The sequence below is a fragment of the Arachis ipaensis genome, chromosome B5 (assembly GCF_059453495.1).
Source record: "Arachis ipaensis isolate K30076 ecotype BB chromosome B5, ASM5945349v1, whole genome shotgun sequence".
Lineage (NCBI taxonomy): Eukaryota > Viridiplantae > Streptophyta > Magnoliopsida > Fabales > Fabaceae > Arachis > Arachis ipaensis.
Genome location: NC_142440.1, coordinates 92,449,839 through 92,521,927, shown reverse-complemented (window position 1 = coordinate 92,521,927; position 72,089 = coordinate 92,449,839). Strand labels below are relative to the sequence as shown.

General features: G+C 39.3%; 1 protein-coding gene and 6 non-coding genes across 7 annotated transcripts; 6 read left to right on the top strand and 1 right to left on the bottom strand.

Annotated features, from left to right (window-relative positions):
- Window positions 1–1,333: 1,333 nt before the first annotated feature.
- On the bottom strand, window positions 1,334–3,643 carry LOC148564977 (uncharacterized). The gene has a single exon (XM_088486052.1). The coding sequence runs from the start codon at window positions 3,641–3,643 to the stop codon at window positions 1,334–1,336; it is 2,310 nt and encodes a 769-aa protein (XP_088342178.1).
- Window positions 3,644–10,865: 7,222 nt separating this feature from the next.
- LOC148564976 (small nucleolar RNA R71) lies at window positions 10,866–10,973 on the top strand. The gene has a single exon (XR_015884209.1). It is a non-coding gene; the product is annotated as a small nucleolar RNA R71 (small nucleolar RNA).
- Window positions 10,974–34,814: 23,841 nt separating this feature from the next.
- On the top strand, window positions 34,815–34,921 carry LOC148564975 (small nucleolar RNA R71). Its single transcript, XR_015884913.1, has one exon. It is a non-coding gene; the product is annotated as a small nucleolar RNA R71 (small nucleolar RNA).
- A 12,906-nt stretch (window positions 34,922–47,827) lies between these two features.
- On the top strand, window positions 47,828–47,935 carry LOC148564974 (small nucleolar RNA R71). Its single transcript, XR_015884208.1, has one exon. It is a non-coding gene; the product is annotated as a small nucleolar RNA R71 (small nucleolar RNA).
- A 7,989-nt stretch (window positions 47,936–55,924) lies between these two features.
- Window positions 55,925–56,032, top strand: LOC148564973 (small nucleolar RNA R71). Its single transcript, XR_015884207.1, has one exon. It is a non-coding gene; the product is annotated as a small nucleolar RNA R71 (small nucleolar RNA).
- Window positions 56,033–64,022: 7,990 nt separating this feature from the next.
- Window positions 64,023–64,130, top strand: LOC148564972 (small nucleolar RNA R71). The gene has a single exon (XR_015884206.1). It is a non-coding gene; the product is annotated as a small nucleolar RNA R71 (small nucleolar RNA).
- A 6,388-nt stretch (window positions 64,131–70,518) lies between these two features.
- On the top strand, window positions 70,519–70,625 carry LOC148564971 (small nucleolar RNA R71). Its single transcript, XR_015884131.1, has one exon. It is a non-coding gene; the product is annotated as a small nucleolar RNA R71 (small nucleolar RNA).
- Window positions 70,626–72,089: the final 1,464 nt, after the last annotated feature.

The window sequence follows — 72,089 nt, the reverse complement described above, 5'->3', positions numbered from 1 at the left end:
GCTTTGTTTGAGTGTCATGTGTAGCAAGTTCATTTCCTTTTCTTTATACTTGACACATTATTCACTATAGACACTTGGCTCACATTCCTTCTTAGAACATTGATGCCCAGCACCTCTTTGGGCTACTAAATGCCTTGTAGTTAGGTTGCGCTTGATAGTGGACTTTCAGCTGATGATCCCGGGTTAGTTAACCCAAGTCATTAAGTGTTGATGCACTCCAAAGAGCTTAATAATCCAAGCAGATCCTAATACAAAGACACCACAGGCATATATTCTAAGGTTCAAGCTATTGGTGTCCAGCTTTGTTTCTTTTTGTTTTTCTTTTGTTCTGCAACTTTTTGGCTATTTCTTTTTCTCCCCTTGTTTTTCTTTCTTTTTGTTTTTCTTTCTAACCAAGGATTTTTATTCGATTGAGATTCATAGACAGTAGCTACTTTCTACTTAAGAGGAGACATCCTAGTGTTCTTATTCATTAAAGGTGAGCTACTATACAATCACACATATACCACCACTTACTTTTATTTTACTTCTATCTAACAGAGAACTATTTCACTTCACATTCAAACATTTCTTTTATTGAATTGAAAATGCAGGGGACAAAGCATGCTTTTTGTTAAGTGAAAGTAAACATACAAGCACACACATAGACTAGCTTACTTATTCTAAGAGAAACAAACATAATGCAAAGACTATTAAACAAACAGTTACTGTTAAGATGGGCATATTCACACTTCCAATTTAGAGCAATTCAATGCTGATGGAGTTAAGTGACAATACAACCTCTTGGTGGCTTCTTCTTCTTTCTCTCAGCAAATGGTGTGTAGTCCTCCCAAGAGAGTGATTGAATTCCTGCAGTGTTAATGGAAGTTGCTTGTTTCTCAAGCCCTTAGATGACTGGTTAGTGTGCAAGACTTTCTTGTAGGCGTTTGAACTTACTTTGGTGTGTGAACACCAAACTTAGTCCCTTGCCATGTTTCTTATGCATTAAAATAACCATATGTGAAAGCCTAAGTCTTTGCTAAAGGTAATAAAACTAAAAACTAGAAACAGACAATGATTAAATGATTTATCAGATTGCTTGGAGCTAGTAATCCCTTTGTGCAAAAGGTGAGAATGTGCTTTTAAATGAGATTTTGGTGGAACACCAAACTTAGAATCCTTGATTCTCCCTTAAATTGTTTTGGTGTGAAACACCAAACTTAGCTCCTTGCAATACATACCAATCATTTAACCTTTTTATTGAAATAGCTATAAAAGGAAAATTACCTCAGGTTGGGTTGCCTCCCAACAAGCGCTTCTTTATTGTCATTAGCTTGATATTGGGGCTTTCCTTTTATGGTGGTTGATGATTGTAGTGCCTCAACTTGTCTCCCCTGACTGTGATTCTCCTCTTTGTTCTCTGGTGCTTAATTTCAGCATGTTCTAATGAGAGTATCTTGCTGACAATGTAGTAATCATCAGTCTGTTGGCTTGATCCTAGTTGTTGATAAATCAATTGCACTTTATCACCTTTGGAAAGCCCCTTTGTTGGAATCTTCCTGTTCTTCCAACCCCTTTTTGTTTTGTTTCTGTGTTTTATCCTTTCTTTCGTTGACCTTTCTTTTCTGGCCGTAGGCTTACCTTGGGGATCTTTCATCCTTTCAGTGGCTAATACTCCAATATTCTCTTGGACTTCTTCATCAGTTTGCACAACCTTTTGCCTTGGGATGTTGTTGTGAATCGCCTTGTTGCTTTCTTCCTTTAACTGTGATTCTTCCTTGTCAAGTTCCATATAGTTTTTCTTCTCATTACCAAACTGTGCTTCTGGTAACACCTTCAGAGTGACACTCTTATCATGCATTCTAAAAGTTAATTCTCCTTCCTCTATGTCTATAATAGCTCTAGCAGTGGCCAAGAATGGCTTTCCCAGAATAATAGAGTCACCATCATCCCCTTCTGAATCTAGAACCACAAAATCTGCAGGGTATATGAAATTGTCCACCTTGACCAGAAGGTTTTCAATCATACCCCTGGGGTATACTGTTGACTTATCTACTAGCTCTAGAGATATCTGTACTGGTTTAACTTCCTCTATATGCAGCTTTTTTACCAAGGAGGATGGTATTAAGTTGATACTTGCTCCTAGATCGCACATTGCTTTAGTGATGGTTAATTCCCCAATGGTGCAAGGTAGCAAAAAGCTCCCTGGATCTTCAAGCTTAGGGGGAAACCCTTTTTGAATCAAAGCCCTGCATTCCTCAGTGAGCAGTATGGTTTCCTTCTCATCCCAACTTCTTTTCTTGTTGATAAGCTCCTTCAAAAATTTGGCATACAGAGGCATTTGCTCAAGTGCTTCAGCAAAAGGAATATTGATTTCCAGCTTTTTGAAAGTTTCAAGGAACTTGTGAAAATGCTGGTCCCTGGTTTCTTTGTTGAACCTCTGGGGATATGGCAGTGGAGGTGTGATGCTCTTTCCTATTTGCTGCTGTCCCTGAGTCACTTCTGTTGAATCGTGTGGCTGGTTGTCTTTCTCTTTGAGTTTCTCAATTCTCTTGCTTGGCATCACAACTTGATCCTTGGCTTCATCTGCCTTTGTTTGCTCTTCATCTTCTATTGCACTTTTGCTGCTCTCTGCTTGCTTCTTTATAGTGTCATTATTGCTCATCAATGTTCTCCCACTCCTTAATTGTATCGCCTTGCATTCTTCCTTAGGATTTGGGATTGTGTCACTCGGCAGTGAGCTTGAAGGTCTCTCAACAGAAATCTGTTTGGAGATTTGCCCCATCTGCCTCTCTAGACTCTTCAGGGAGGCTTCATGATTCTTGGTTGTCATTTCCTGGTATTCCAATATTTTGTCTATCACGGCCTCCAAGTTAGTGATTCTTTGGGCTTCAGGTGACACTTGAGGTGGGTTATGAGATGTGGGTGGTGGATGGTAGGCATTTTGGTTGGTGGGTTGGTTATTAGATTGGTACTGGTTGGGGTTGGGGTAGTTGTTTTGAGGTTTTCTGTAGGGGTTTTGGTTAGTCTGCTGCTGGTTGTGGTTTTGGTTGCTTCTTGGGTTGTTTTGGTTTGAGTTCCTCTGCCATGGTTGTTGGTTTTGGGTATGATTATCTCCCCATCTGAGGTTTGGGTGGTTCTTCCAGGATGGATTATATGTATCACCATACACTTCATTTGGTCCTTGGTTGTGCATATACTGTACTTGCTCTTGTTGTTGTTCTTCTTGAGTTTCTTCATTCTGTCCCCATGTGGTTGATGGTTGGCTAGTGTTAACTACTACAACTTGGAGACTATCAATCCTCTTGGCCATTTGCTCAAATTGTTGTTGAATTTGCTGCTGCATCATCTTGTTTTGAGCCAAGATTGAGTCCACTCCTTCTAGCTCCATTACTCCTCTTCTTTGTGATGGTTGGCGGTTTCTTTGATGAGCAAAGAAATATTGGTTGTTAGCCACCATATCAATGAGATTTTGAGCTTCCTCTGCAGTTTTCATGAGTTGCAAGGAACCTCCAGCTGAATGATCCAAAGCTTCTTGAGATTTCAATGTTAAGCCCTCATAGAAATTCTGCAGCTTATCCCACTCAGTGAACATTTCAGGAGGACATTTCCTGATTAGAGCCTTGTATCTCTCCCATGCCTCATGGATGGGTTCAGCCTCCATTTGTGTAAATGTTTGTACCTCAGTCTTCAACCTTATGATCCTTTGAGGTGGGTAAAATTTGGCAAGGAACTTGGTTACCAGATCATCCCAATTGTTGATGCTGTCTCTTGGAAAGGATTCCAACCATTGAGTGGCCTTGTCTCTGAGAGAAAATGGGAATAGCAATAGCTTGTAGCTGTCAGGAGGCACACCATTAGTTTTAACAGTGTTACAAATTCTCAAGAAGGTGGATAGGTGTTGGTTCGGATCTTCAAGTGGTCCTCCACCAAAAGAGCAATTGTTTTGAACTAAAGTGATGAGTTGTGGCTTTAGTTCAAAATTATTTGCATTGACATTTGGAGTTAAGATGCTACTTCCACAATGTCTAGGATTTGCAAAAGTATAGGAAGCTAAAACTCTCCTCTGGGGTGGATTGTATTTGTTGTTGTCTGCTCCACCTGGTGGATTGGTTGAATGTTCCTCCATATCTTGGAATTCTTCTTCTAATTCCTCTTTTCCAACAATATTTTTCCCTCTTTCAGCTCTTCTTAACCTTCTAAGAGTTCTTTCGTCTTGTTCATGAAAGATGGGTGTATTTCTTCTTGTACCTGACATACAAGCAGAACATAAGAAACACACAAACCAGTGGCACTTCAATCTATTGCTAGAATGAAGTTTTAGTTAGCTTAAGCAAATATTCAAACAGTTAGTGGGTTAATTGTAAATTAAAGGACAGAAAAGAAAAAGTGCTTGATCTAGATTACCACCTCACTTAATCATTATCAATCTAATCAATCCCTGGCAACGGCGCCAAAAACTTGATGGGATATTTTCGTAGAGAAACGAATTTCTCCAAAACACCCAAATCTAACCGGCAAGTGCACCGGGTCGCATCAAGTAATAATAACTCACGGGAGTGAGGTCGATCCCACAGGGATTGAAGGATTGAGCAATTTTAGTTTAGTGGTTGATTTAGTCAAGCGAATCAAGAATTGGTTGAGAGATTTGTGATTTGCAGAATTTAAATTGCATAGAAAGTAAAAGAAATGGATGAATTGCATGAAATTAAAGAGAACTAGAATTTAAAGTGCTGAATCTTAAAGAGCAAGAAATTAAATGGCAGAAACTTAGAATGCAAGAAATGTAAATTGCAGAATCTTAAAGTGCAAGAAACGTAAATGGCTTGAATTGTAAAGGGAATTGGGAGTTGGATTTGCAGGAATTAAACAAGGAAAAGTAAATTTCAACAAACAGAGAAGTAAAGGATGTCTTGAATCAAACCGGATCTTAAAACAGAAATGTAAATAAGCATGAAAACAGTAAACAGGGAATAGGAAATGGGAAATCCGGATCTCAGGACCCAAGAGACTAGAAAACCAAGTCTAGATCTCAATGCCTTCCTAGATCCAACAAGAACAATTGCAAAGGAAATGTAGATTGCAAAGAAAGTAGATGAAGAAGAAAGTAACCGAAACTGAAATTCAATTAATCAGAAAATTAAACAAGATCCCAAGGTGAGATTGAAACATAATTTCTTCAACTCTCCACCCAAAATCAAAGACAAGAAAAGTAAAGAGTGCTGGGCAAGAACAAGGAAGAAGAGAGATCAATTCTCCTTCCAAATTCTCTTGAATTAAAACAACAATGCTAAGAAAAATAAAAGTGAGCTCCAAGCAAAACCGAAAAGAAAGCTATTCTGCCAAACTAAAAAGGAAGCTCCCTTAAAACTTAAATTCAAATCTATTTATACACTTTCTTCAAATGGTCTTCAAGCCTTCAATTGGGCCATTGCTCTTGGTGGAATTGGGTTGAGAGAGGCTGGTGCACGAAATTGTGATCTCCAGGCTCGAACAAATCTTGGTAATGGCTCCAAAGCTTGGTGCTCTGATCTTATTTCATAATTGTCACAACTTCGATACAACTAACCAGCAAGTGCACTGGGTCGTCCAAGTAATACCTTACGTGAGTAAGGGTCGAATCCCACGGAGATTGTTGGTATGAAGCAAGCTATGGTCACCTTGTAAATCTCAGTCAGGCAGATATAAAGTGATAATGGTGTTTTCGAATATTATATAGTAAAATAGGGATAGAGGTACTTATGTAATTCATTAGTGAGAATTTCAGATAAGGGAATGGAGATGCTTTTCGTTCCTCTGAACCTCTGCTTTCCTGCTATCTTCATCCAATCAGTCTTACTCCTTTCCATGGCTGGCTGTATGCAAGGGCATCACCGTTGTCAGTGGCTACATCCCCTCCTCTCAGTGAATAATATGCTCACGCACCCTGTCACGGCACGGCTATTCATCTGTCGGTTCTCGATCATGCTGGAATAGGATTCACCTTCCTTTTGCGTCTGTCACTAACGCCCAGCACTCGCGAGTTTGAAGCTCGTCACAGTCATTCAATCATTGAATCCTACTCGGAATACCACAGACAAGGTTTAGACTTCCCGGATTCTCTTGAATGCCGCCATCATTCTAGCTTACGCCACGAAGATTCCGGTTAAGAGATCTAAGAGATATTCATTCTAGCTTATTTCATGTAGAACAGAAGTGTTTGTCAGGCACGCGTTCATAAGGGAGATGGTGATGAGCGTCACACATAATCATCACCTTCATCACGTTCTTGGGTGCGAATGGATATCTTAGAAGTGAAATAAGATGAATTGAATAGAAAACAGTAGTACTTGCATTAATCTTTGAAGAACAGCAGAGCTCCACACCTTAATCTATGGAGTGTAGAAACTCTACCGTTGAAAATACATAAGTGAAGGTCCAGGCATGGCCGAGATGGCCAACCCCCTAAAACGTGATCAAAGGATCATAAGGTAATCCAAAGATGCCTAATACAATAGTAATAGGTCCTATTTATAATAAACTAGCTACTAGGGTTTACATGAGTAAGTAATTGATGCATAAATCCACTTCCAGGGCCCACTTGGTGTGTGTTTGGGCTGAGCTTAAGTGTAGCACGTGCAGAGGCCATTTGTGGAGTTGAACGCCAGTTTTTGTGCCAGTTTGGGCGTTCAACTCTGGTTTTGGATCCTTTTCTGGCACTGGACGCCAGATTTGGGCAGAGAGCTGGCGTTGAACGCCAGTTTATGTCGTCTATTCTTGGCCAAAGTATAGACTATTATATATTGCTGGAAAGCCCTGGATGTCTACTTTCCAACACAATTGGAAAGTCAGAATCCAACAGCATCAGCAGTCCTTCTTCAACCTCTGAATCTGATTTTTGCTCAAGTCCCTCAATTTCAGCCAGAAAATACCTGAAATCACAGAAAAACACACAAACTCATAGTAAAGTCCAGAAATGTGAATTTAACATAAAATCTATTAAAAACATCCCTAAAAGTAACTAGATTCTACTAAAAATATACTAAAAACAATGCCAAAAAGCGTATAAATTATCCGCTCATGACAACACCAAACTTAAATTGTTGCTTGTCCCCAAGCAACTGAAAATCAAAATAGGATAGAAAAGAATAGAATATACTATAAATTCCAAACTATCAATAAAACATAGCTCCAATCAAATGAGCGGGACTTATAGCTTTTTGCCTCTTGAATAGTTTTGGCATCTCACTTTATCCATTGAGGTTCAGAATGATTGGCATCTATAGGAACTCAGAGTTCAGATAGTGTTATTGATTCTCCTAGTTCAGTATGATGATTATTGAACACAGCTATTTTATGAGTCTTGGCCGTGGCCCTAAGCACTTTGTTTTCCAGTATTACCACCGGATACATAAATGCCACAGACACATAATTGGGTGAACCTTTTCAGATTGTGACTCAGCTTTGCTAAAGTCCCCAATTAGAGGTGTCCAGGGTTCTTAAGCACACTCTTCTTTCTTTTTTTTTTTTGCTTTGGACCTTGACTTTAACCGCTCAGTCTCAAGTTTTCACTTGACACCTACACGCCACAAGCACATGGTTAGGGACAGCTTGGTTTAGCCGCTTAGACCAGGATTTTATTCCTTTAGGCCCTCCTATCCACTGATGCTCAAAGCCTTGGGATCCTTTTTATTGCCCTTGCCTTTTGGTTTTAAGGGTTATTGGCTTTTTGCTCTTGCCTCTTGGTTTTAAGAGCTTTTGGCTTTTACTGCTTGCTTTTTCTTTCTATATTTTTTTTTTCGCCTATTGTTTTTTTTTTTTTCTGCAAGCTTTGTTTTTTTGCTGCTTTTTCTTGCTTCAAGAATCATTTTTATGATTTTTCAGATTATCAAATAACATGTCTCCTAGTCATCATTCTTTCAAGAGCCAACATATTTAACATTCTTAAACAACAACTTCAAAAGACATATGCACTGTTCAAGCATACATTCAGAAAACAAGAAGCATTGTCACCACATCAATATAATTAAGCTAAGTTCAAGGATAAATTTGAAACTCATGTACTTCTTGCTCTTTTGAGTTAAAACAGTTTTTTATTTTAAGAGAGGTGATGGATTTATAGGACATTCATAACTTTAAGACATAGTTACTAACTGCTAATGATCATGTAATGAAGACACAAACATAGATAAGCACCATAACATAGAAAATGAAAAACAGAGAAAGTAAGAACAAGGAATGAGTCCACCTTAGTGATGTCCTTGAGCTCTTCTATGTCTCTTCCTTGCCTTTGCTGCTCCTCCTTCATTGCTTTTAGATCTTCTCTGATTTCATGAAGGATGATGGAGTGCTCTTGATGTTCCACCCTTAGTTGCTTCCAATAATTGTGTGGAAGAAAATGTATCCCCTGAGGTGTCTCAGGGATCTCTTGATTTGCAGTCAAATGTTCTACCACTGAGCTATAGACCCTTGATGGAAGCTTTTGTCTTCCCTTTTCTCTTTCTAGAGGCCTCTCTGGCCTTAGGTGCCATCAATGGTTATGGAAAAAACAAAAAGAAGCTATGCTTTTACCACACCAAACTTAGAATGTTGCTCGCCCTCGAGCAAAAGAAGAAAGAATAGAAGAAGAAGAAGATATGGAGGAGATGGAGGGATGTGTGTATGGATGTGAGTGGTGGATGAAAAACAGAAAGGATGGTCATGAATGGAGAGATAGAGGGTGAGGTGGGTGGGGATCCTATAGGATTCACAGATCCTGAGATGATCCTGTGGGTCCACAGATCCTGAGATGATCCTGTGGGGTCCACAGATCTTGAGGTGTCAAGGCATTTACATCCCTGCACCACTTTAGGCATGCAAAATGCCCTTGCACACAACTCTGGGCGTTCAGCGCCAGGTTGGTGCCCATTTTGGGCGTTCAACGCCCCTTTGATGCCATTTCTGGCGTTGAACGCCAGAACCATGCTTGTTCTGGGCGTTCAGCGCCAGGATGCTCCCATTCTGGGCGTTCAGCGCCAGAACTATGCTCTGTTCTGGCGTTTGAACGCCAGACAGATGCTCCTCCAGGGTGTGATTTTTCTTCTGCTGTTTTTGATTCCGTTTTTGATTATTTTGATTATTTTGTGACTCCACATGATCATGAACCTAAGAAAACATGAAAAACAATAAAAATAAGAATTAGATAAACATTGGGTTGCCTCCCAACAAGCGCTTCTTTAATGTCAATAGCTTGACAGTGGGCTCTCATGGAGCCTCACAGATGTGCAGAGCTTTGTTGAGACTCTCCAACACCAAACTTAGAATTTGGATATGGGAGTTCAACACCAAACTTAGAGTTTTACTGTGGGGGCTCTGGTTGACTCTGCTTTGAGAGAAGCTTTTTCGGCTTCCTCTCCATGGTTGCAGAGGGAGATCCTTGAGTTTTAAACACAAAGGAGTCCTCATTCCATTGAAGGAATATGTCACCTCTGTCAACATCAATCACAGCTCTTGCTGTGGCCAGGAAAGGTCTTCCTAGGATGATGGATTCATCCTCTTCCTTTCCAGTATCCAGGACTATGAAATCAGCAGGTATGTAAAGGCCCTCAACCTTTACTAATACATCTTCTACTTGTCCATAGGCCTGTTTTCTTGAGCTGTCTGCCATCTCTAATGAGATTTTAGCAGCTTGCACCCCCATAGATTCCCAGTTTCTCTATTACAGAGAGGGGCATGAGGTTTATTCCTGAACCGAGGTCACACAGAGCCTTAAAGATCATGGTGCCTATGGTACAAGGTATTATGAACTTTCCAGGATCTTGTCTCTTCTGAGGCAATGTCAGTTGATCCAGATCACTTAGTTCATTGATGAATAAGGGAGGTTCAACTTCCCAAGTACCAATGCCAAATAATTTGGCATTCAGCTTCATGATTGCACCAAGAAACTTGGCAGTTTGCTCTTCAGTAACATCCTCATTCTCTTCAGAAGAGGAATACTCATCAGAGCTCATGAAGGGCATAAAGAGGTTCAATGGGATCTCTATGGTCTCTAGATGAGCCCCAGAGTCCTTTGGTTCCTCAGAGGGAAGCTCCTTATTGATCACTGGACGTCCCAGGAGGTCTTCCTCCTTGGGATTCACGTCCTCTCCTCTCCTCACAGGTTCGGCCATGGCGCTTATGTCAATGGCCTTGCACTCTCCTTTTGGGTTCTCTTCTGTATTGCTTGGGAGAGTACTAGGAGGGATTTCAGTGATCCTTTTACTCAGCTGGCCCACTTGTGCTTCCAGATTTCTAATGGAAGACCTTGTTTCATTCATGAAACTTACAGTGGCCTTAGATAGATCAGAGACTAGATTTGCTAAATTAGAAGCATTTTGTTCAGAGTTCTCTGTCTGTTGCTGAGTTGATGATGGAAAAGGCTTGCTATTGCTAAACCTGTTTCTTCCACCATTATTAAAGCCTTGTTGGGGCTTTTGATCCTTCCATGAGAAATTTGGATGATTTCTCCATGTTGAGTTATAGGTGTTTCCATAAGGTTCACCTAAGTAATTTACCTCTGCTATTGCAGGGTTCTCAGGATCATAAGCTTCTTCTTCAGGAGAAACCTCTTGAGTACTGTTGGATGCAGCTTGCATTCCATTCAGACTCTGAGAAATCATATTGACTTGCTGAGTCAATATTTTATTCTGAGCCAATATGGCATTCAGAGTATCAACTTCAAGAACTCCCTTCTTCATAGGCGTCCCATTGCTCACAGGATTCCTTTCAGAAGTGTACATGAACTGGTTATTAGCAACCATGTCAATGAGTTCTTGAGCTTCTACAGGCGTTTTCTTTAAGTGAATGGATCCACCTGCAGAAGTGTCCAGTGACATCTTTGATAGCTCAGATAAACCATCATAGAATATATCCAGGATGGTCCATTATGAAAGCATGTCAGAAGGACACTTTTTGGTCAACTGTTTGTATCTTTCCCAAGCTTCATAGAGGGATTCACCTTCTTTCTGTCTGAAGGTTTGAACATCAGCTCTAAGCTTGCTCAGCTTTTGAGGAGGAAAGTACTTGGCTAAGAAAGCCGTGACCAGCTTATCCCAAGAGTTCAGGCTGTCTTTTGGTTGAGAGTCCAACCATAATCTAGCTCTGTCTCTTACAGCAAAAGGGAAAAGCATGAGCCTGTAGACTTCAGGATCTACTCCATTAGTCTTAACAGTATCACATATCTGCAAGAATTCAGTTAAGAACTGAAAAGGATCTTCAGATGGAAGTCCATGAAACTTGCAGTTCTGCTGCATCAGAGAAACTAATTGAGGTTTCAGCTCAAAGTTGTTTGCTCCAATGGCAGGAATGGAGATGCTTCTTCCATGTAAATTGGAATTAGGTGCAGTAAAGTCACCAAGCATCTTCCTTACATTATTATTATTTTCGGCTGCCATCTCCTTTTCCTGTTCGAAAATTTCTGAAAGTTTATCTCTGGATCGTTGTATTTTAGCTTCTCTTAATTTTCTCTTCAGAGTCCTTTCAGGTTCTGGATCTGCTTCCACAAGAATGTTCTTATCCTTGCTCCTGCTCATATGACAAAGAAGAAGGCACAGAAAAATAATAATAATAACGGAGATCCTTTATACCACAGTATAGGGATCCCTTTGTAAGTGGAAGAAAAGGGGGAGATAAAGAATGTAATATAATGGAAGAAACACAACTGTGAGGAGGCTAGAGATGTGAAATGAGATGTTAGGATATGAATGAATAAATAAAATAAGATGGGAGAGAGAGAATTTTCAAAAATATTTTTGAAAAAGAGTTAGTGATTTTCGAAAATGGTTTTTGAAAAATGTTAGTAATTTTCGAAAATTTTTTAAATCAAAAATAAAAAATAAAATTAATTAGTTAATTAAAAAGAAATTTTTGAAAAAGAGGGAAGATATTTTCGAAAATTAGAGAGAGAGAGTTAGTTAGGTAGTTTTGAAAAAGTTAAGAAACAAACAAAAAGTTAGTTAGTTAGTTGAAACAAATTTTTAAAAGATAAGAGGTTGGGAAGTTAGAAAAGATATTTTGAAAAGATATGATAGAAATTAGTTTTGAAAAAGATTTGATTTTTAAAATCACAATTAATGACTTGATTCATAAGAAATCACAAGATATGATTCTAGAACTCAAAGTTTGAATCTTTCTTAACAAGCAAGTAACAAACTTCAAATTTTTGAATCAAAACATTAATTGATTATGTTATTTTCGAAAATTTGATTTAAAAATAAGAAAAAGATTTTTGAAAAATATTTTTAGAATTTTCGAAAATAACTAAGAAATTTGAAAAAGATTTGATTTTTGAAAAAGATTTTGAAAAAGATAAGATTTTCAAATTGAAAATTTGATTTGACTCATGAGAAACAACTTGATTTTAAAAATTTTTGAAAAAGTCAACTCAAATTTTCGAATTTGATGAGAGAAAAAGGGAAAGATATTTTTTTGATTTTTTGAATTTTTATGAAAACATGAAAAATATGCAATGCATGAAATTTTTAGATCAAAACAATGAATGCATGCAAGAATGCTATGAATGTCAAGATGAACACCAAGAACACTTTGAATGTCATGATGAACATCAAGAACATATTTTTGAAAAAATTTTTAATGCAAAGAAAACATGCAAGACACCAAACTTAGAATTCTTTAATGCTTAGACACTAAGAATTCAAGAATGCATATGATAAACATGAAAAGACACAAAACAAAAATTCATCAAGATCAAACAAGAAGACTTACCAAGAACAACTTGAAGATCATGAAGAACACTATGAATGCATGATATTTTCGAAAAAATGCAAGATGCATATGCAAGTGACACCAAACTTATGATATGACTCAAGACTCAAACAAGAAACAGAAAATATTTTTTATTTTTATGATTTTCTAAATTTTTTGTATTTTTATTTATTTTTTTTTTCGAAAATTATTGTGAAAAATAAAAATAAGGATTTCAAAATTTTTAATATGAATTCCAGGAATCTTGCCATGTTAGTCTTAAAGCTCCAATCAAAGGGTCAGGCATGGCTTAATAGCCAGCCAAGCTTTAGCATATAATTACATGGACTGGAGTGATTAGTTGGATGCCAATCCCAAAGTAGTTTGGGTATGGCTTTACAGCCAGATAGGCTTCAACATGCTTCATGAAACACTAGAATTCATTCTTAAAAATTCTGAAGAAAAATAATATTTTTGAAAACATTTTTTTTTTCGAAAACAAGTGAGAAAATTTTGAAATATTTTTGAAAAATTTTTGAAAAGAAAACAAAAAGAAAATTACCTAATCTGAGCAACAAGATGAACCGTCAGTTGTCCAAACTCAAACAATCCCCGGCAACGGCGCCAAAAACTTGGTGCACGAAATTGTGATCTCCAGGCTCGAACAAATCCTGGTAATGGCTCCAAAGCTTGGTGCTCTGATCTTATTTCATAATTGTCACAACTTCGATACAACTAACCAGCAAGTGCACTGGGTCGTCCAAGTAATACCTTACATGAGTAAGGGTCGAATCCCACGGAGATTGTTGGTATGAAGCAAGCTATGGTCACCTTGTAAATCTCAGTCAGGCAGATATAAAGTGATAATGGTGTTTTCGAATATTATATAGTAAAATAGGGATAGAGGTACTTATGTAATTCATTAGTGAGAATTTCAGATAAGGGAATGGAGATGCTTTTCGTTCCTCTGAACCTCTGCTTTCCTGCTATCTTCATCCAATCAGTCTTACTCCTTTCCATGGCTGGCTGTATGCAAGGGCATCACCGTTGTCAGTGGCTACATCCCCTCCTCTCAGTGAATAATATGCTCACGCACCCTGTCACGGCACGGCTATTCATCTGTCGGTTCTCGATCATGCTGGAATAGGATTCACCCTCCTTTTGCGTCTGTCACTAACGCCCAGCACTCGCGAGTTTGAAGCTCGTCACAGTCATTCAATCATTGAATCCTACTCGGAATACCACAGACAAGGTTTAGACTTTCCGGATTCTCTTGAATGCCGCCATCATTCTAGCTTACGCCACGAAGATTCCGGTTAAGAGATCTAGGAGATATTCATTCTAGCTTATTTCATGTAGAACAGAAGTGTTTGTCAGGCACGCATTCATAAGGGAGATGGTGATGAGCGTCACACATAATCATCACCTTCATCACGTTCTTGGGTGCGAATGGATATCTTAGAAGCGAAATAAGATGAATTGAATAGAAAACAGTAGTACTTGCATTAATCTTTGAAGAACAGTAGAGCTCCACACCTTAATCTATGGAGTGTAGAAACTCTACCGTTGAAAAAACATAAGTGAAGGTCCAGGCATGGCCGAGATGGCCAGCCCCCTAAAACGTGATCAAAGGATCATAAGGTAATCCAAAGATGCCTAATACAATAGTAATAGGTCCTATTTATAATAAACTAGCTACTAGGGTTTACATGAGTAAGTAATTGATGCATAAATCCACTTCCAGGGCCCACTTGGTGTGTGTTTGGGCTGAGCTTAAGTGTAGCACGTGCAGAGGCCATTTGTGGAGTTGAACGCCAGTTTTTGTGCCAGTTTGGGCGTTCAACTCTGGTTTTGGATCCTTTTCTGGCACTGGACGCCAGATTTGGGCAGAGAGCTGGCGTTGAATGCCAGCTTACGTCGTCTATTCTTGGCCAAAGTATGGACTATTATATATTTCTGGAAATCCCTGGATGTCTACTTTCCAATGCAATTGGAAGCGCGCCATTTCGAGTTCTGTAGCTCCAGAAAATCCACTTTGAGTGCAGGGAGGTTAGAATCCAACAGCATTAGCAGTCCTTCTTCAACCTCTGAATCTGATTTTTGCTCAAGTCCCTCAATTTCAGCCAGAAAATACCTGAAATCACAGAAAAACACACAAACTCATAGTAAAGTCCAGAAATGTGAATTTAACATAAAATCTATTAAAAACATCCCTAAAAGTAACTAGATTCTACTAAAAATATACTAAAAATAATGCCAAAAAGCGTATAAATTATCCTCTCATCAGAGGCCTTGGTTGATTGCTCTTGGAGTTTGGAGAAGAACCGAATTGAACCGGGTTGGAATCATGAAAGCTTGAGTAAAAGTTGGAGTAAAAGTTAGGGGTCTAACTTTTGCTCCAACGTTGGCCTCCCCTTGGTTATTCATGGCTTCAACGTTAGCCAAAAAGTTAGGGGCTAACGTTGGCGCAAACTTTTGCTAGTCCAGGGAGTATTTTTCATGCGCCAACGTTAGCCAAAAAGTTAGGGGCTAACGTTGGCGCAAACTTTTTGTGCATCCAGGGAGTGTTTTTCATGCCAAAAGTTAGCCAAAAAGTTAGGGGTCTAACTTTTGCTCCAGCTTTTGCCCAAAAGTTAGCCAAAAAGTTAGGGGTCTAACTTTTGCTCCAGCTTTTACTTCCTGGTTCATAATTAATCCAAAAGTTTGAGCTAAAGTTTGAGGCAAACTTTTGCTCAAACTTTTTTGTTCTCTCTTCCTCCTAGCCCTTCCTTCTTCCATCAACCTTTCTCCAAGCTTTCTTCACCTATCATTAATCAACCAAACACATCAAAGCTATGCTCAAAATCATGAGATATTCATTCTTTCATAATATGTGACAATTATAGCACAAAACCTCATGAAATAGCATGAATTCATACATGGTTGATTAAATCAAAGGAAACATGAAAATCTACCCAATTGGCTTGCTTTTGGCTCAAGTAAGTGCATAATTCTATTGAAAACAAAAGAAAAAGGCTAGTGAAACTAGGCTAAGATGACTTGTCATCACCCTCCGAACGAACAGTTGTTCTGAACAAGGGTGATGAGCTGTGGCTTCAGTTCAAAATTGTTGGCGTGGATGGTTGGCTTTTGAATGCTACTTCCACAGTTTCCTGTGTTTGGATTGATGTAAGAGCCTAAAACTCTTCTGTCCTCCCCAGCATGATTTGCTCGACCTCCTCTGCCATGGTTGTGAGTCTCTTCTTCATGATGGTTTTCCATGTTTTCTTCCATGTTTGGTTCAAAGTATTCCTCCTCTTCCTCAGCACCAACTACTCTTTTTCCTCTTGCTTCCCTTCTTAATCTCAAGAAGGTCCTCTCAGGTTCAGAATCAAAGGAAGTTGAAGCTCCGCTTCTTCTCCCTGTCATACAACCAACAAGTACAAGCAAGGAAAATAGATGCAGAAAGTATTTTTGTCAGAATTACAAGTAGTGTAAGTGATGCAATATATCAAACAGTTAGTGCGTTAGTGAAATGAATTGTAAAAAACTAAAAACGAAAAAGAAAAAGAAAGGGGAAGGGAAGAAATTAACTAAAACTGAAAGTAAATTACTCAAACAGAAAATTAAGTCACATAAAAATAAAATTCTCAATCTAGTTATCTTCCAATTTAATCATTGTTGATGCACAATCAATCCCCGGCAACGGCGCCATAAACTTGATGCACGGAAAACTTGTCTCGTGACAAATTTCCTTCGGCAAGTGTACCGAATTCGTCGTCAAGTAAAAACTCACAATAGAGTGAGGTCGAATCCCACAGGGATTGATTGATCAAGCAACTTTAACTAGAGGAATGTTCTAGTTGAGCGAATCAGAATTTGAGTTGAGAATTGCAGAAAATTAAATGGCGGGAAAGTAAATAAGAGAAAAGTAAATGCTGGAAATAAAGAGCTGAATGTAGATGACGGAAAGTAAATTGCAGAATCTTAAATGGGAATGAGGTAATTGCTCATAAAAGTAAATGACAGAAAATAAAGAGAATGGGTAAGATCAGAAATGGGAAGTTCATTGGGCTCAGGAGATGTTGCATTCTCCGGATCAATTTCATTTTCATCTCTTCCTCAATCAATACACTCATTGATCTCCTTTGCATTCTTAAGTGATCGAATTCCAATTTTTTGTAATTCAATCTCTCAAATCTTGATCAATAGCCAATTCCTTGGTCAATTGCTCATGAGAAGAGATGAAGTATGGTCACTGATTATACCACATGCATTTCCCAAATCAAGTGTTGAGAGGATTATAGTCACATATCCATCCAAACCCAATTTGGTCCAGCATGAGAAAGCATTTCTAGCATGATCTCTTCATTCCTCTTTCAAGGTTCAGAAGAGATCCAAGTATGAATAGCTTCTTTTCCAAGATAACTACCCAATTGGATGAAGATCGAAAGCTTTCAAGTAAAATCAAGAGAAAAGATAGAAGAAGAATAATGAAAACTAGTATTGATCCATCAAATTACAATAGAGCTCCCTAACCTAATGAAAGGGGTTTAGTTGTTCATAGCTCTGGAAAATGAAAACAAAGATGGAGAAGACATTATGAAACTAGAAGTGCAGAGAAAGTAAAATACAGAGAGTAGTTCTATGCCAAGAGGCTCCCTATAATTTTCCAGCTCCCCCAATTTAATTCAAAGCTACTCCTATATATACTACTCTTCTGTTCTTCTAGTTGGCTCTTCAAGTCTTGGGTATGGGCCTTTGGATCTTGAGTTTGAAGCACTTCTCTTCTTCATTAGGCTTGGCTTTACTTGCAAAGAGAAAGTGTGAAGTGGGCAGAGACTTTAGCTCAGGATGTTAGTGGTGTTAACGTTCAGTGAAAATATGGGTTCGAGAATGTTAGTGACAATCACCTTTTCCACTAACGTTCCTCACCAAAGTAAGAGCCACGTTAACTTCAACGTTAGTGGCACAAACGTTGCCACTAACGTTGCCTCTATGCCCTTCGCACACGTTACTGGTACTTACCTTTCCCAGTAACATTGAGAAGTCTCCCCCTTCTTTACGTTAGAGTCCATGTTAACTTAGTTAACGTGGCTCTTTTAACGTAGGCTTGCCAACCTTCGAGAACGTTAGTGACACTTACCATTGTCACTAACGTTCCAATGTGCCCCTATTTCTCACGTTAGAGTCCACGTTAACTAGGTTAACGTGGCTTCTAACGTGGCCATGCTAGCCATCTCCAACGTTAGTGACAAAGTTGAGTGTCACTAACGTTGGCTCATCATTCCCTTATCCACGTTAGCTTCCACGTTAACTAAGTTAACGTGGGAGTTAACGTGGCTCATAGTGGCTTGTGTGGGCTCATTCCAACGTTAGTGACAATGTTTGGTGTCACTAACGTTATCGACCACCTTATTTATTCACGTTAGCTTCCACGTTAACTAGGTTAACGTGGGAGTTAACATGGCTTATTGTGACTTGGCCAACGTTAGTGATAAAGTTGAATGTCACTAACATTGGCTTCCCCTTTACTTCTTAACGTTAGAGGCCACGTTAACTAAGTTAACGTGGCAACTAACGTGGCCACTTATGAGCTTGGTCCAACGTTAGTGATAATGTTGAGTGTCACTAACGTTGGCTCCATTTCCTTTCTTCCACGTTAGAGTTCACGTTAACTTAGTTAACGTGACTCTTAATGTGGGCAATGATGGCTTCGAGAGCGTTATTGGCAATTACTTTTCTCATTAACTTTGCAAGTTACTCCCATTCCATGTTAGTGTTAACGTTAGTGTAACTAACGTAGCCACTAATGTGGTTCTTCTTCCTTTGTCCTGAAATCAAGCAATAGAGTGCATCAAAGTTCTAATCCAAGTCATGGGAATTGCAACATCCAATTTGTCATTAAATCCATGCAAAATCCTCATGAAATCATGTAAAGTGCACAATGTATGCTTGAATCAAGATGTAAGTGAATATCTACCCAAAACTAGCTTATTTCCTAAGGAAATGCATGAAATTACCCTAAAAACAGTAAAGAAAAGGTCAGTGAAACTGGCCAAAATGCCCTGGCATCACAACACCAAACTTAAAGCTTGCTTGTCCCTAAGCAAGTACTGGAACAAGAAAATGATGAATGGAATGCCAAGAGAAATGAGTCATTCTTGTGGAAGTCATGTCCTTGGTTTTATGGTGGTTTCATGCATAACAACTTAGGTTCATTCTTGGCTTTCAGACCTTTATCATGTCCTAGAATACTCACTGTGATTGCATCCCATGAGACTTTTATTCATTGATCCTTTTGTTGTCATTTCAGGGCTTATTTTTTTGTTCTTAGGCTAAGTGCTCTGTATGGGGGCAACTCTTTAAAATAAGCTTTTAGCCAACACTCCCGAACCAGTTGGTTCAAGGTGCTAAGTGTTGAAGCACCCCTAAGGACTTACTTGCTCAAGTCTTTCCCCCATACATACACACCATAGGCATATAGTTTATTTATTCTCTTTACTTGAGACCTTGGTGTCCAGCACCTCTTTGGGTTACTAAATGCTCTGTAGTGAGGGTTACTCTTGATAGTGGACTTTCAGCTGATAATCCCGAGTTAGTTAACCCAAGTTACCAAGTGATAAGGCACCCCTAAGAGCTTATTCATCCAAGTAGATCCCTCACACAAGAGCACCACAGACACATGCCTCAAGATTAAAACCATTGGTGCCTAGCCTTATTGCTTACTCTTTTTCTTTTACTTTTCAACCTTTATTGTTCTTTCCCTTTTTCTTATTAGGATCTTCTTATTTAGCTAGTCTCATGGGGTGTGTCTCAAGCATAGTATTCATGACAGATAGTTGTCCTCCCATCTTGTGGTTGAACTAACTTAGCTAACTTATGACCACACCATAAACTCATGAACTTACTCCATAGTATGAACTCCTCTCTGGTCTTTTAAAACACTCATTCTCTTTTTCATTTGGTTCAAAAGGACAAGCATACAAGTAAGCAAAGTAAGGATGCAGTGACATGAAGACTAACAAACATAGACCTCATTCAACCAAAAACTTAAAAGACAAAATAAAAAATTTCAAACTATCATGTAACTATTAATCAAGATTGCATTCGGACTTCCAATTTTCAACATTCTAAGTACATGGAGTTAAGTGACAATATAACCTTCAGGTGATGGTTTCTAGTTGCCCTCTTTTTGTCATCATCCTGGTCTTTGCTACCTTACTTCCTTGGGTGAAGGTGCACCATTTCCTCATAAGATTCCTGCAAAGTTATTGGAAGTTGCTTGTTCCCAAAGCACTTGAGAAATAGTTAGCTTGCATGTATGCTTGTGACTTCTGAACTTAATTTGGTGTGTCAACACCAAACTTAGTTCCTTGCCCAGTAGAGAACCTTGCATATATGCAGAGAACCTCATATCTTGATGTTTAACAAAACAATTATCAACTAAAATCTAACTAAATCTAAGTGGTTTCCATTGATTGATTGGAGCTAGCAATGTGCTTTGGGAATGGAGTGTGATTTTAACTAAATTTCTTTGGTGGAAAACCAAACTGAGAATCACACTTTCACTCTTGAATTGTTTTGGTGTGGAACACCAAACTTAGCTCCTCGCAATACAGGGGAAACAACTTGTGATCCTTATTGAAATAAAGATGAAAAGGAAAATACCTGAGGTTGGGTTGCCTCCCAACAGAGCGCTCTTTTATCGTCGCTAGCTCGACGGTTCCTCCTTTACTTGAGATGGTAATTTACTCTGGGGATTTCCCCCATGTTACCCAGATAATACTTGAGTCTTTGTCCGTTCACTGTAAAAGTCCTCTCTGAACCTTCATCCATGATTTCGATGTGTCCATAAGGTGAAACTTTTGTGACAAGAAAAGGTCCAGACCACCTTGATTTGAGTTTTCCTGGGAATAGTCTCAATTTGGAATTGTAAAGGAGTACTCGCTGCCCCTTTTCGAAACTCCTGGGTGCAAGATGCAGGTCATGTCTTCTCTTTGCCTTCTCTTTATACATCTTGGTATTTTCATAGGCTTGAGACCTGAATTCCTCCATCTCTTGCAGCTGCAACATCCTCTTTGCACCAGCAGCAATGCTGTCAAAATTTAGTATCTTGATAGCCCAGAGAGCTTTGTGTTCCAGCTCCAGTGGTAAATGACAAGCTTTCCCATACACTAGTTGATATGGGGACATTCCAAGTGGTGTTTTGAATGTTGTTCTGTATGCCCAAAGAGCATCATCCAGCTTCTTCGACCAATCCTTTCTTGATGCACCCACAGTCTTTTCCAGAATCCTCTTTAGCTCTCTGTTGGATATCTTAGTTTGTCCACTTGTTTGGGGATGGTAAGGTGTGGCTACCTTGTGTCTTACCCCATATCGTAGGAGAAGAGCTTCTAGTGGTCTGTTACAAAAATGGCTCCCTCCATCACTGATGAGTGCTCGTGGGACTCCAAACCGGCTAAAGATATTCTTCCTGAGGAAGTTCATGACTACTCTGTTATCATTCGTTGGGGTTGCAATAGCCTCTACCCACTTGGAAACATAATCCACTGCTACCAAGATGTACTTGTTTGCATATGAGGTTGGGAATGGTCCCATGAAATCAATTCCCCACACATCAAACAATTCCAGTTCCAAGATAAAATTTTGTGGCATCTCATTTCTTTTGGGCAAGTTTCCAGATCTTTGGCATTCATTGCAGCTCTTTACTAGTTCTTTGGCATCCTTGAAAAGGGTGGGCCAAAAGAATCCGCTTTGTAACACCTTAGCTGCAGTTCTATCGCCTCCAAAGTGGCCTCCATAGCATGAGCCGTGGCAATTCCATAGGACCTCTCGTCCTTCTTCTTCCGAAACACATCTTCTAAGGATTCCATCTGAACACTTCTTAAATAGATATGGCTCATCCCAGACAAAGTACTTTGCATCATTCATGAGCTTCCTTTTTTGATGTTTATTGATCTCTGGAGGCAATGCTCCAGTTGCCTTGAAGTTGGCATTGTCTACGAACCATGGTGCTTTATGAACTATCATCAACTGCTCATCAGGGAAGAACTCGTTCACACTTGTATCAGGTGTTCCACCTTTATCATGAGAAATCCTGGATAGGTGATCTGCTACCTTGTTCTCCACTCCTTTCTTGTCTCTGATTTCAATATTGAATTTCTGCAATAATAAGATCCATCTTATTAGTCTTGGCTTTGATTCTTGCTTGGCAAACAAATATTTAAGAGTTGTGTGATCTGTAAAAATAATCACTTTAGCACCAATGAGGTACGATCTAAACTTGTCAAATGCAAAAACTATTGCTAGCAACTCCTTTTCAATTGTGGTATAATTTCTTTGAGTATCATTAAGGACTTTGCTCGCATAGTATATCACATGGACTAAGTTATCTTTCTTCTGTCCTAACACTGCCCCAACTGCAAAATCAGATGCGTCACACATTAATTCAAATGGTAAATTCCAATCAGGTGGGAAAATGATAGGAGCAGAGGACAACCTCATTTTTAAATTTTCAAAGGCTAACATGCATGTTTCATCAAAGATAAATGGTGTATCAGATACAAGGATATTGCTTAAGGGCTTGGCTATCTTTGAAAAATCTTTAATAAACCTTCTGTAAAAACCAGCATGCCCTAAAAAACTCCTAATTGCACTGACATCACTGGGTGGAGGCAATTTTTCAATAAGTTCTACTTTGGCTCTGTCAACCTCAATGCCTTGGTTAGAAACTTTGTGACCAAGGACTATTCCTCCTGTCACCATAAAGTGACATTTCTCCCAGTTCAAGACCAGATTGGTCTCTTGGCATCTTTTCAATACCAAGGCGAGGTGATGTAGGCAACTAGGGAAGGAATCTCCGAATACCGAGAAATCATCCATAAAAACTTCAATGAATTTTTCTATCATATCTGAAAAGATAGAAAGCATGCAGCATTGGAAAGTCGCAGGTGCATTACATAACCCAAATGGTATGCGCCTGTAGGCAAACACTCCATATGGGCAAGTGAATGAGGTTTTCTCTAGATCTCTGGGATCAACCACTATTTGGTTATATCCTGAATAACCGTCGAGAAAACAATAATATGCGTGCCCTGCAAGTCTTTCCAACATCTGATCCATGAATGGAAGGGGGAAATGATCTTTTTGTGTAGCCTCATTGAGCTTCCTGTAGTCTATTTACATCCTCCATCCTGTGACTGTCCTTGTAGGAATTAGTTCGTTCTTCTCATTGGGAACCACGGTAATTCCTCCCTTTTTTGGGACAACATGCACGGGGCTAACCCAGGGGCTATCTGAGATCGGGTAGATTACCCCTTCCTGCCATAACTTCATAACTTCTTTCTATACCACTTCCTTCATGATTGGGTTTAACCTCCTTTGGGATTGAATAGATGGTTTGGCATCATCTTCCAGCAGTATCTTGTGCATGCATATGGCCGAACTTATCCCTTTCAAGTCAGCAAGAGTCCAACCAATGGCATCTTTGTGGTTTCGCAGTACTTTGAGCAGTTCATCCTCTTGATCTTGGCTGAGGCATGAGCTTATGATTACTGGGTAATTTTCATCTTCTCCTAAGTATGCATATTTGAGAGAGGGTGGCAGTGCTTTGAGTTCAAGTTTGGGTGCTTCTGACTTTTCGTTCTCTTCCTTTGGTGCACATTGTATTTGAATCTCTGCTGTTGCAACCTCTTCACTAAACGTAGACTCCTCCTCTATTATACCTTCAGGTTCTTCTTCTTCAAAACTTTCCTGCACTGCATCTTCAAGTGAGTCCAACCTCATACACTCTCCCAATTGCTCTGGTGGGTAACTCATGGCCTTGAACACATTGATCGTCATCTTTTCATTGTGTACTCTCAGGGTGAGATCACCTTTTTGGACATCGATGACAGCTCCAGCAGTGGCCAAGAACGGCTTTCCTAGGATAATGGAGGTCTTGTCTTCTTCCTGCATATCCAGCACTAGGAAGTCTGCCGGGAATATGAAGTCTCCCAATTTCACCAGCAAATCCTCTACTACGCCATGAGGGAACTTGAACGATCTGTCTGCCAACTGTAAGGCCATTTTTGTTGGTTTATCCTCCTCTATCTTCATCTTCCTCATCATAGCTACTGACATCAAATTGATGCTGGCTCCTAAGTCACAAAGAGTTTTCTCCACTGTGATTTCCCATATAATACAAGGGATCTGAAAACTCCCGGGATCCTTCAATTTCTGGGGTAGTTTGTGCTGAATGATAGCACTACATTCTTCGGTTAATATCACAGTCTCGTTGTTCTTCCAGCTTCTTTTCTTAGTCATTAGCTCCTTTAAAAACTTGGCATAGAGTGGCTTTTGTTCTATTGCTTCATCAAAGGGTATGTTGATTTGTAGTTTCTTGAAGATCTCCAAAAATCTCGAAAACTGGTTGTCATCCCCCTTCTTCTTTAATTGCTGAGGATATGGGACTCTTGGTACGTCTGGCTTCAGTACTCCTTCCCCTTTTTGTGAACTCAAAGTGGGAACTCGAGCTTCGTCCTGCTCTTCTTCCTCTTTATTTGAGTCCTCTTCTTGTGGTTTCTGGGGAGTTTCCTTTAGTTCCTTCCCACTCCGAAGGGTGATATCCTAACACTCCTCCCATTGGGTTGAGTTAGTATTGTTGCGAAGGTTGTGGCTTGGAATTTGCTTGAATAAGTAGCCAATTTGTGTCTCCAGTTTCTTGATGGCAGCATCCTGATTCTGCATATTGGACATCACTTCTTCTCGGAATGCTTTACTATCTTGAATCTCCTTGCCTATCCCTTCAAGTAGATTCTCAATCTTTGAGAGTCTATCATCCAATGATTGTAGATTGGGATCAGAGGTGGAAGAATGAGGTATGTTATTTTGGTTTTGATGTGGATGTAGAGAGATGTTGTTATGGGAGTGTTGATATGGTTTAGATGTGAAATGTTGGTGAGCTGCATTGTTGGGATTTGGGCGTCTTTGATCAAGGCTTTGGTCTTGTTGATTTCCCCACCCAAAGTTTGGGTGGTTCCTCCATCCAGGGTTGTAGGTCTTGGAGTATGGATCTTGGTTTTGCCTAGGTGAATTCCCAATGTAGTTGACTTGCTCCTGACTTCCCTCTGCTTCTTCATTCAGTCCTTCCTAGGTTGTTGATGAAGTGGTGATTGCTGCTACTTGGTTCCTCTCCATCTTCTTGGTGAGGTCAGCCAGCTGCTGGGTAATGAGCTTGTTTTGAGCCAGCAGAGCATCTACATTATTTAGTTCCATCACTCCTCTCGTGTTCCCTCTTTTGGAAGCATAGAAGTAGTCATTCTCTGCTACAGTTTCAATGACATCTATGGCCTCCTCAATGGTCTTCTTCTTGTTCAAGGATCCTCCGGATGAATGGTCTATTGCCTTCTTTGACTCATAAGAGAGCCCTTCATAGAAAATGTGCAGCTGCACCCATTCATTGAACATATCTGGTGGGCTCCTCCTTGTTAGGTCTTTGAACCTCTCTCATGCTTCATACAGAGTCTCACCATCTTGTTGCCTGAAAGTTTGGACCTCAGCTCTCAGCCTATTGATTCGTTGAGGAGGGTAAAATCTTGCTAAGAATTTGTTCACCACATCCTCCCAGGTTGTCAAGCTCTCCTTTGGGAAAGACTCCAGCCACTTGGCTGCCTTATCCTTGAGTGAGAATGGAAATAAGAGCAGTCTATAGGCGTCAGGATGAACACCATTAGACTTCACTGTGTCACATATTCTCAGAAAGGAGGTTAGATGTTGATTGGGGTCCTCTTGGACACTCCCTCCGAACGAACAGTTGTTCTGAACAAGGGTGATGAGCTGTGGCTTCAGTTCAAAATTGTTGGCGTGGATGGATGGCTTTTGAATGCTACTTCCACAGTTTCCTGTGTTTGGATTGATGTAAGAGCCTAAAACTCTTCTGTCCTCCCCAGCATGATTTGCTCGACCTCCTCCGCCATGGTTGTGAGTCTCTTCTTCATGATGGTTTTCCATGTTTTCTTCCATATTTGGTTCAAAGTATTTCTCCTCTTCCTCAGCACCAACTACTCTTTTTCCTCTTGCTTCCCTTCTTAATCTCAAGAAGGTCCTCTCAGGTTCAGAATCAAAGGAAGTTGAAGCTCCGCTTCTTCTCCCTGTCATACAACCAACAAGTACAAGCAAGGAAAATAGATGCAGAAAGTATTTTTGTCAGAATTACAAGTAGTGTAAGTGATGCAATATATCAAACAGTTAGTGCGTTAGAGAAATGAATTGTAAATAACTAAAAACGAAAAAGAAAAAGAAAGGGGAAGGGAATAAATTAACTAAAACTGAAAGTAAATTACTCAAACAGAAAATTAAGTCACACAAAAATAAAATGCTCAATCTAGTTATCTTCCAATTTAATCATTGTTGATGCACAATCAATCCCCCGGCAACGGCGCCATAAACTTGATGCACGAAAAACTTGTCTCGTGACAAATTTCCTTCGGCAAGTGTACCGAATTCGTCGTCAAGTAAAAACTCACAATAGAGTGAGGTCGAATCCCACAGGGATTGATTGATCAAGCAACTTTAACTAGAGGAATGTTCTAGTTGAGCGAATCAGAATTTGAGTTGAGAATTGCAGAAAATTAAATGGTGGGAAAGTAAATAACAGAAAAGTAAATGCTGGAAATAAAGAGCTAAATGTAGATGACGGAAAGTAAATTGCAGAATCTTAAATGGGAATGAGGTAATTGCTCATAAAAGTAAATGACAGAAAATATAGAGAATGGGTAAGATCAGAAATGGGAAGTTCATTGGGCTCAGGAGATGTTGCATTCTCCGGATCAATTTCATTTTCATCTCTTCCTCAATCAATGCACTCATTGATCTCCTTTGCATTCTTAAGTGATCGAATTCCAATTTCTTGTAATTCAATCTCTCAAATCTTGATCAATAGCCAATTCCTTGGTCAATTGCTCATGAGAAGAGATGAAGTATGGTCACTGATTATACCACATGCATTTCCCAAATCAAGTGTTGAGAGGATTATAGTCACATATCCATCCAAACCCAATTTGGTCCAGCATGAGAAAGCATTTCTAGCATGATCTCTTCATTCCTCTTTCAAGGTTCAGAAGAGATCCAAGTTTGAATAGCTTCTTTTCCAAGATAACAACCCAATTGGATGAAGATCGAAAGCTTTCAAGTAAAATCAAGAGAAAAGATAGAAGAAGAATAATGAAAACTAGTATTGATCCATCAAATTACAACAGAGCTCCCTAACCCAATGAAAGGGGTTTAGTTGTTCATAGCTCTGGAAAATGAAAACAAAGATGGAGAATACATTATGAAACTAGAAGTGCAGAGAAAGTAAAATACAGAGAGTAGTTCTATGCCAAGAGGCTCCCTATAATTTTCCAGCTCCCCCAATTTATTTCAAAGCTACTCCTATATATACTACTCTTCTGTTCTTCTAGTTGGCTCTTCAAGTCTTGGGTATGGGCCTTTGGATCTTGAGTTTGAATCACTTCTCTTCTTCATTGGGCTTGGCTTTACTTGCAGAGAGAAAGTGTGAAGTGGGCAGAGACTTTAGCTCAGGACGTTAGTGGTGTTAACGTTCAGTGAAAATATGGGTTCGAGAACATTAGTGACAATCACCTTTTCCACTAACGTTCCTCACCAAAGTAAGAGCCACATTAACTTCAACGTTAGTGGCACAAACGTTTCCACTAACGTTGCCTCTATGCCCTTCGCACACGTTACTGGGACTTACCTTACCCAGTAACGTTGAGAAGTCTCCCCCTTCCTTACGTTAGAGTCCACGTTAACTTAGTTAACGTGGCTCTTTTAACGTAGGCTTGCCAACCTTCGAGAACGTTAGTGACACTTACCATTGTCACTAGCGTTCCAATGTGCCCCTATTTCTCACGTTAGAGTCCATGTTAACTAGGTTAACGTGGCTTCTAACGTGGCCATGCTAGCCATCTCCAACGTTAGTGACAAAGTTGAGTGTCACTAACGTTGGCTCATCATTCCCTTATCCACGTTAGCTTCCACGTTAACTAAGTTAACGTGGGAGTTAACGTGGCTCATAGTGGCTTGTGTGGGCTCATTCCAACGTTAGTGACAATGTTTGGTGTCACTAACGTTATCGACCACCTTATTTATTCACGTTAGCTTCCACGTTAACTAGGTTAACGTGGGAGTTAACATGGCTTATTGTGACTTGGCCAACGTTAGTGATAAAGTTGAATGTCACTAACATTGGCTTCCCCTTTACTTCTTAACGTTAGAGGCCACGTTAACTAAGTTAACGTGGCAACTAACGTGGCCACTTATGAGCTTGGTCCAACGTTAGTGATAATGTTGAGTGTCACTAACGTTGGCTCCATTTCCTTTCTTCCACGTTAGAGTTCACGTTAACTTAGTTAACGTGACTCTTAACGTGGGCAATGATGGCTTCGAGAGCGTTATTGACAATTACTTTTCTCATTAACTTTGCAAGTTACTCCCATTCCACGTTAGTGTTAACGTTAGTGTAACTAACGTAGCCACTAATGTGGTTCTTCTTCCTTTGTCCTAAAATCAAGCAATAGAATGCATCAAAGTTCTAATCCAAGTCATGGGAATTGCAACATCCAATTTGTCATTAAATCCATGCAAAATCCTCATGAAATCATGTAAAGTGCATAATGTATGCTTGAATCAAGATGTAAGTGAATATCTACCCAAAACTAGCTTATTTCCTAAGGAAATGCATGAAACTACCCTAAAAATAGTAAAGAAAAGGTCAGTGAAACTGGCCAAAATGCCCTGGCATCACAACACCAAACTTAAAGCTTGCTTGTCCCTAAGCAAGTACTGGAACAAGAAAATGATGAATGGAATGCCAAGAGAAATGAGTCATTCTTGTGGAAGTCATGTCCCTGGTTTTATGGTGGTTTCATGCATAGCAACTTAGGTTCATTCCTGGCTTTCAGACCTTTATCATGTCTTAGAATACTCACTGTGATTGCATCCCATGAGACTTTTATTCATTGATCCTTTTGTTGTCATTTCAGGGCTTATTTTTTTGTTCTTAGGCTAAGTGCTCTGTAAGGGGGCAACTCTTTAAAATAAGCTTTCAGCCAACACTCCCGAACCAGTTGGTTCAAGGTGCTAAGTGTTGAAGCACTCCTAAGGACTTACTTGCTCAAGTCTCTCCCCCATACATACACACCATAGGCATATAGTTTATTTATTTTCTTTTCTTGAGACCTTGGTGTCCAGCACCTCTTTGGGTTACTAAATGCTCTGTAGTGAGGGTTACTCTTGATAGCGGACTTTCAGCTGATAATCCTGAGTTAGTTAACCCAAGTTACCAAGTGATAAGGCACCCCTAAGAGCTTATTCATCCAAGTAGATCCCTTACACAGGAGCACCACAGACACATGCATCAAGATTAAAACCATTGGTGCCTAGCCTTATTGCTTACTCTTTTTCTTTTACTTTTCAACCTTTATTGTTCTTTCCGTTTTTCTTATTAGGATCTTCTTATTTAGCTAGTCTCATGGGGTGTGTCTCAAGCATAGTATTCATGACAGATAGTTGTCCTCCCACCTTGTGGTTGAACCAACTTAGCTAACTTATGACCACACCATAAACTCATGAACTTACACCATAGTATGAACTCCTCTCTGGTCTTTTAAAACACTCATTCTCTTTTTCATTTGGTTCAAAAGGACAAGCATACAAGTAAGCAAAGTAAGGATGCAGTGACATGAAGACTAACAAACATAGACCTCATTCAACCAAAAACTTAAAAGACAAAATAAAAAATTTCAAACTATCATGTAACTATTAATCAAGATTGCATTCGGACTTCCAATTTTCAACATTCTAAGTACATGGAGTTAAGTGACAATACAACCTTCAGTTGATGGTTTCTAGTTGCCCTCTTTTTGTCATCATCCTGGTCTTTGCTACCTCACTTCCTTGGGTGAAGGTGCACCATTTCCTCATAAGATTCCTTCAAAGTTATTGGAAGTTGCTTGTTCCCAAAGCACTTGAGAAATAGTTAGCTTGCATGTATGCTTGTGACTTCTGAACTTAATTTGGTGTGTCAACACCAAACTTAGTTCCTTGCCCAGTAGAGAACCTTGCATATATGCAGAGAACCTCATATCTTGATGTTTAACAAAATAATTATCAACTAAAATCTAACTAAATCTAAGTGGTTTCCATTGATTGATTGGAGCTAGCAATGTGCTTTGGGAATGGAGTGTGATTTTAACTAAATTCCTTTGGTGGAAAACCAAACTTAGAATCACACTTTCACTCTTGAATTGTTTTGGTGTGGAACACCAAACTTAGCTCCTCGCAATACAGGGGAAACAACTTATGATCCTTATTGAAATAAAGATGAAAAGGAAACTACCTGAGGTTGGGTTGCCTCCCAACAGATCGCTCTTTTATCGTCGCTAGCTCGACGGTTCCTCCTTTACTTGAGATGGTAATTTACTATGGGGTTTTCCCCCATGTTGCCCAGATAATGCTTGAGTCTTTGTCCGTTCACTGTAAAAGTCCTCTCTGAACCTTCATCCATGATTTTGATGTGTCCATATGGCGAAACTTTTATGACAAGAAAAGGTCCGGACCACCATGATTTGAGTTTTCCTGGGAATAGTCTCAATTTGGAATTGTAAAGGAGTACTCGCTGCCCCTTTTCGAAACTCCTGGGTGCAAGATGCAGGTCATGTCTTCTCTTTGCCTTCTCTTTATACATCTTGGTATTTTCATAGGCTTGTGACCTGAAATCCTCCATTTCTTGCAGCTGCAAGATCCTCTTTGCACCAGCAGCAATGCTGTCAAAATTTAGTATCTTGATAGCCAGAGAGCTTTGTGTTCCAGCTCCAGTGGTAAATGACAAGCTTTCCCATACACTAGTTGATATGGAGACATTCCAAGTGGTGTTTTGAATGCTGCTCTGTATGCCCAAAGAGCATCATCCAGCTTCTACGACCAATCCTTTCTTGATGCACCCACAGTCTTTTCCAGAATCCTCTTTAGCTCTCTGTTGGATATCTCAGTTTGTCCACTTATTTGGGGATGGTAAGGTGTGGCTACCTTGTGTTTTACCCCATATCGTAGGAGAAGAGCTTCTAGTGGTCTGTTACAAAAATGGCTCCCTCCATCACTGATGAGTGCTCGTGGGACTCCAAACCGGCTAAAGATATTCTTCCTGAGGAAGTTCATGACTACCCTGTTATCATTCGTTGGGGTTGCAATAGCCTCTACCCACTTGGAAACATAATCCACTGCTACCAAGATGTACTTGTTTGCATATGAGGTTGGGAATGGTCCCATGAAATCGATTCCCCACACATCAAACAATTCCAGTTCCAAGATGAAATTTTGTGGCATCTCATTTCTTTTGGGCAAGTTTCCAGATCTTTGGCATTCATTGCAGCTCTTTACTAATTCTTTGGCATCCTTGAAAAGGGTGGGCCAAAAGAATCCGCTTTGTAACACCTTAGCTGCAGTTCTATCCCCTCCAAAGTAGCCTCCATAGCATGAGCCGTGGCAATTCCATAGGACCTCTCGTCCTTCTTCTTCCGAAACACATCTTCTAAGGATTCCATCTGAACACTTCTTGAATAGATATGGCTCATCCCAGACAAAGTACTTTGCATCATTCATGAGCTTCCTTTTTTGATGTTTATTGATCTCTAGAGGCAATGCTCCAGTTGCCTTGAAGTTGGCAATGTCTACGAACCATGGTGCTTTCTGAACTATCATCAACTGCTCATCAGGAAAGAACTCGTTCACACTTGTATTAGGTGTTCCACCTTTATCATAAGGAATCCTGGATAGGTGATCTGCTACCTTGTTCTTCACTCCTTTCTTGTCTCTGATTTCAATATTGAATTCCTGCAATAATAAGATCCATCTTATTAGTCTTGGCTTTGATTCTTGCTTGGCAAACAAATATTTAAGTGTTGTGTGATCTATAAAAACAATCACTTTAGTACCAATGAGGTACGATTTAAACTTGTCAAATGCAAAAACTATTGCTAGCAACTCCTTTTCAGTAGTGGTATAATTTCTTTGAGTATCATTAAGGACTTTGCTCGCATAGTATATCACATGGACTAAGTTATCTTTCCTCTGTCCTAACACTGCCCCAACTGCAAAATCAGATGCGTCACACATTAATTCAAATGGTAAATTCCAATCAGGTGGGGAAATGATAGGAGCAGAGGACAACCTCATTTTTAAATTTTCAAAGGCTAACATGCATGTTTCATCAAAGATAAATGGTGTATCAGATACAAGGAGATTGCTTAAGGGCTTGGCTATCTTTGAAAAATCTTTAATAAACCTTCTGTAAAAACCAGCATGCCCTAAAAAACTCCTAATTGCACTGACATCACTGGGTGGAGGCAGTTTTTCAATAAGTTCTACTTTGGCTATGTCAACCTCAATGCCTTGGTTAGAAACTTTGTGACCAAGGACTATTCCTCCTGTTACCATAAAGTGACATTTCTCCTAGTTCAAGACCAGATTGGTCTCTTGGCATCTTTTCAATACCAAGGCGAGGTGATGTAGGCAACTAGGGAAGGAATCTCCGAATACCGAGAAATTATCCATAAAAACTTCAATGAATTTTTCTATCATATCTGAAAAGATAGAAAGCATGCAGCGTTGGAAAGTCGCAGGTGCATTACATAACCCAAATGGTATGCGCCTGTAGGAAAACACTCTATATGGGCAAGTGAATGAGGTTTTCTCTTGATCTCTGGGATCAACCACTATTTGGTTATATCCTGAATAACCGTCGAGAAAACAATAATATGCGTGCCCTGCAAGTCTTTCCAACATTTGATCCATGAATGGAAGGGGGAAATGATCTTTTCGTGTAGCCTCATTGAGCTTCCTGTAGTCTATGCACATCCGCCATCCTGTGACTGTCCTTGTAGGAATTAGTTCGTTCTTCTCATTGGGAACCACGGTAATTCCTCCCTTTTTTGGGACAACATGCACGGGGCTAACCCAGGGGCTGTCTGAGATCGGGTAGATTACCCCTCCCTGCCATAACTTCATAACTTCTTTCTATACCACTTTTTTCATGATTGGGTTTAACCTCCTTTGGGATTAAATGGATGGTTTGGCATCATCTTCCAGCAGTATCTTGTGCATGCATATGGCCGAACTTATCCCTTTCAAGTCAACAAGAGTCCAACCAATGGCATCTTTGTGGTTTCGCAGTACTTTGAGCAGTTCATCCTCTTGATCTTGGCTGAGGCATGAGCTTATGATTACTCGGTAATTTTCATCTTCTCCTAAGTATGCATATTTGAGAGAGGGTGGCAGTGCTTTGAGTTCAAGTTTGGGTGCTTCTGACTTTTCGTTCTCTTCCTTTGGTGCACATTGTATTTGAATCTCTGCTGTTGCAACCTCTTCACTAAACGTAGACTCCTCCTCTATTATACCTTCAGGTTCTTCTTCTTCAAAACTTTCCTGCACTGCATCTTCAAGTGAGTCCAACCTCATACACTCTCCCAATTGCTCTGGTGGGTAACTCATGGCCTTGAACACATTGATCGTCATCTTTTCATTGTGTACTCTCAGGGTGAGATCACCTTTTTGGACATCAATGACAGCTCCAGCAGTGGCCAAGAACGGCTTTCCCAGGATAATGGAGGTCTTGGCTTCTTCCTGCGTATCCAGCACTACGAAGTCTGCCGGGAATATGAAGTCTCCCAATTTCACCAGCAAATCCTCTACTACGCCATGAGGGAACTTGAATGATCTGTCTGCCAACTGTAAGGCCATTTTTGTTGGTTTAGCCTCCTCTATCTTCATCTTCCTCATCATAGCTACTGACATCAAATTGATGCTGGCTCCTAAGTCACAAAGAGCTTTCTCCACTGTAATTTCCCCTATAATACAAGGGATCTGAAAACTCCCGGGATCCTTCAATTTCTGGGGTAGTTTGTGCTGAATGATAGCACTACATTCTTTGGTTAATATCACAGTCTCGTTGTTCTTCCAGCTTCTTTTCTTAGTCATTAGCTCCTTTAAAAACTTGGCGTAGAGTGGCATTTGTTCTATTGCTTCAGCAAAGGGTATGTTGATGTGTAGTTTCTTGAAGATCTCCAAAAATCTCGAAAACTGGTTGTCATCCCCCTTCTTCTTTAATTGCTGAGGATATGGGACTCTTGGTACGTCTGGCTTCAGTACTCCTTCCCCTTTTTGTGAACTCAAAGTGGGAACTCGAGCTTCGTCCTGCTCTTCTTCCTCTTTATTTGAGTACTCCTCTTGTGGTTTCTGGGGAGTTTCCTTCAGTTCCTTCCCACTCCGAAGGGTGATAGCCTGACACTCCTCCCTTTGGGTTCAGTTAGTATTACTGCGAAGGTTGTGGCTTGGAATTCGCTTGAATAAGTAGCCAATTTGTGTCTCCAGTTTCTTGATGGCAGCATCCTGATTCTGCATATTGGACATCACTTCTTCTCGGAATGCTTTACTATCTTGAATCTCCTTGCCTATCCCTTTAAGTAGATTCTCAATCTTTGAGAGTCTATCATCCAATGATTGTAGATTGGGATCAGAGGTGGAAGAATGAGGTATGTTATTTTCGTTTTGATGTGGATGTGGAGAGATGTTGTTATGGGAGTGTTGATATGGTTTAGATGTGAAATGTTGGTGAGCTGCATTGTTGGGATTTGGGCGTCTTTGATCAAGGCTTTGGTCTTGTTGATTTTTTCACCCAAAGTTTGGGTGGTTCCTCCATCCAGTGGTTGTAGGTCTTGGAGTATGGATCTTGGTTTTGCCTAGGTGAATTCCCAATGTAGTTGACTTGCTCCTGACTTCCCTCTGCTTCTTCATTCAGTCCTTCTTAGGTTGTTGATGAAGTGGTGATTGCTGCTACTTGGTTCCTCTCCATCTTCTTGGTGAGGTCAGCCAGCTGCTGGGTAATGAGCTTGTTTTGAGCCAGCAGAGCATCTACATTATTTAGTTCCATCACTCCTCTCGTGTTCCCTCTTTTGGAAGCATAGAAGTAGTCATTCTCTGCTACAGTTTCAATGACATCTATGGCCTCCTCAATGGTCTTCTTCTTGTTCAAGGATCCTCCGGATGAATGGTCTATTGCCTTCTTTGACTCATAAGAAAGCCCTTCATAGAAAATGTGTAGCTGCACCCATTCATTGAACATATCTGGTGGGCTCCTTCTTGTTAGGTCTTTGAACCTCTCCCATGCTTCATACAGAGTCTCACCATCTTGTTGCCTGAAAGTTTGGACCTCAGCTCTCAGCCTATTGATTCATTGAGGAGGGTAAAATCTTGCTAAGAATTTGTTCACCATATCCTCCCAGGTTGTCAAGCTCTCTTTTGGGAAAGACTCCAGCCACTTGGCTGCCTTATCCTTGAGTGAGAATGGAAATAAGAGCAGTCTATAGGCGTCAGGATGAACACCATTAGACTTCACTGTGTCACATATTCTCAGGAAGGAGGTTAGATGTTGATTGGGGTCCTCTTGGACACTCCCTCCGAACGAACAGTTGTTCTGAACAAGGGTGATGAGCTGTGGCTTCAGTTCAAAATTGTTGGCGTGGATGGTTGGCTTTTGAATGCTACTTCCACAGTTTCCTATGTTTGGATTGATGTAAGAGCCTAAAACTCTTCTGTCCTCCCCAGCATGATTTGCTCGACCTCCTCCGCCATGGTTGTGAGTCTCTTCTTCATGATGGTTTTCCATGTTTTCTTCCATGTTTGGTTCAAAGTATTCCTCCTCTTCCTCAGCACCAACTACTCTTTTTCCTCTTGCTTCCCTTCTTAATCTCAAGAAGGTCCTCCCAGGTTCAGAATCAAAGGAAGTTGATGCTCCGCTTCTTCTCCCTGTCATACAACCAACAAGTACAAGCAAGGAAAATAGATGCAAAAAGTATTTTTGTCAGAATTACAAGTAGTGTAAGTGATGCAATATATCAAACAGTTAGTGCGTTAGTGAAATGAATTGTAAATAACTAAAAACGAAAAAGAAAAAGAAAGGGGAAGGGAAGAAATTAACTAAAACTGAAAGTAAATTACTCAAACAGAAAATTAAGTCACACAAAAATAAAATGCTCAATCTAGTTATCTTCCAATTTAATCATTGTTGATGCACAATCAATCCCCGGCAACGGCGCCATAAACTTGATGCACGGAAAACTTGTCTCTTGACAAATTTCCTTCGGCAACTGCACCGAATTCGTCGTCAAGTAAAAACTCACAATAGAGTGAGGTCGAATCCCACAGGGATTGATTGATCAAGCAACTTTAACTAGAGGAATGTTCTAGTTGAGCGAATCAGAATTTGAGTTGAGAATTGCAGAAAATTAAATGGCGGGAAAGTAAATAACAGAAAAGTAAATGCTGGAAATAAAGAGCTGAATGTAGATGACGGAAAGTAAATTGCAGAATCTTAAATGGGAATGAGGTAATTGCTCATAAAAGTAAATGACAGAAAATAAAGAGAATGGGTAAGATCAGAAATGGGAAGTTCATTGGGCTCAGGAGATGTTGCATTCTCCGGATCAATTTCATTTTCATCTCTTCCTCAATCAATGCACTCATTGATCTCCTTTGCATTCTTAAGTGATCGAATTCCAATTTCTTGTAATTCAATCTCTCAAATCTTGATCAATAGCCAATTCCTTGGTCAATTGCTCATGAGAAGAGATGAAGTATGGTCACTGATTATACCACATGCATTTCCCAAATCAAGTGTTGAGAAGATTATAGTCACATATCCATCCAAACCCAATTTGGTCCAGCATGAGAAAGCATTTCTAGCATGATCTCTTCATTCCTCTTTCAAGGTTCAGAAGAGATCCAAGTTTGAATAGCTTCTTTTCCAAGATAACAACCCAATTGGATGAAGATCGAAAGCTTTCAAGTAAAATCAAGAGAAAAGATAGAAGAAGAATAATGAAAACTAGTATTGATCCATCAAATTACAACAGAGCTCCCTAACCCAATGAAAGGGGTTTAGTTATTCATAGCTCTGGAAAATGAAAACAAAGATGGAGAATACATTATGAAACTAGAAGTGCAGAGAAAGTAAAATACAGAGAGTAGTTCTATGCCAAGAGGCTCCCTATAATTTTCCAGCTCCCCCAATTTATTTCAAAGCTACTCCTATATATACTACTCTTCTGTTCTTCTAGTTGGCTCTTCAAGTCTTGGGTATGGGCCTTTGGATCTTGAGTTTGAAGCACTTCTCTTCTTCATTGGGCTTGGCTTTACTTGCAGAGAGAAAGTGTGAAGTGGGCAGAGACTTTAGCTCAGGACGTTAGTTGTGTTAACGTTCAGTGAAAATATGGGTTCGAGAACATTAGTGACAATCACCTTTTCCACTAACGTTCCTCACCAAAGTAAGAGCCACATTAACTTCAACGTTAGTGGCACAAACGTTTCCACTAACGTTGCCTCTATGCCCTTCGCACACGTTACTGGGACTTACCTTACCCAGTAACGTTGAGAAGTCTCCCCCTTCCTTACGTTAGAGTCCACGTTAACTTAGTTAACGTGGCTCTTTTAACGTAGGCTTGCCAACCTTCGAGAACGTTAGTGACACTTACCATTGTCACTAGCGTTCCAATGTGCCCCTATTTCTCACGTTAGAGTCCACGTTAACTAGGTTAACGTGGCTTCTAACGTGGCCATGCTAGCCATCTCCAACGTTAGTGACAAAGTTGAGTGTCACTAACGTTGGCTCATCATTCCCTTATCCACGTTAGCTTCCACGTTAACTAAGTTAACGTGGGAGTTAACGTGGCTCATAGTGGCTTGTGTGGGCTCATTCCAACGTTAGTGACAATGTTTGGTGTCACTAACGTTATCGACCACCTTATTTATTCACGTTAGCTTCCACGTTAACTAGGTTAACGTGGGAGTTAACATGGCTTATTGTGACTTGGCCAACGTTAGTGATAAAGTTGAATGTCACTAACATTGGCTTCCCCTTTACTTCTTAACGTTAGAGGCCACGTTAACTAAGTTAACGTGGCAACTAACGTGGCCACTTATGAGCTTGGTCCAACGTTAGTGATAATGTTGAGTGTCACTAACGTTGGCTCCATTTCCTTTCTTCCACGTTAGAGTTCACGTTAACTTAGTTAACGTGACTCTTAACGTGGGCAATGATGGCTTCGAGAGCGTTATTGACAATTACTTTTCTCATTAACTTTGCAAGTTACTCCCATTCCACGTTAGTGTTAACGTTAGTGTAACTACCGTAGCCACTAATGTGGTTCTTCTTCCTTTGTCCTAAAATCAAGCAATAGAATGCATCAAAGTTCTAATCCAAGTCATGGGAATTGCAACATCCAATTTGTCATTAAATCCATGCAAAATCCTCATGAAATCATGTAAAGTGCATAATGTATGCTTGAATCAAGATGTAAGTGAATATCTACCCAAAACTAGCTTATTTCCTAAGGAAATGCATGAAACTACCCTAAAAATAGTAAAGAAAAGGTCAGTGAAACTGGCCAAAATGCCCTGGCATCACAACACCAAACTTAAAGCTTGCTTGTCCCTAAGCAAGTACTGGAACAAGAAAATGATGAATGGAATGCCAAGAGAAATGAGTCATTCTTGTGGAAGTCATGTCCCTGGTTTTATGGTGGTTTCATGCATAGCAACTTAGGTTCATTCCTGGCTTTCAGACCTTTATCATGTCCTAGAATACTCACTGTGATTGCATCCCATGAGACTTTTATTCATTGATCCTTTTGTTGTCATTTCAGGGCTTATTTTTTTGTTCTTAGGCTAAGTGCTCTGTAAGGGGGCAACTCTTTAAAATAAGCTTTCAGCCAACACTCCCGAACCAGTTGGTTCAAGGTGCTAAGTGTTGAAGCACCCCTAAGGACTTACTTGCTCAAGTCTTTCCCCCATACATACACACCATAGGCATATAGTTTATTTTTTTTTTCTTTAGACCTTGGTGTCCAGCACCTCTTTGGGTTACTAAATGCTCTGTAGTGAGGGTTACTCTTGATAGTGGACTTTCAGCTGATAATCCCGAGTTAGTTAACCCAAGTTACCAAGTGATAAGGCACCCCTAAGAGCTTATTCATCCAAGTAGATCCCTCACACAGGAGCACCACAGACACATGCCTCAAGATTAAAACCATTGGTGCCTAGCCTTATTGCTTACTCTTTTTCTTTTACTTTTCAACCTTTATTGTTCTTTCCCTTTTTCTTATTAGGATCTTCTTATTTAGCTAGTCTCATGGGGTGTGTCTCAAGCATAGTATTCATGACAGATAGTTGTCTTCCCACCTTGTGGTTGAACCAACTTAGCTAACTTATGACCACACCATAAACTCATGAACTTACTCCGTAGTATGAACTCCTCTCTGGTCTTTTAAAACACTCATTCTCTTTTTCATTTGGTTCAAAAGGACAAGCATACAAGTAAGCAAAGTAAGGATGCAGTGACATGAAGACTAGCAAACATAGACCTTATTCAACCAAAAACTTAAAAGACAAAATAAAAAATTTCAAACTATCATGTAACTATTAATCAAGATTGCATTCGGACTTCCAATTTTCAACATTCTAGTACATGGAGTTAAGTGACAATACAACCTTCAGGTGATGGTTTCTAGTTGCCCTCTTTTTGTCATCATCCTGGTCTTTGCTACCTCACTTCCTTGGGTGAAGGTGCACCATTTCCTCATAAGATTCCTTCAAAGTTATTGGAAGTTGCTTGTTCCCAAAGCACTTGAGAAATAGTTAGCTTGCATGTATGCTTGTGACTTCTGAACTTAATTTGGTGTGTCAACACCAAACTTAGTTCCTTGCCCAGTAGAGAACCTTGCATATATGCAGAGAACCTCATATCTTGATGTTTAACAAAATAATTATCAACTAAAATCTAACTAAATCTAAGTGGTTTCCATTGATTGATTGGATCTAGCAATGTGCTTTGGGAATGGAGTGTGGTTTTAACTAAATTCCTTTGGTGGAAAACCAAACTTAGAATCACACTTTCACTCTTGAATTGTTTTGGTGTGGAACACCAAACTTAGCTCCTCGCAATACAGGAAAAACAACTTGTGATCCTTATTGAAATAAAGATGAAAAGGAAACTACCTGAGGTTGGGTTGCCTCCCAACAGAGCGCTCTTTTATCGTCGCTAGCTCGACGGTTCCTTCTTTACTTGAGATGGTAATTTACTCTGGGGTTTTCCCCCATGTTGCCCAGATAATGCTTGAGTCTTTGTCCGTTCACTGTAAAAGTCCTCTCTGAACCTTCATCCATGATTTCGATGTGTCCATATGGCGAAACTTTTGTGACAAGAAAAGGTCCGGACCACCATGATTTGAGTTTTCCTGGGAATAGTCTCAATTTAGAATTGTAAAGGAATACTCGCTGCCCCTTTTCGAAACTCCTGGGTGCAAGATGCAGGTCATGTCTTCTCTTTGCCTTCTCTTTATACATCTTGGTATTTTCATAGGCTTGTGACCTGAAATCCTCCATCTCTTGCAGCTGCAAGATCCTCTTTGCACCAGCAGCAATGCTGTCAAAATTTAGTATCTTGATAGCCCAGAGAGCTTTGTGTTCCAGCTCCAGTGGTAAATGACAAGCTTTCCCATACACTAGTTGATATGGGGACATTCCAAGTGGTGTTTTGAATGCTGTTCTGTATGCCCAAAGAGCATCATCCAGCTTCTACGACCAATCCTTTCTTGATGCACCCACAGTCTTTTCCAGAATCCTCTTTAGCTCTCTGTTGGATATCTCAGTTTGTCCACTTGTTTGGGGATGGTAAGGTGTGGCTACCTTGTGTTTTACCCCATATCGTAGGAGAAGAGCTTCTAGTGGTCTGTTACAAAAATGGCTCCCTCCATCACTGATGAGTGCTCGTGGGACTCCAAACCGGCTAAAGATATTCTTCCTGAGGAAGTTCATGACTACCCTGTTATCATTCGTTGGGGTTGCAATAGCCTCTACCCACTTGGAAACATAATCCACTGCTACCAAGATGTACTTGTTTGCATATGAGGTTGGGAATGGTCCCATGAAATCGATTCCTCACACATCAAACAATTCCAGTTCCAAGAAGAAATTTTGTGGTATCTCATTTCTTTTGGGCAAGTTTCCAGATCTTTGGCATTCATTGCAACTCTTTACTAGTTCTTTGGCATCCTTAAATAGGGTGGGCCAAAAGAATCCACTTTGTAACACCTTAGCTGCAGTTCTATCCCCTCCAAAGTGGCCTCCATAGCATGAGCCGTGGCAATTCCATAGGACCTCTCGTCCTTTTTCTTCCGAAACACATCTTCTAAGGATTCCATCTGAACACTTCTTGAATAGATATGGCTCATCCTAGACAAAATACTTTGCATCATTCATGAGCTTCCTTTTTTGATGTTTATTGATCTCTGGAGGCAATGCTCCAGTTGCCTTGAAGTTGGCAATGTCTGCGAACCATGGTTCTTTGTGAACTATCATCAACTGCTCATCAGGGAAGAACTCGTTCACACTTGTATCAGGTGTTCCACCTTTATCATGAGGAATCCTGGATAGGTGATCTGCTACCTTGTTCTCCACTCCTTTCTTGTCTTTGATTTCAATATTGAATTCCTGCAATAATAAGATCCATCTTATTAGTCTTGGCTTTGATTCTTGCTTGGCAAACAAATATTTTAGTGCTGTGTGATCTGTAAAAACAATCACTTTAGCACCAATGAGGTACGATCTAAACTTGTCAAATGCAAAAACTATTGCTAACAACTCCTTTTCAGTAGTGGTATAATTTCTTTGAGTATCATTAAGGACTTTGCTCGCATAGTATATCACATGGACTAAGTTATCTTTCCTCTGTCCTAACACTGCCCCAAATGCAAAATCAGATGCGTCATACATTAATTCAAATGGTAAATTCCAATCAGGTGGGGAAATGATAGGAGCAGAGGACAACCTCATTTTTAAATTTTCAAAGGCTAACATGCATGTTTCATCAAAGATAAATGGTGTATCAGATACAAGGAGATTGCTTAAGGGCTTGGCTATCTTTGAAAAATATTTAATAAACCTTCTGTAAAAACGAACATGCCCTAAAAAACTCCTAATTGCCCTGACATCATTGGGTGGAGGCAGTTTTTCAATAAGTTCTACTTTGGTTAGAAACTTTGTGACCAAGGACTATTCCTCCTGTCACCATAAAGTGACATTTCTCCCAGTTCAAGACCAGATTGGTCTCTTGGCATCTTTTCAATACCAAGGCGAGGTGATGTAGGCAACTAGGGAAGGAATCTCCGAATACCGAGAAATCATCCATAAAAACTTCAATGAATTTTTCTATCATATCTGAAAAGATAGAAAGCATGCAGCGTTGGAAAGTCGCATGTGCATTACATAACCCAAATGGCATGCGCCTGTAGGCAAACACTCTATATGGGCAAGTGAATGAGGTTTTCTCTTGATCTCTGGGATCAACCACTATTTAGTTATATCCTGAATAACTGTCGACAAAACAATAATATGCCTGCCCTGCAAGTCTTTCCAACATCTGATCCATGAATGGAAGGGGGAAATGATCTTTTCGTGTAGCCTCATTGAGCTTCCTGTAGTCTATTGGTGCACGAAATTATGATCTCCAGGCTCGAACAAATCCTGGTAATGGCTTCAAAGCTTGGTGCTCTGATCTTAATTCATGATTGTCACAACTTCGATACAACTAACCAGCAAGTGCACTGGGTCGTCCAAGTAATACCTTACGTGAGTAAGGGTCGAATCCCACGGAGATTGTTGGTATGAAGCAAGCTATGGTCACCTTGTAAATCTCAGTCAGGCGGATATAAAATAATTATGGAGTTTTCGAATAATAAATAAAAGAATAGGGATAGAGGTACTTATGTAAATCATTGGTAGGAATTTCAGATAAGCGAATGGAGATGCTTTTCGTTCCTCTGAACCTCTGCTTTCCTACTATCTTCATCCAATCAGTCTTACTCCTTTCCATGGCTGGCTTTATGTGATACATCACCACTGTCAATGGCTACTTTCGGTCATCTCACGGGAAAATGATCCAATGCCCTGTCACGGCACGGCTAATCGTCTGGAGGCATCACCCTTGTCAATGGCTTCATCTTATCCTCTCAGTGAATAATATGCTCATGCACCCTGTCACGGCACAGCTATTCATCTGTCGGTTCTCGATCATGCTGGAATAGGATTTACTATCCTTTTGCGTCCGTCACTAACGCCCTGCAATCGCGAGTTCGGAGCTCGTCACAGTCATTCAATCATTGAATCCTACTCAGAATACCACAGACAAGGTTTAGACCTTTCGGATTCTCTTGAATGCCGCCATCATTCTAGCTTACGCCACGAAGATTCTGGTTAGGAGATCTAAGAGATACTCATTCTAGCTTATTTCATGTAGAACAGAAGTGTTTGTCAGGCACGCGTTCATAAGGGAGAAGGATGATGAGCGTCACACATAATCATCACCTTCATCACGTTCTTGGGTGCGAATGGATATCTTAGAAGCGAAATAAGAAGAATTGAATAGAAAACAGTAGTACTTTGCATTAATCTTTGAGGGACAGCAGAGCTCCACACCTTAATCTATGGAGTGTAGAAACTCTACCATTAAAAATACATAAGTGAAGGTCCAGGCATGGCCGAGATGGCCAGCCCCCTAAAACGTGATCAAAGGATCATAAGGTAATCCAAAGATGCCTAATACAATAGTAAGAGGTCCTATTTATAATAAACTAGCTACTAGGGTTTACATGAGTAAGTATTTGATGTATAAATCCACTTCTGGGGCCCACTTGGTGTGTGTTTGGGCTGAGCTTAAGTGTTGCGCGTGCAGAGGCCAATTGTGGAGTTGAACGCCAGTTTTTGTGCCAGTTTGGGCGTTCAACTCTGGTTTTGGATCATTTTCTGGCGCTGGACGCCAGATTTGGGTAGAAAGCTGGCGTTGAACGCCAGTTTACGTCATCAATTCTTGGCCAAAGTATGGACTATTATATATTTCTGGAAAGCCCTGGATGTCTACTTTCCAACGCAATTGGAAGCGCGCCATTTCGAGTTCTGTAGCTCCAGAAAATCCACTTTGAGTGCATGGAGGTCAGAATCCAACAGCATCAGTAGTCCTTTTTCAACCTCTGAATCTGATTTCTGCTCAAGTCCCTCAATTTCAGCCAGAAAATACCTGAAATCACAGAAAAACACACAAACTCATAGTAAAGTCCAGAAATGTGAATTTAACACAAAATCTATTAAAAACATCCCTAAAAGTAACTAGATCCTACTAAAAACATACTAAAAACAATGTCAAAAAGCGTATAAATTATCCGCTCATCACAACACCAAACTTAAATTGTTGCTTGTCCCCAAGCAACTGAAAATCAAAATAGGATAAAAAGAATAGAATATACTATAAATTCCAAACTATCAATGAAACAGAGCTTCAATCATATGAGCGGGACTTATAGCTTTTTGCCTCTTGAATAGTTTTGGCATCTCACTTTATCCATTGAGGTTCAGAATGATTGGCATCTATAGGAACTTCAGATTTCGAATAGTGTTATTGACTCTCTTAGTTCAGCATGATGATTCTTGAACACAGCTTCTTTATGAGTCTTGGCCGTGGCCCTAAGCATTTTGTTTTCCAGTATTACCACCGGATACATAAATGCCACAGACACATAATTGGGTGAACCTTTTCAGATTGTGACTCAGCTTTGCTAAAGTCCCCAATTAGAGGTGTCCAGGGTTCTTAAGCACACTCTTTTTTTTTTTGCTTTGGACCTTGACTTTAACCGCTCAGTCTCAAGTTTTCACTTGACACCTACACGCCACAAGCACATGGTTAGGGACAGCTTGGTTTAGCCGCTTAGACCAGGATTTTATTCCTTTAGGCCCTCCTATTCACTGATGCTCAAAGCCTTGGGATCCTTTTTATTTGCCCTTGCCTTTTGGTTTTAAGGGTTATTGGCTTTTTGCTCTTGCCTCTTGGTTTTAAGAGCTTTGGCTTTTTCTGCTTGCTTTTTCTTTTTCTTTCTTTTTTTTTTCGCCTATTTTTTTTTTTTTTTGCAAGCTTTGTTCTTTGCTGCTTTTTCTTGCTTCAAGAATCATTTTTATGATTTTTCAGATTATCAAATAACATGTCTCCTAGTCATCATTCTTTCAAGAGCCAACATATTTAACATTCATGAACAATAACTTCTAAAGACATATGCACTGTTCAAGCATACATTCAAAAAAACAAGAAGCATTGTCACCACATCAATATAATTAAGCTAAGTTCAAGGATAAATTCAAAACTTCATGTACTTCTTGTTCTTTTGAATTAAAACATTTTTCATTTAAGAGAGGTGATGGAGTCATAGGACATTTATAACTTTAAGACATAGTTACTACTACTAATGATCATGTAATGAAGACACAAACATAGATAAGCACATAACATAGAAAACGAAAAACAGAGAAAGTAAGAACAAGGAATGAGTCCACCTTAGTGATGTCCTTGAGCTCTTCTATGTCTCTTCCTTGCCTTTGTTGCTCCTCCTTCAGTGCTTTTAGATCTTCTCTGATTTCATGAAGGATGATGAAGTGCTCTTGATGTTCCACCCTTAGTTGCTTCCAATAATTGTGTGGAAGAAAATGTATCCCTTGAGGTATCTCAGGGATCTCTTGATTTGCAGTCAAATGTTCTACCACTGAGCTATAGACCCTTGATGGAAGCTTTTGTCTTCCCTTTCCTCTTTCTAGAGGTTTCTCTGGCCTTAGGTGCCATCAATGGTTATGGAAAAAACAAAAAAGCTATGCTTTTACCACACCAAACTTAGAATGTTGCTCGCCCTCGAGCAAAAGAAGAAAGAATAGAAGAATAAGAAGAAGATATGGAGGAGATGGATGGGAGTGTGTATTCGGCCATATGGTTGGGATTGGGTGGGAGAGAGATGTTGAATTTTTGAAGGTAGTGGGTGTATGGATGTGAGTGGTAAATGGAAAAAAAGAAGGGATGATCATGAATGGAAAGAGAGATGATGAGGTAGGTGGGGATCCTGTGGGGTCTACAGATCCTGAGATGTCAAGGCATTTACATCCCTGCACCAATTTAGGCATGTAAAATGCCCTTGCACACAACTCTGGGCGTTCAGCGCCAGGTTGGTGCCCATTTTGGGCGTTCAACGCCCCTTTGCTGCCATTTCTGGCGTTGAACGCCAGAACCATGCTTGTTCTGGGCGTTCAGCGCCAGGATGCTCCCATTCTGGGCGTTCAGCGCCAGAACTATGCTCTGTTCTGGCATTTGAATGCCAGACAGATGCTCCTCCAGGTTGTGATTTTTCTTCTGCTGTTTTTGATTCCGTTTTCAATTTTTATATTTATTTTTTGACTCCACATGATCATGAACCTATAAAGACACATAACTAAGAAAAATATAGTTAGATAAATAAACATTGGGTTGCCTCCCAACAAGCGCTTCTTTAATGTCAATAGCTTGACAGTGGGCTCTCATGGAGCCTCACAGATGTGCAGAGCTTTGTTGAGACTCTCCAACACCAAACTTAGAGTTTGGATATGGGAGTTCAACACCAAACTTAGAGTTTGGTTGTGGCCTCCCAACACCAAACTTAGAGTTTGACTGTGGGGGCTCTGGTTGACTCTGCTTGGAGAGAAGCTTTTTCTGCTTCCTCTCCATGGTTGCAGAGGGAGATCCTTGAGTTTTTAACACAAGGGAGTTCTCATTCCATTGAAGGAATATTTCACCTCTGTCAACATCAATCACAGCTCTTGCTGTGGCCAGGAAAGGTCTTCCTAGGATGATGGATTCATCCTCTTCCTTTCCAGTATCCAGGACTATGAAATCAGCAGGGATGTAAAGGCCTTCAACCTTTACTAACACGTCCTCTACTTGTCCATAAGCCTGTTTTCTTGAGCTGTCTGCCATCTCTAATGAGATTTTAGCAGCTTGCACCCCATAGATTCCCAGTTTCTCTATTACAGAGAGGGGCATGAGGTTTATTCCTGAACCAAGGTCACACAGAGCCTTAAAGATCATGGTGCCTATGGTACAGGGTATTATGAACTTTCCAGGATCCTGTCTCTTCTGAGGCAATGTCAGTTGATCCAGATCACTTAGTTCATTGATGAACAAGGGAGGTTCAACTTCCCAAGTATCAATGCCAAATAATTTGGCATTTAGCTTCATGATCGCACCAAGAAACTTGGCAGTTTGCTCTTCAGTAACATCCTCATTCTCTTCAGAAGAGGAATACTCATCAGAGCTCATGAAGGGTATAAGAAAGTTCAATGGGATCTCTATGGTCTCTAGATGGGCCCCAGAGTCCTTTGGTTCCTCAGAGGGAAGCTCCTTATTGACCACTGGACGTCCCAGGAGGTCTTCCTCCTTGGGATTCACGTCCTCTCCTCTCCTCACAGGTTCGGCCATGGCGCTTATGTCAATGGCCTTGCACTCTCCTTTTGGATTCTCTTCTATATTGCTTGGGAGAGTACTAGGAGGGATTTCAGTGATCCTTTTACTCAGCTGGCCCACTTGTGCTTCCAGATTTCTAATGGAAGACCTTGTTTCATTCATGAAACTTACAGTGGCCTTAGATAGATCAGAGACCAGATTTGCTAAATTAGAAGCATTTTGTTCAGAGTTCTCTGTCTGTTGCTGAGTTGATGATGGAAAAGGCTTGCTATTGCTAAACCTGTTTCTTCCACCATTATTAAAGCCTTGTTGAGGCTTTTGATCCTTCCATGAGAGATTTGGATGATTTCTCCATGATGAGTTATAGGTGTTTCCATAAGGTTCACCTAAGTAATTTACCTCTGCTATTGCAGGGTTCTCAGGATCATAAGCTTCTTCTTCAGAAGATGCCTCTTGAGTACTGTTGGATGCAGCTTGCATTCCATGCAGACTCTGAGAGATCATATTGACTTGCTGAGTCAATATTTTATTCTGAGCTAATATGGCATTCAGAGTATCAACTTCAAGAACTCCCTTCTTCATAGGCGTCCCATTACTCACAGGATTTCTTTCAGAAGTGTACATGAACTGGTTATTAGCAACCATGTCAATGAGTTCTTGAGCTTCTGCAGGCGTTTTCTTTAGGTGAATGGATCCACCTGCAGAAGTGTCCAGTGACATTTTTGATAGCTCAGATAAACCATCATAGAATATATCCAGGATGGTCCATTCTGAAAGCATGTCAGAAGGACACTTTTTGGTCAACTGTTTGTATCTTTCCCAAGCTTCATAGAGGGATTCACCTTCTTTCTGTCTGAAGGTTTGAACATCAGCTCTAAGCTTGCTCAGCTTTTGAGGAGGAAAGTACTTGGCTAAGAAAGCCTTGACCAGCTTATCCCAAGAGTTCAGGCTGTCTTTGGGTTGAGAATCCAACCATAATCTAGCTCTGTCTCTTACAGCAAAAGGGAAAAGTATGAGCCTGTAGACTTCAGGATCTACTCCATTAGTCTTAACAGTATCACATATCTGCAAGAATTCAGTTAAGAACTGAAAGGGATCTTCAGATGAAAGTCCATGAAACTTGCAGTTCTGCTGCATCAGAGAAACTAATTGAGGTTTCAGCTCAAAGTTGTTTGCTCCAATGGCAGGAATGGAGATGCTTCTTCCATGTAAATTGGAATTAGGTGCAGTGAAGTCACCAAGCATCTTCCTTATATTATTATTATTTTCGGCTGCCATCTCCTTTTCCTGTTCGAAAATTTCTGAAAGGTTATCTCTGGATTATTGTATTTTAGCTTCTCTTAATTTTTTTTTTTTTCAGAGTCCTTTCAGGTTCTGGATCTGCTTTAACAAGAATGTTCTTGTCCTTGCTCCTGCTCATATGACAAAGAAGATGGCACAGAAAAAATAGTAATAATAATATGGATCCTTTATACCACAGTATAGGGATCCTTGTGTTAGTAGAAGAAAAGAAGGGAAGAAAATCTGAACTCAGAGAGAGAGGGGGTTCGGATTTTTGGAGAGTTGAAGGAAAGATGTTAGTATATCAATAAACAAATAGAAGAAGATGAGAGGGGGAAGTGAATTTTCGAAAACAATTTTTGAAAAAGAGTTAGTGATTTTTGAAAATAGTTTTTGAAAAAGGTTAGTATTTTTTTTCGAAATTTTTTTTTTATATAAAAAAAATAAAAATAATTAGTTAATAAAAAAGAAATTTTTGAAAAAGAGGGAAGATATTTTCGAAAATTAGGGAGAGAGAGTTAGTTAGGTAGTTTTGAAAAAGTTAAGAAACAAACAAAAAGTTAGTTAGTTAGTTGAAACAAATTTTGAAAAGGTAAGAAGTTAGGAAGTTAGAAAAGATATTTTGAAATCAAATTTTTGAAAAAGATAAGAAGATATTTTTGAAAAGATATGATTGAAATTAGTTTTGAAAAAGATTTGATTTTTAAAATCACAATTAATAACTTGATTCACAAAAAATCATAAGATATGATTCTAGAACTTAAAGTTTGAATCTTTCTTAACAAGCAAGTAACAAACTTGAAAATTTTGAATCAAAACATTAATTGTTATTGTTATTTTCGAAAATTTTATATAAAAATAAGAAAAAGATTTTTGAAAAATATTTTTGGAATTTTCGGAAATAACTAATAATTTTGAAAAAGATTTGATTTTTTTTTTTTGAAAAAGATTTTGAAAAAGATAAGATTTTCAAATTGAAAATTTGATTTGACTCATAAGAAACAACTTGATTTTAAAAATTTTTGAAAAAGTCAATCCAAATTTTCGAATTTGATGAGAGAAAAAGGGAAAGATATTTTTTTTTTTTTTTTTGAATTTTTATGATGAGAGAGAAAAACAAGAAAAATAATGCAATGCATGGCAATTTTAGATCAAAACAATGAATGCATGCAAGAATGCTATGAATGTCAAGATGAACACCAAGAACACCATGAGTGTCAAGATGAACATCATAGACACAATTTTGAAAAAAATTTTAATGCAAAGAAAACATGCAAGACACTAAACTTAGAATTCTTTAATGCTTACGCACTAAGAATTCAAGAATGCATATGATAAACATGAAAAGACACAAAACAAAAAATCATCAAGATCAAACAAGAAGACTTACCAAGAACAACTTGAAGATCATGAAGAACACCATGAATGCATGAAATTTTCGAAAAATGCAAGATGCACATGCAATTGACACCAAACTTATGATATGACTCAAGACTCAAACAAGAAACATGAAATATTTTTTTATTTTTGTGATTTTCTAAATTTTTTTGGATTTTTATTTTATATTTTTCGAAAAATTATTTTGAAAAAGAAAAATAAGGATTCCAAAATTTTTAATATGAATTCCAGGAATCTTATGCTCTAAAGCTCCAATCAAAGGGTCAGGCATGGCTTAATAGCCAGCCAAGCTTCAACATATAATTACATGGACTGGAGTGATTAGTTGAATACCAATCCCAAAGCAGTTTGGGTATGGCTTTACAGCCAGATAGGATTCAACATGTTTCATGAAACACTAGAATTCATTCTTAAAAATCTTGAAGAAAAATATATTTTTGAAAACATTTTTTTTTTTGAAAACAAAGAAGAAAATTTTGAAAGGTTTTTGAAAACTTTTTTTTGAAAACTAAATCAAAAAGAAAATTACCTAATCTGAGCAACAGGATGAACCGTCAGTTGTCCAAACTCGAACAATCCCCGGCAACGGCGCCAAAAACTTGGTGCACGAAATTGTGATCTCCAGGCTCGAACAAATCCTGGTAATGGCTTCAAAGCTTGGTGCTCTGATCTTAATTCATGATTGTCACAACTTCGATACAACTAACCAGCAAGTGCACTGGGTCGTCCAAGTAATACCTTACGTGAGTAAGGGTCGAATCCCACGGAGATTGTTGGTATGAAGCAAGCTATGGTCACCTTGTAAATCTCAGTCAGGCGGATATAAAATAATTATGGAGTTTTCGAATAATAAATAAAAGAATAGGGATAGAGGTACTTATGTAAATCATTGGTAGGAATTTCAGATAAGCGAATGGAGATGCTTTTCGTTCCTCTGAACCTCTGCTTTCCTACTATCTTCATCCAATCAGTCTTACTCTTTTCCATGGCTGGCTTTATGTGATACATCACCACTGTCAATGGCTACTTTCGGTCATCTCACGGGAAAATGATCCAATGCCCTGTCACGGCACGGCTAATCGTCTAGAGGCATCACCCTTGTCAATGGCTTCATCTTATCCTCTCAGTGAATAATATGCTCACGCACCCTGTCACGGCACGGCTATTCATCTGTCGGTTCTCGATCATGCTGGAATAGGATTTACTATCCTTTTGCGTCCGTCACTAACGCCCTGCAATCGCGAGTTCGGAGCTCGTCACAGTCATTCAATCATTGAATCCTACTCGGAATACCACAGACAAGGTTTAAACCTTCCGGATTCTCTTGAATGCCGCCATCATTCTAGCTTACGCCACGAAGATTCTGGTTAGGAGATCTAAGAGATACTCATTCTAGCTTATTTCATGTAGAACAGAAGTGTTTGTCAGGCATGCGTTCATAAGGGAGAAGGATGATGAGCGTCACACATAATCATCACCTTCATCACGTTCTTGGGTGCGAATGGATATCTTAGAAGCGAAATAAGAAGAATTGAATAGAAAACAGTAGTACTTTGCATTAATCTTTGAGGGACAGTAGAGCTCCACACCTTAATCTATGGAGTGTAGAAACTCTACCGTTAAAAATACATAAGTGAAGGTCCAGGCATGGCCGAGATGGCCAGCCCCCTAAAACGTGATCAAAGGATCATAAGGTAATCCAAAGATGCCTAATACAATAGTAAGAGGTCCTATTTATAATAAACTAGATATTAGGGTTTACATGAGTAAGTATTTGATGTATAAATCCACTTCTGGGGCCCACTTGGTGTGTGTTTGGGCTGAGCTTAAGTGTTGCGCGTGCAGAGGCCAATTGTGGAGTTGAACGCCAGTTTTTGTGCCAGTTTGGGCGTTCAACTCTGGTTTTGGATCCTTTTCTGGCGCTGGACGCCAGATTTGGGTAGAAAGCTGGCGTTGAACGCCAGTTTACGTCGTCAATTCTTGGCCAAAGTATTGACTATTATATATTTCTGGAAAGCCCTGGATGTCTACTTTCCAACTCAATTGGAAGCGCGCCATTTCGATTTCTGTAGCTCCAGAAAATCCACTTTGAGTGCAGGGAGGTCAGAATCCAACAGCATCAGTAGTCCTTTTTCAACCTCTGAATCTGATTTCTGCTCAAGTCCCTCAATTTCAGCCAGAAAATACCTGAAATCACAGAAAAACACACAAACTCATAGTAAAGTCCAGAAATGTGAATTTAACACAAAATCTATTAAAAACATCCCTAAAAGTAACTAGATCCTACTAAAAACATACTAAAAACAATGTCAAAAAGCGTATAAATTATCCGCTCATCACAACACCAAACTTAAATTGTTGCTTGTCCCCAAGCAACTGAAAATCAAAATAGGATAAAAAGAATAGAATATACTATAAATTCCAAACTATCAATGAAACAGAGCTTCAATCATATGAGCGGGACTTATAGCTTTTTGCCTCTTGAATAGTTTTGGCATCTCACTTTATCCATTGAGGTTCAGAATGATTGGCATCTATAGGAACTTCAGATTTCGAATAGTGTTATTGACTCTCTTAGTTCAGCATGATGATTCTTGAACACAGCTTCTTTATGAGTCTTGGCCGTGGCCCTAAGCATTTTGTTTTCCAGTATTACCACCGGATACATAAATGCCACAGACACATAATTGGGTGAACCTTTTCAGATTGTGACTCAGCTTTGCTAAAGTCCCCAATTAGAGGTGTCCAGGGTTCTTAAGCACACTCTTTTTTTTTTTGCTTTGGACCTTGACTTTAACCGCTCAGTCTCAAGTTTTCACTTGACACCTACACGCCACAAGCACATGGTTAGGGACAGCTTGGTTTAGCCGCTTAGACCAGGATTTTATTCCTTTAGGCCCTCCTATTCACTGATGCTCAAAGCCTTGGGATCCTTTTTATTTGCCCTTGCCTTTTGGTTTTAAGGGTTATTGGCTTTTTGCTCTTGCCTCTTGGTTTTAAGAGCTTTGGCTTTTTCTGCTTGCTTTTTCTTTTTCTTTCTTTTTTTTTTCGCCTATTTTTTTTTTTTTTTGCAAGCTTTGTTCTTTGCTGCTTTTTCTTGCTTCAAGAATCATTTTTATGATTTTTCAGATTATCAAATAACATGTCTCCTAGTCATCATTCTTTCAAGAGCCAACATATTTAACATTCATGAACAATAACTTCTAAAGACATATGCACTGTTCAAGCATACATTCAAAAAAACAAGAAGCATTGTCACCACATCAATATAATTAAGCTAAGTTCAAGGATAAATTCAAAACTTCATGTACTTCTTGTTCTTTTGAATTAAAACATTTTTCATTTAAGAGAGGTGATGGAGTCATAGGACATTTATAACTTTAAGACATAGTTACTACTACTAATGATCATGTAATGAAGACACAAACATAGATAAGCACATAACATAGAAAACGAAAAACAGAGAAAGTAAGAACAAGGAATGAGTCCACCTTAGTGATGTCCTTGAGCTCTTCTATGTCTCTTCCTTGCCTTTGTTGCTCCTCCTTCAGTGCTTTTAGATCTTCTCTGATTTCATGAAGGATGATGAAGTGCTCTTGATGTTCCACCCTTAGTTGCTTCCAATAATTGTGTGGAAGAAAATGTATCCCTTGAGGTATCTCAGGGATCTCTTGATTTGCAGTCAAATGTTCTACCACTGAGCTATAGACCCTTGATGGAAGCTTTTGTCTTCCCTTTCCTCTTTCTAGAGGTTTCTCTGGCCTTAGGTGCCATCAATGGTTATGGAAAAAACAAAAAAGCTATGCTTTTACCACACCAAACTTAGAATGTTGCTCGCCCTCGAGCAAAAGAAGAAAGAATAGAAGAATAAGAAGAAGATATGGAGGAGATGGATGGGAGTGTGTATTCGGCCATATGGTTGGGATTGGGTGGGAGAGAGATGTTGAATTTTTGAAGGTAGTGGGTGTATGGATGTGAGTGGTAAATGGAAAAAAAGAAGGGATGATCATGAATGGAAAGAGAGATGATGAGGTAGGTGGGGATCCTGTGGGGTCTACAGATCCTGAGATGTCAAGGCATTTACATCCCTGCACCAATTTAGGCATGTAAAATGCCCTTGCACACAACTCTGGGCGTTCAGCGCCAGGTTGGTGCCCATTTTGGGCGTTCAACGCCCCTTTGCTGCCATTTCTGGCGTTGAACGCCAGAACCATGCTTGTTCTGGGCGTTCAGCGCCAGGATGCTCCCATTCTGGGCGTTCAGCGCCAGAACTATGCTCTGTTCTGGCATTTGAATGCCAGACAGATGCTCCTCCAGGTTGTGATTTTTCTTCTGCTGTTTTTGATTCCGTTTTCAATTTTTATATTTATTTTTTGACTCCACATGATCATGAACCTATAAAGACACATAACTAAGAAAAATATAGTTAGATAAATAAACATTAGGTTGCCTCCCAACAAGCGCTTCTTTAATGTCAATAGCTTGACAGTGGGCTCTCATGGAGCCTCACAGATGTGCAGAGCTTTGTTGAGACTCTCCAACACCAAACTTAGAGTTTGGATATGGGAGTTCAACACCAAACTTAGAGTTTGGTTGTGGCCTCCCAACACCAAACTTAGAGTTTGACTGTGGGGGCTCTGGTTGACTCTGCTTGGAGAGAAGCTTTTTCTGCTTCCTCTCCATGGTTGCAGAGGGAGATCCTTGAGTTTTTAACACAAGGGAGTTCTCATTCCATTGAAGGAATATTTCACCTCTGTCAACATCAATCACAGCTCTTGCTGTGGCCAGGAAAGGTCTTCCTAGGATGATGGATTCATCCTCTTCCTTTCCAGTATCCAGGACTATGAAATCAGCAGGGATGTAAAGGCCTTCAACCTTTACTAACACGTCCTCTACTTGTCCATAAGCCTGTTTTCTTGAGCTGTCTGCCATCTCTAATGAGATTTTAGCAGCTTGCACCCCATAGATTCCCAGTTTCTCTATTACAGAGAGGGGCATGAGGTTTATTCCTGAACCAAGGTCACACAGAGCCTTAAAGATCATGGTGCCTATGGTACAGGGTATTATGAACTTTCCAGGATCCTGTCTCTTCTGAGGCAATGTCAGTTGATCCAGATCACTTAGTTCATTGATGAACAAGGGAGGTTCAACTTCCCAAGTATCAATGCCAAATAATTTGGCATTTAGCTTCATGATCGCACCAAGAAACTTGGCAGTTTGCTCTTCAGTAACATCCTCATTCTCTTCAGAAGAGGAATACTCATCAGAGCTCATGAAGGGTATAAGAAAGTTCAATGGGATCTCTATGGTCTCTAGATGGGCCCCAGAGTCCTTTGGTTCCTCAGAGGGAAGCTCCTTATTGACCACTGGACGTCCCAGGAGGTCTTCCTCCTTGGGATTCACGTCCTCTCCTCTCCTCACAGGTTCGGCCATGGCGCTTATGTCAATGGCCTTGCACTCTCCTTTTGGATTCTCTTCTATATTGCTTGGGAGAGTACTAGGAGGGATTTCAGTGATCCTTTTACTCAGCTGGCCCACTTGTGCTTCCAGATTTCTAATGGAAGACCTTGTTTCATTCATGAAACTTACAGTGGCCTTAGATAGATCAGAGACCAGATTTGCTAAATTAGAAGCATTTTGTTCAGAGTTCTCTGTCTGTTGCTGAGTTGATGATGGAAAAGGCTTGCTATTGCTAAACCTGTTTCTTCCACCATTATTAAAGCCTTGTTGAGGCTTTTGATCCTTCCATGAGAGATTTGGATGATTTCTCCATGATGAGTTATAGGTGTTTCCATAAGGTTCACCTAAGTAATTTACCTCTGCTATTGCAGGGTTCTCAGGATCATAAGCTTCTTCTTCAGAAGATGCCTCTTGAGTACTGTTGGATGCAGCTTGCATTCCATGCAGACTCTGAGAGATCATATTGACTTGCTGAGTCAATATTTTATTCTGAGCTAATATGGCATTCAGAGTATCAACTTCAAGAACTCCCTTCTTCATAGGCGTCCCATTACTCACAGGATTTCTTTCAGAAGTGTACATGAACTGGTTATTAGCAACCATGTCAATGAGTTCTTGAGCTTCTGCAGGCGTTTTCTTTAGGTGAATGGATCCACCTGCAGAAGTGTCCAGTGACATTTTTGATAGCTCAGATAAACCATCATAGAATATATCCAGGATGGTCCATTCTGAAAGCATGTCAGAAGGACACTTTTTGGTCAACTGTTTGTATCTTTCCCAAGCTTCATAGAGGGATTCACCTTCTTTCTGTCTGAAGGTTTGAACATCAGCTCTAAGCTTGCTCAGCTTTTGAGGAGGAAAGTACTTGGCTAAGAAAGCCTTGACCAGCTTATCCCAAGAGTTCAGGCTGTCTTTGGGTTGAGAATCCAACCATAATCTAGCTCTGTCTCTTACAGCAAAAGGGAAAAGTATGAGCCTGTAGACTTCAGGATCTACTCCATTAGTCTTAACAGTATCACATATCTGCAAGAATTCAGTTAAGAACTGAAAGGGATCTTCAGATGAAAGTCCATGAAACTTGCAGTTCTGCTGCATCAGAGAAACTAATTGAGGTTTCAGCTCAAAGTTGTTTGCTCCAATGGCAGGAATGGAGATGCTTCTTCCATGTAAATTGGAATTAGGTGCAGTGAAGTCACCAAGCATCTTCCTTATATTATTATTATTTTCGGCTGCCATCTCCTTTTCCTGTTCGAAAATTTCTGAAAGGTTATCTCTGGATTATTGTATTTTAGCTTCTCTTAATTTTTTTTTTTTCAGAGTCCTTTCAGGTTCTGGATCTGCTTTAACAAGAATGTTCTTGTCCTTGCTCCTGCTCATATGACAAAGAAGATGGCACAGAAAAAATAGTAATAATAATATGGATCCTTTATACCACAGTATAGGGATCCTTGTGTTAGTAGAAGAAAAGAAGGGAAGAAAATCTGAACTCAGAGAGAGAGGGGGTTCGGATTTTTGGAGAGTTGAAGGAAAGATGTTAGTATATCAATAAACAAATAGAAGAAGATGAGAGGGGGAAGTGAATTTTCGAAAACAATTTTTGAAAAAGAGTTAGTGATTTTTGAAAATAGTTTTTGAAAAAGGTTAGTATTTTTTTTCGAAATTTTTTTTTATATAAAAAAAATAAAAATAATTAGTTAATAAAAAAGAAATTTTTGAAAAAGAGGGAAGATATTTTCGAAAATTAGGGAGAGAGAGTTAGTTAGGTAGTTTTGAAAAAGTTAAGAAACAAACAAAAAGTTAGTTAGTTAGTTGAAACAAATTTTGAAAAGGTAAGAAGTTAGGAAGTTAGAAAAGATATTTTGAAATCAAATTTTTGAAAAAGATAAGAAGATATTTTTGAAAAGATATGATTGAAATTAGTTTTGAAAAAGATTTGATTTTTAAAATCACAATTAATAACTTGATTCACAAAAAATCATAAGATATGATTCTAGAACTTAAAGTTTGAATCTTTCTTAACAAGCAAGTAACAAACTTGAAAATTTTGAATCAAAACATTAATTGTTATTGTTATTTTCGAAAATTTTATATAAAAATAAGAAAAAGATTTTTGAAAAATATTTTTGGAATTTTCGGAAATAACTAATAATTTTGAAAAAGATTTGATTTTTTTTTTTTGAAAAAGATTTTGAAAAAGATAAGATTTTCAAATTGAAAATTTGATTTGACTCATAAGAAACAACTTGATTTTAAAAATTTTTGAAAAAGTCAATCCAAATTTTCGAATTTGATGAGAGAAAAAGGGAAAGATATTTTTTTTTTTTTTTTTGAATTTTTATGATGAGAGAGAAAAACAAGAAAAATAATGCAATGCATGGCAATTTTAGATCAAAACAATGAATGCATGCAAGAATGCTATGAATGTCAAGATGAACACCAAGAACACCATGAGTGTCAAGATGAACATCATAGACACAATTTTGAAAAAAATTTTAATGCAAAGAAAACATGCAAGACACCAAACTTAGAATTCTTTAATGCTTACGCACTAAGAATTCAAGAATGCATATGATAAACATGAAAAGACACAAAACAAAAAATCATCAAGATCAAACAAGAAGACTTACCAAGAACAACTTGAAGATCATGAAGAACACCATGAATGCATGAAATTTTCGAAAAATGCAAGATGCACATGCAATTGACACCAAACTTATGATATGACTCAAGACTCAAACAAGAAACATGAAATATTTTTTTATTTTTGTGATTTTCTAAATTTTTTTGGATTTTTATTTTATATTTTTCGAAAAATTATTTTGAAAAAGAAAAATAAGGATTCCAAAATTTTTAATATGAATTCCAGGAATCTTATGCTCTAAAGCTCCAATCAAAGGGTCAGGCATGGCTTAATAGCCAGCCAAGCTTCAACATATAATTACATGGACTGGAGTGATTAGTTGAATACCAATCCCAAAGCAGTTTGGGTATGGCTTTACAGCCAGATAGGATTCAACATGTTTCATGAAACACTAGAATTCATTCTTAAAAATCTTGAAGAAAAATATATTTTTGAAAACATTTTTTTTTTTTGAAAACAAAGAAGAAAATTTTGAAAGGTTTTTGAAAACTTTTTTTTGAAAACTAAATCAAAAAGAAAATTACCTAATCTGAGCAACAGGATGAACCGTCAGTTGTCCAAACTCGAACAATCCCCGGCAACGGCGCCAAAAACTTGGTGCACGAAATTGTGATCTCCAGGCTCGAACAAATCCTGGTAATGGCTTCAAAGCTTGGTGCTCTGATCTTAATTCATGATTGTCACAACTTCGATACAACTAACCAGCAAGTGCACTGGGTCGTCCAAGTAATACCTTACGTGAGTAAGGGTCGAATCCCACGGAGATTGTTGGTATGAAGCAAGCTATGGTCACCTTGTAAATCTCAGTCAGGCGGATATAAAATAATTATGGAGTTTTCGAATAATAAATAAAAGAATAGGGATAGAGGTACTTATGTAAATCATTGGTAGGAATTTCAGATAAGCGAATGGAGATGCTTTTCGTTCCTCTGAACCTCTGCTTTCCTACTATCTTCATCCAATCAGTCTTACTCTTTTCCATGGCTGGCTTTATGTGATACATCACCACTGTCAATGGCTACTTTCGGTCATCTCACGGGAAAATGATCCAATGCCCTGTCACGGCACGGCTAATCGTCTAGAGGCATCACCCTTGTCAATGGCTTCATCTTATCCTCTCAGTGAATAATATGCTCACGCACCCTGTCACGGCACGGCTATTCATCTGTCGGTTCTCGATCATGCTGGAATAGGATTTACTATCCTTTTGCGTCTGTCACTAACGCCCTGCAATCGCGAGTTCGGAGCTCGTCACAGTCATTCAATCATTGAATCCTACTCGGAATACCACAGACAAGGTTTAAACCTTCCGGATTCTCTTGAATGCCGCCATCATTCTAGCTTACGCCACGAAGATTCTGGTTAGGAGATCTAAGAGATACTCATTCTAGCTTATTTCATGTAGAACAGAAGTGTTTGTCAGGCATGCGTTCATAAGGGAGAAGGATGATGAGCGTCACACATAATCATCACCTTCATCACGTTCTTGGGTGCGAATGGATATCTTAGAAGCGAAATAAGAAGAATTGAATAGAAAACAGTAGTACTTTGCATTAATCTTTGAGGGACAGTAGAGCTCCACACCTTAATCTATGGAGTGTAGAAACTCTACCGTTAAAAATACATAAGTGAAGGTCCAGGCATGGCCGAGATGGCCAGCCCCCTAAAACGTGATCAAAGGATCATAAGGTAATCCAAAGATGCCTAATACAATAGTAAGAGGTCCTATTTATAATAAACTAGATATTAGGGTTTACATGAGTAAGTATTTGATGTATAAATCCACTTCTGGGGCCCACTTGGTGTGTGTTTGGGCTGAGCTTAAGTGTTGCGCGTGCAGAGGCCAATTGTGGAGTTGAACGCCAGTTTTTGTGCCAGTTTGGGCGTTCAACTCTGGTTTTGGATCCTTTTCTGGCGCTGGACGCCAGATTTGGGTAGAAAGCTGGCGTTGAACGCCAGTTTACGTCGTCAATTCTTGGCCAAAGTATTGACTATTATATATTTCTGGAAAGCCCTGGATGTCTACTTTCCAACTCAATTGGAAGCGCGCCATTTCGATTTCTGTAGCTCCAGAAAATCCACTTTGAGTGCAGGGAGGTCAGAATCCAACAGCATCAGTAGTCCTTTTTCAACCTCTGAATCTGATTTCTGCTCAAGTCCCTCAATTTCAGCCAGAAAATACCTGAAATCACAGAAAAACACACAAACTCATAGTAAAGTCCAGAAATGTGAATTTAACACAAAATCTATTAAAAACATCCCTAAAAGTAACTAGATCCTACTAAAAACATACTAAAAACAATGTCAAAAAGCGTATAAATTATCCGCTCATCACAACACCAAACTTAAATTGTTGCTTGTCCCCAAGCAACTGAAAATCAAAATAGGATAAAAAGAATAGAATATACTATAAATTCCAAACTATCAATGAAACAGAGCTTCAATCATATGAGCGGGACTTATAGCTTTTTGCCTCTTGAATAGTTTTGGCATCTCACTTTATCCATTGAGGTTCAGAATGATTGGCATCTATAGGAACTTCAGATTTCGAATAGTGTTATTGACTCTCTTAGTTCAGCATGATGATTCTTGAACACAGCTTCTTTATGAGTCTTGGCCGTGGCCCTAAGCATTTTGTTTTCCAGTATTACCACCGGATACATAAATGCCACAGACACATAATTGGGTGAACCTTTTCAGATTGTGACTCAGCTTTGCTAAAGTCCCCAATTAGAGGTGTCCAGGGTTCTTAAGCACACTCTTTTTTTTTTTGCTTTGGACCTTGACTTTAACCGCTCAGTCTCAAGTTTTCACTTGACACCTACACGCCACAAGCACATGGTTAGGGACAGCTTGGTTTAGCCGCTTAGACCAGGATTTTATTCCTTTAGGCCCTCCTATTCACTGATGCTCAAAGCCTTGGGATCCTTTTTATTTGCCCTTGCCTTTTGGTTTTAAGGGTTATTGGCTTTTTGCTCTTGCCTCTTGGTTTTAAGAGCTTTGGCTTTTTCTGCTTGCTTTTTCTTTTTCTTTCTTTTTTTTTTTTCGCCTATTTTTTTTTTTTTTTGCAAGCTTTGTTCTTTGCTGCTTTTTCTTGCTTCAAGAATCATTTTTATGATTTTTCAGATTATCAAATAACATGTCTCCTAGTCATCATTCTTTCAAGAGCCAACATATTTAACATTCATGAACAATAACTTCTAAAGATATATGCACTGTTCAAGCATACATTCAAAAAAACAAGAAGCATTGTCACCACATCAATATAATTAAGCTAAGTTCAAGGATAAATTCAAAACTTCATGTACTTCTTGTTCTTTTGAATTAAAACATTTTTCATTTAAGAGAGGTGATGGAGTCATAGGACATTTATAACTTTAAGACATAGTTACTACTACTAATGATCATGTAATGAAGACACAAACATAGATAAGCACATAACATAGAAAACGAAAAACAGAGAAAGTAAGAACAAGGAATGAGTCCACCTTAGTGATGTCCTTGAGCTCTTCTATGTCTCTTCCTTGCCTTTGTTGCTCCTCCTTCAGTGCTTTTAGATCTTCTCTGATTTCATGAAGGATGATGAAGTGCTCTTGATGTTCCACCCTTAGTTGCTTCCAATAATTGTGTGGAAGAAAATGTATCCCTTGAGGTATCTCAGGGATCTCTTGATTTGCAGTCAAATGTTCTACCACTGAGCTATAGACCCTTGATGGAAGCTTTTGTCTTCCCTTTCCTCTTTCTAGAGGTTTCTCTGGCCTTAGGTGCCATCAATGGTTATGGAAAAAACAAAAAAGCTATGCTTTTACCACACCAAACTTAGAATGTTGCTCGCCCTCGAGCAAAAGAAGAAAGAATAGAAGAATAAGAAGAAGATATGGAGGAGATGGATGGGAGTGTGTATTCGGCCATATGGTTGGGATTGGGTGGGAGAGAGATGTTGAATTTTTGAAGGTAGTGGGTGTATGGATGTGAGTGGTAAATGGAAAAAAAGAAGGGATGATCATGAATGGAAAGAGAGATGATGAGGTAGGTGGGGATCCTGTGGGGTCTACAGATCCTGAGATGTCAAGGCATTTACATCCCTGCACCAATTTAGGCATGTAAAATGCCCTTGCACACAACTCTGGGCGTTCAGCACCAGGTTGGTGCCCATTTTGGGCGTTCAACGCCCCTTTGCTGCCATTTCTGGCGTTGAACGCCAGAACCATTCTTGTTCTGGGCGTTCAGCGCCAGGATGCTCCCATTCTGGGCGTTCAGCGCCAGAACTATGCTCTGTTCTGGCATTTGAACGCCAGACAGATGCTCCTCCAGGGTGTGATTTTTCTTCTGCTGTTTTTGATTCCGTTTTCAATTTTTATATTTATTTTGTGACTCCACATGATCATGAACCTATAAAGACACATAACTAAGAAAAATATAGTTAGATAAATAAACATTGGGTTGCCTCCCAACAAGCGCTTCTTTAATGTCAATAGCTTGACAGTGGGCTCTCATGGAGCCTCACAGATGTGCAGAGCTTTGTTGAGACTCTCCAACACCAAACTTAGAGTTTGGATATGGGAGTTCAACACCAAACTTAGAGTTTGGTTGTGGCCTCCCAACACCAAACTTAGAGTTTGACTGTGGGGGCTCTGGTTGACTCTGCTTGGAGAGAAGCTTTTTCTGCTTCCTCTCCATGGTTGCAGAGGGAGATCCTTGAGTTTTTAACACAAGGGAGTTCTCATTCCATTGAAGGAATATTTCACCTCTGTCAACATCAATCACAGCTCTTGCTGTGGCCAGGAAAGGTCTTCCTAGGATGATGGATTCATCCTCTTCCTTTCCAGTATCCAGGACTATGAAATCAGCAGGGATGTAAAGGCCTTCAACCTTTACTAACACGTCCTCTACTTGTCCATAAGCCTGTTTTCTTGAGCTGTCTGCCATCTCTAATGAGATTTTAGCAGCTTGCACCCCATAGATTCCCAGTTTCTCTATTACAGAGAAGGGCATGAGGTTTATTCCTGAACCAAGGTCACACAGAGCCTTAAAGATCATGGTGCCTATGGTACAGGGTATTATGAACTTTCCAGGATCCTGTCTCTTCTGAGGCAATGTCAGTTGATCCAGATCACTTAGTTCATTGATGAACAAGGGAGGTTCAACTTCCCAAGTATCAATGCCAAATAATTTGGCATTTAGCTTCATGATCGCACCAAGAAACTTGGCAGTTTGCTCTTCAGTAACATCCTCATTCTCTTCAGAAGAGGAATACTCATCAGAGCTCATGAAGGGTATAAGAAAGTTCAATGGGATCTCTATGGTCTCTAGATGGGCCCCAGAGTCCTTTGGTTCCTCAGAGGGAAGCTCCTTATTGACCACTGGACGTCCCAGGAGGTCTTCCTCCTTGGGATTCACGTCCTCTCCTCTCCTCACAGGTTCGGCCATGGTGCTTATGTCAATGGCCTTGCACTCTCCTTTTGGATTCTCTTCTATATTGCTTGGGAGAGTACTAGGAGGGATTTCAGTGATCCTTTTACTCAGCTGGCCCACTTGTGCTTCCAGATTTCTAATGGAAGACCTTGTTTCATTCATGAAACTTACAGTGGCCTTAGATAAATCAGAGACCAGATTTGCTAAATTAGAAGCATTTTGTTCAGAGTTCTCTGTCTGTTGCTGAGTTGATGATGGAAAAGGCTTGCTATTGCTAAACCTGTTTCTTCCACCATTATTAAAGCCTTGTTGAGGCTTTTGATCCTTCCATGAGAGATTTGGATGATTTCTCCATGATGAGTTATAGGTGTTTCCATAAGGTTCACCTAAGTAATTTACCTCTGCTATTGTAGGGTTCTCAGGATCATAAGCTTCTTCTTCAGAAGATGCCTCTTGAGTACTGTTGGATGCAGCTTGCATTCCATGCAGACTCTGAGAGATCATATTGACTTGCTGAGTCAATATTTTATTCTGAGCCAATATGGCATTCAGAGTATCAACTTCAAGAACTCCCTTCTTCATAGGCGTCCCATTACTCACAGGATTTCTTTCAGAAGTGTACATGAACTGGTTATTAGCAACCATGTCAATGAGTTCTTGAGCTTCTGCAGGCGTTTTCTTTAGGTGAATGGATCCACCTGCAGAAGTGTCCAGTGACATTTTTGATAGCTCAGATAAACCATCATAGAATATATCCAGGATGGTCCATTCTGAAAGCATGTCAGAAGGACACTTTTTGGTCAACTGTTTGTATCTTTCCCAAGCTTCATAGAGGGATTCACCTTCTTTCTGTCTGAAGGTTTGAACATCAGCTCTAAGCTTGCTCAGCTTTTGAGGAGGAAAGTACTTGGCTAAGAAAGCCTTGACCAGCTTATCCCAAGAGTTCAGGCTGTCTTTGGGTTGAGAATCCAACCATAATCTAGCTCTGTCTCTTACAGCAAAAGGGAAAAGCATGAGCCTGTAGACTTCAGGATCTACTCCATTAGTCTTAACAGTATCACATATCTGCAAGAATTCAGTTAAGAACTGAAAGGGATCTTCAGATGAAAGTCCATGAAACTTGCAGTTCTGCTGCATCAGAGAAACTAATTGAGGTTTCAACTCAAAGTTGTTTGCTCCAATGGCAGGAATGGAGATGCTTCTTCCATGTAAATTGGAATTAGGTGCAGTGAAGTCACCAAGCATCTTCCTTATATTATTATTATTTTCGGCTGCCATCTCCTTTTCCTGTTCGAAAATTTCTGAAAGGTTATCTCTGGATTGTTGTATTTTAGCTTCTCTTAATTTTTTTTTTTCAGAGTCCTTTCAGGTTCTGGATCTGCTTTAACAAGAATGTTCTTGTCCTTGCTCCTGCTCATATGACAAAGAAGATGGCACAGAAAAAATAGTAATAATAATATGGATCCTTTATACCACAGTATAGGGATCCTTGTGTTAGTAGAAGAAAAGAAGGGAAGAAAATCTGAACTCAGAGAGAGAGGGGGTTCGGATTTTTGGAGAGTTGAAGGAAAGATGTTAGTATATCAATAAACAAATAGAAGAAGATGAGAGGGGGAAGTGAATTTTCGAAAACAATTTTTGAAAAAGAGTTAGTGATTTTTGAAAATAGTTTTTGAAAAAGGTTAGTATTTTTTTTCGAAATTTTTTTTTTATATAAAAAAAATAAAAATAATTAGTTAATAAAAAAGAAATTTTTGAAAAAGAGGGAAGATATTTTCGAAAATTAGGGAGAGAGAGTTAGTTAGGTAGTTTTGAAAAAGTTAAGAAACAAACAAAAAGTTAGTTAGTTAGTTGAAACAAATTTTGAAAAGGTAAGAAGTTAGGAAGTTAGAAAAGATATTTTGAAATCAAATTTTTGAAAAAGATAAGAAGATATTTTTGAAAAGATATGATTGAAATTAGTTTTGAAAAAGATTTGATTTTTAAAATCACAATTAATAACTTGATTCACAAAAAATCATAAGATATGATTCTAGAACTTAAAGTTTGAATCTTTCTTAACAAGCAAGTAACAAACTTGAAAATTTTGAATCAAAACATTAATTGTTATTGTTATTTTCGAAAATTTTATATAAAAATAAGAAAAAGATTTTTGAAAAATATTTTTGGAATTTTCGGAAATAACTAATAATTTTGAAAAAGATTTGATTTTTTTTTTTTGAAAAAGATTTTGAAAAAGATAAGATTTTCAAATTGAAAATTTGATTTGACTCATAAGAAACAACTTGATTTTAAAAATTTTTGAAAAAGTCAATCCAAATTTTCGAATTTGATGAGAGAAAAAGGGAAAGATATTTTTTTTTTATTTTTGAATTTTTATGATGAGAGAGAAAAACAAGAAAAATAATGCAATGCATGGCAATTTTAGATCAAAACAATGAATGCATGCAAGAATGCTATGAATGTCAAGATGAACACCAAGAACACCATGAGTGTCAAGATGAACATCATAGACACAATTTTGAAAAAAATTTTAATGCAAAGAAAACATGCAAGACACCAAACTTAGAATTCTTTAATGCTTACGCACTAAGAATTCAAGAATGCATATGATAAACATGAAAAGACACAAAACAAAAAATCATCAAGATCAAACAAGAAGACTTACCAAGAACAACTTGAAGATCATGAAGAACACCATGAATGCATGAAATTTTCGAAAAATGCAAGATGCACATGCAATTGACACCAAACTTATGATATGACTCAAGACTCAAACAAGAAACATGAAATATTTTTTTATTTTTCTGATTTTCTAAATTTTTTTGGATTTTTATTTTATATTTTTCGAAAAATTATTTTGAAAAAGAAAAATAAGGATTCCAAAATTTTTAATATGAATTCCAGGAATCTTATGCTCTAAAGCTCCAATCAAAGGGTCAGGCATGGCTTAATAGCCAGCCAAGCTTCAACATATAATTACATGGACTGGAGTGATTAGTTGAATACCAATCCCAAAGCAGTTTGGGTATGGCTTTACAGCCAGATAGGATTCAACATGTTTCATGAAACACTAGAATTCATTCTTAAAAATCTTGAAGAAAAATATATTTTTGAAAACATTTTTTTTTTTTGAAAACAAAGAAGAAAATTTTGAAAGTTTTTTGAAAACTTTTTTTTGAAAACTAAATCAAAAAGAAAATTACCTAATCTGAGCAACAGGATGAACCGTCAGTTGTCCAAACTCGAACAATCCCCGGCAACGGCGCCAAAAACTTGGTGCACGAAATTGTGATCTCCAGGCTCGAACAAATCCTGGTAATGGCTTCAAAGCTTGGTGCTCTGATCTTAATTCATGATTGTCACAACTTCGATACAACTAACCAGCAAGTGCACTGGGTCGTCCAAGTAATACCTTACGTGAGTAAGGGTCGAATCCCACGGAGATTGTTGGTATGAAGCAAGCTATGGTCACCTTGTAAATCTCAGTCAGGCGGATATAAAATAATTATGGAGTTTTCGAATAATAAATAAAAGAATAGGGATAGAGGTACTTATGTAAATCATTGGTAGGAATTTCAGATAAGCGAATGGAGATGCTTTTCGTTCCTCTGAACCTCTGCTTTCCTACTATCTTCATCCAATCAGTCTTACTCCTTTCCATGGCTGGCTTTATGTGATACATCACCACTGTCAATGGCTACTTTCGGTCATCTCACGGGAAAATGATCCAATGCCCTGTCACGGCACGGCTAATCGTCTGGAGGCATCACCCTTGTCAATGGCTTCATCTTATCCTCTCAGTGAATAATATGCTCACGCACCCTGTCACGGCACGGCTATTCATCTGTCGGTTCTCGATCATGCTGGAATAGGATTTACTATCCTTTTGCGTCTGTCACTAACGCCCTGCAATCGCGAGTTCGGAGCTCGTCACAGTCATTCAATCATTGAATCCTACTCGGAATACCACAGACAAGGTTTAGACCTTCCGGATTCTCTTGAATGCCGCCATCATTCTAGCTTACGCCACGAAGATTCTGGTTAGGAGATCTAAGAGATACTCATTCTAGCTTATTTCATGTAGAACAGAAGTGTTTGTCAGGCACGCGTTCATAAGGGAGAAGGATGATGAGCGTCACACATAATCATCACCTTTATCACGTTCTTGGGTGCGAATGGATATCTTAGAAGCGAAATAAGAAGAATTGAATAGAAAACAGTAGTACTTTGCATTAATCTTTGAGGGACAGCAGAGCTCCACACCTTAATCTATGGAGTGTAGAAACTCTACCGTTAAAAATACATAAGTGAAGGTCCAGGCATGGCCGAGATGGCCAGCCCCCTAAAACGTGATCAAAGGATCATAAGGTAATCCAAAGATGCCTAATACAATAGTAAGAGGTCCTATTTATAATAAACTAGCTACTAGGGTTTACATGAGTAAGTATTTGATGTATAAATCCACTTCTGGGGCCCACTTGGTGTGTGTTTGGGCTGAGCTTAAGTGTTGCGCGTGCAGAGGCCAATTGTGGAGTTGAACGCCAGTTTTTGAGCCAGTTTGGGCGTTCAACTCTGGTTTTGGATCCTTTTCTGGCGCTGGACGCCAGATTTGGGTAGAAAGCTGGCGTTGAACGCCAGTTTACGTCATCAAGTCTTGGCCAAAGTATGGACTATTATATATTGCTGGAAAGCCCTGGATGTCTACTTTCCAACGCAATTGGAAGCGCGCCATTTCAAGTTCTGTAGCTCCAGAAAATCCACTTTGAGTGCAGGGAGGTCAGAATCCAACAGCATCAGCAATCCTTTTTCAACCTCTGAATCTGATTTCTGCTCAAGTCCCTCAATTTCAGCCAGAAAATACCTGAAATCACAGAAAAACACACAAACTCATAGTAAAGTCCAGAAATGTGAATTTAACACAAAATCTATTAAAAACATCCCTAAAAGTAACTAGATCCTACTAAAAACATACTAAAAACAATGTCAAAAAGCGTATAAATTATTTGCTCATCATCTATGCACATCCGCCATCCTGTGACTCTCCTTGTAGGAATTAGTTCGTTCTTCTCATTGGGAACCACGGTAATTCCTCCCTTTTTTGGGACAACATTCACGGGGCTAACCCAGGGGCTGTCTGAGATCGGGTAGATTACCCCTCCCTGCCATAACTTCATAACTTCTTTCTGTACCACTTCCTTCATGATTGGGTTCAACCTCCTTTGGGATTGAATGGATGGTTTGGCATCATCTTCCAGCAGTATCTTGTGCATGCATATGGCCGAACTTATCCCTTTCAAGTCAGCAAGAGTCCAACCAATGGCATCTTTGTGGTTTCGCAGTACTTTGAGCAGTTCATCCTCTTGATCTTGGCTGAGGCATGAGCTTATGAATACTGGGTAATTTTCATCTTCTCCTAAGTATGCATATTTGAGAGAGGGTGGCAGTGCTTTGAGTTCAAGTTTGGGTGCTTCTGACTTTTCGTTCTCTTCCTTTGGTCCACCTTGTATTTGAATCTCTGCTGTTGCAACCTCCTCACTAAACGTAGACTCCTCCTCTATTATACCTTCAGGTTCTTCTTCTTTAAAACTTTCCTGCACTGTATCTTCAAGTGAGTCCAACCTCATACACTGTTCCAATTGCTCTGGTGGGTAACTCATGGCCTTGAACACATTGATCGTCATCTTTTCATTGTGTACTCTCAGGGTGAGATCACCTTTTTGGACATCGATGACAGCTCCAGCAGTGGCCAAGAATGACCTTCCCAGGATAATGGAGATCTTGGTTTCTTCCTGCATATCCAGCACTACGAAGTCTGCCAGGAATATGAAGTCTCCCACTTTCACCAGCAAATCCTCTACTACGCCATGAGGGAACTTGAACGATCTGTCTGCCAATTGTAAGGCCATTTTTGTTGGTTTAGCCTCCTCTATCTTCATCTTCCTCATCATAGCTACTGACATCAAATTGATGCTAGCTCCTAAGTCACAAAGAGCTTTCTCCACTGTGATTTCCCCTATAATACAAGGGATCTGAAACTCCCGGGATCCTTCAATTTCTGGGGTAGTTTGTGGTGAATGATAGCACTACATTCTTCGGTTAATATCACAGTCTCGTTGTTCTTCCAGTCATTAGCTCCTTTAAAAACTTGGCATAGAGTGTTATTTGTTCTATTACTTCAGCAAAGGGTATGTTGATTTGTAGTTTCTTGAAGATCTCCAAAAATCTCGAAAACTGGTTGTCATCCCCCTTCTTCTTTAATTGCTGAGGATATGGGACTCTTGGTACGTCTGGCTTCAGTACTCCTTCCCCTTTTTGTGAACTCAAAGTGGGAACTCGAGATTCATCCTGCTGTTCTTCCTTTTTATTTGAGTCTTCTTCTTGTGGTTTCTGGGGGGTTTCCTTCAGTTCCTTCCCACTCCGAAGGGTGATAGCCTGACACTCCTCCCTTTGGGTTGAGTTAGTATTGCTGCGAAGGTTGTGGCTTGGAATTTGCTTGAATAAGTAGCCAATTTGTGTCTCCAGTTTCTTGATGGCAGCATCCTGATTCTGCATATTGGACATCACTTCTTCTCGGAATGCTTTACTATCTTGAATCTCCTTGCCTATCCCTTCAAGTAGATTCTCAATCTTTGATAGTCTGTCATCCAATGATTGTAGATTGGGATCAGAGGTGGAAGAATGAGGTATGTTATTTTGGTTTTGATGTGGATATGGAGAGATGTTGTTATGGGAGTGTTGATATGGTTTAGATGTGAAATGTTGGTGAGCTGCATTGTTGGGATTTGGGCGTCTTTGATCAAGGCTTTGGTCTTGTTGATTTCCCCACCCAAAGTTTGGGTGGTTCCTCCATCCAGGGTTGTAGGTCTTGGAGTATGGATCATGGTTTTGCCTAGGTGAATTCCCAATGTAGTTGACTTGCTCCTGACTTCCCTCTGCTTCTTCATTCAGTCCTTCTTGGGTTGTTGATGAAGTGGTGATTGCTGCTACTTGGTTCCTCTCCATCTTCTTGGTGAGGTCAGCCAGCTGCTGAGTAATGAGCTTGTTTTGAGCCAGCAGAGCATCTACATTGTTTAGTTCCATCACTCCTCTCGTGTTCCCTCTTTCGGAAGCATAGAAGTAGTCATTCTCTGCTACAGTTTCAATGACATCTATGGCCTCCTCAATGGTCTTCTTCTTGTTCAAGAATCCTCCGGATGAATGGTCTACTGCTTTCTTTGACTCATAAGAGAGCCCTTCATAGAAAATGTGCAGCTGCACCCATTCATTGAACATATCTGGTGGGCACCTCCTTGTTAGGTCTTTAAACCTCTCCCATGCTTCATACAGAGTCTCACCATCTTGTTGCCTGAAAGTTTGGAACTCAGCTCTCAGCCTATTGATTCGATAAGGAGGGTAAAATCTTGCTAAGAATTTGTTCACCACATCCTCCCAGGTTGTCAAGCTCTCCTTTGGGAAAGACTCCAGCCACTTGGCTGCCTTATCCTTGAGTGAGAATGGAAATAAGAGCGGTCTATAGGCATCAGAATGAACACCATTAGACTTCACTGTGTCACATATTCTCAGGAAGGTGGTTAGATGTTGATTGGGGTCCTCTTGGACACTCCCTCCGAACGAACAGTTGTTCTGAACAAGGGTGATGAGCTGTAGCTTCAGTTCAAAATTGTTGGTGTGGATGGTTGGCTTTTGAATGCTACTTCCACAATTTCCTGGGTTTGGATTGATGTAAGAGCCTAAAACTCTTCTGTCCTCCCCAGCATGATTTGCTCGACCTCTTCTGCCATGGTTGTGAGTCTCTTCTTCATGATGGTTTTCCATGTTTTCTTCCATGTTTGGTTCAAAGTATTCCTCCTCTTCCTCAGCACCAACTACTCTTTTTCCTCTTGCTTCCCTTCTTAATCTCAAGAAAGTCCTCTCAGGTTCAGAATCAAAGGAAGTTGAAGCCCCACTTCTTCTCCCTGTCATACAACCAACAAGTACAAGCAAGGAAAATAGATGCAGAAAGTATTTCTGTCAGAATTACAAGTAGTATGAGTGATGCAATATATCAAACAGTTATGGGTTAGTGAAATGAATTATAAATAACTAAAAACAAAAAATAAAAAGAAGGGGGAAGGGAAGAAATTAACTAAAACTGAAAGTAAATTACTCAAACAAAAAATTAAGTCACACAAAAATAAAATGCTCAATCTAGTTATCTTCCAATTTAATCATTGTTGATGCACAATCAATCCTCGGCAACGGCGCCATAAACTTGATGCACGGAAAACTTATCTCGTGACAAATTTCCTTCGGCAAGTGTACCGAATTCGTCGTCAAGTAAAAACTCACAATAGAGTGAGGTCGAATCCCACAGGGATTGATTGATCAAGCAACTTTAACTAGAGGATTGTTCTAGTTGAGCGAATCAGAATTTGAGTTTAGAATTGCAAAAAATTAAATGGCAGGAAAGTAAATAACAGAAAAGTAAATGCTGGAAATAAAGAGCTGAATGTAGATGACGGAAAGTAAATTGCAGAATCTTAAATGGGAATGGGGTAATTGCTCATAAAAGTAAATGACAGAAAATAAAGAGAATGGGTAAGATCAGAAATAGGGAGTTCATTGGGCTCAGGAGATGTTGCATTCTCTGGATCAATTTTATTTTCATCTCTTCCTCAATCAATGCACTCATTGATCTCCTTGGCAATATTAAGTGACCGAATTCCAATTTCTTGTAATTCAATCTCTCAAATCTTGATCAATAGCCAATTCCTTGGTCAATTGCTCATGAGAAGAGATGAAGTATGGTCACTGATTATACCACATGCATTTCCCAAATCAAGTGTTGAGAGGATTATA

Excerpts from the sequence above, each read along its gene's own strand:
- LOC148564977 (XM_088486052.1), bottom strand. The coding sequence starts at position 3,643 with ATGGAGGCTGAACCCATCCATGAGGCATGGGAGAGATACAAGGCTCTA.